The sequence below is a fragment of the Asterias amurensis genome, chromosome 10, assembly GCF_032118995.1.
Source record: "Asterias amurensis chromosome 10, ASM3211899v1".
Taxonomy (NCBI): Eukaryota; Metazoa; Echinodermata; class Asteroidea; order Forcipulatida; family Asteriidae; genus Asterias; species Asterias amurensis.
This window is the reverse complement of record NC_092657.1, coordinates 12068842-12140930: the sequence shown is the minus strand read 5'-3', so window position 1 is coordinate 12140930 and position 72089 is coordinate 12068842. Positions and strand designations below refer to the sequence as shown.

Sequence of the window (72089 nt, the reverse complement as noted above, 5' to 3'; positions counted from 1 at the left end):
CCCGTTTACGGGTTCTGGGTTGGTTTGTACAGACTTCAGGGATGACATAAGTCAGGCTCTGAGCAGAAAGCACGTCGGCTCATAAGGAAGTCTCGGCTGTATGTTAGCAATGGCGGTGGTTCACCTTCAGTGTTCCCGGGGTGGGTCATACCCAAAACTTGGCTAGCACACCAAGATACAGCCAGGAAAACGACGAAAACTGCAACCATTCTTGAATAACACTCTTCAGACATCATTATTCGGTAAAACGAATACAAAACATGAAGAGAAACTTATAAGAAAGACAGAAAACACGGAGACAAATCATCGGCCGTGTCGCCACATGAGCAGCACCAAAAGATTACCGGCCAAGACTCCACTCAATTGTTATGCTTATGCACTCAACAGCTAAATACTAGTCATAAGTAATGTATATGGCATGACATTTTGGCCAGTAACATGTGTAAATAAAGCGAGCTATGTTCGTGCTTTAGCAAAATTGTTGCTGAAGCAGCTCTACTAAATTGGCCCCTGGGCAATATGATAGCAAATACTCTGCCTAGGCATGGAGATGAAGTACGAACAAAGACCAAAATTTGTAGAATCGTTACTGCCAAGGTTGCCAAGAGAGAATAGCGTTATCAGTTTGGAGTTGAAGATATTGCATTCGCAACTGAATTGTCTTGGCCGGGAATAGTAAATAGTAAGAATTGATTTCGCGGTCCAAGCGACCATCTCAACAATTAGTGCTAGCAGAATGGATATTTGTAAAAAATGTCCATGAACCGGCCTGTATTCATCAATGTTGCTGCAAAGATTGCCAGTGGAGAACAGCGTTATTAGTCTTAAAAGTGAAGACCGGGTACATCACACCGTAAGTATTGATTTTGCGATCCAAATGACCATCTCGACTTGAAGGACTGGCTATATGATAGCGATTACTTTGCTTAGGCATGCATATATAGTAAATATAATGATTCTAAATCTAGCTAGTCTTTAAATACACTGGTAAGTGTCTAAGACCAGTCTTCCCACTGGGTTGATCTCAACATTATGCATATAATAATAAACCTGTGAAAATTTGAGCTCAATTGGTCGTCGAAGTTGCAAGATAATAATGAAAGAAAAACACCCTTGTCACACGAAGTTGTGTGCTTACAGATGCTTGATTTCGAAATTACTTCTTTCTCGAAAACTACGTTACTTCAGAGGGAACCGTTTCTCACAATGTTTTATACTATCAACAGCTCTCCAATGCTCGTTAATTTTTGTTTGAGTAACTAGTGGTAATGTACCTTCCATTCTAGTGCTAAAGTGTGAAACAAAAATGAAGAGTCATATATGAGGGACAACTGTTTTTGTATTAGTCTTCCACTCTTTGAAATTGGATTTTGCATCTTTTTGAGTGATTTTGCCTTCAGTCCCGGAGTAATATTCCTCTAAAAGACTGAAATAAACGCCACTCTTTTTAAAGAGCCGTTTCAGGGAAAACTCGAAGTGTAATAAATGGTCCTTTCTCTCTTGTACATTTTAGAGAGTAAATGGTTCAAATTTGATCCATAGCTTTATACCAGAATGCACTTTATTCAACAGTTAGTGCTTGAACAATGTTATCAAAGTTGCTGCAAAGGTTGTCAGTGGAGAACAGCATTAGTATTAGTCTTAAAGGCAGTGGACCCTATTGGTAATTACTCAAAATAATTATCATCATAAAACCTTAATTGGTGACGAGTAATGGAGAGAGGTTGATGGTATAAAACATAGTGAACAACGGCTCCCTCTGAAGTGAAATACTTATTGAGAAAGAAGTAATTTTCCACGAATTTGACTTCGATACCTCAAATTTAGAATTTGAGGTCTCGAAATCAACCATCTAAACGCACACAACTTCGTGTGACAAGGGTGTTTTTTGTTTCATTATTATCTCGCAACTTCGACGACCGATTGAGCTCAAATTTTCACAGGTTTGTTATTTGATGCATATGTTGGGATTTACCAAGTGAGAAGACTAGTCTTTGACAATTACCAATTGTGTCCACTGTCTTTAAAGTCAAAGTTTTATCATTCGCAACTGAATGATCTCGACCAAGAACAGTACAATGTATGATTGTAATGATTTTGTGATCTACGCGATATGTGATCTTCTGTGAGCCTACGATATAGAATTGTTACTGCCAAGGTTGCCAAGAGAAAGAAAGACGAGCGTTACTAGTCTGGATTTGAAGTTATTTCATTCGTAACTGAAGGATCTTGAGCGGATGCAGTACTATGTAAGTATCAATAATGCGATCTACAAGACAATATCAACTTCTTTGCCATAATGATGGCGACTACTGTGACAAGGCATTGAGATTTGGTTCCATCAAATAGCCGAAATATTCAAATATTTGCTGCCAAGGTTGCCAGTAGCGAACAGCGTGATTAGTCTGGATTGAAATAAATTGCATTCGGAACTTAATGATCTCGACCGGGAACAATCAAAAGCAAATCAAAATCCGCCCTCGATGGAGCTGTGGTTTGTCTCCAAGCTGTTTGTTTTCTTCTCGCGTCTCTCCCTTTCTGTATTTGTCACTGCTTTTGGGAACGGTGACGTCAATGTGTGGATATTACTGCGTTAAAATGTGTTGCTACTAATGACTTTGCTCATTTGATCCCTCTGTGTCGAGAACCAACTGTCAATGTAAGTAAGTTTTCAACCAGCAGTTAAAAAGGGAAACAAATACACAACATGTTATCTTTGATACATTTTTTTAAAATAGCATAATCATGATAGTTATTTACGCAATCTCGTTTCTGCTTCTGATTGTTCAAACCTGCCACTGTGCAAAGCAACAACGCTTCATGGAAACGTACTACTTGGCAGAAAACCGTGCGTTACTGAATCACGTAATTCACTGGCAGTTTGTATCTTCACCCGTGATCGTTTGGCGAGACTGCTCTATGAACCCGAACTGTGGCTCGTTCAACTATCACATCAAACATGATGTTTGTGTGATGAATACTTCCAGCAGAGCTCATAGCCCCGGTGACTTCGTTGAGCTGCTAGAAAGTGCGTACTATGATGACAACGTGAACATCACCTCGTTTCCAGGAACAAATTATGGGGTTTACACTGAATGTCAGAAGATATCTAAAGCTGGTTACGGTGGCGCTGGAATACGCTGTTTGATACCTGTGCCAAGAATCTGACTGATGGGTTACATGTTTACTGTCATATATGGTGACAGATTAAGGAGACTGGACCGTGATCCAGAGGAGACAAGATGGCTCTGTTGACTTTTACCGTACTTGGGTTGAATACCAATCTGAGTTTGGTGATCTGCAGAACGAATTCTGGTTGGGGAATGACATCATGCGTGAACTTACTAAATCGGGTAAAAGGGAGCTCAGAGTAGATAATAGAAGATTGGCAGTCCAAAACAGCTTGGGCTTCTTTTGGTGAGTTTGCTTTTACAGGAGACATGTACACTATCTATGTTGGTTCGTATGATGATAAGAGCACAGCAGGTGCAGCAACGTCATATCATAATGGCAAAACATTCTCAACGAAAGATAATGATGATAACAGCATGACGACTATGCCCAATCTAATGAAGGTGCATGGTAGTTCGGTTTCTGCCATTTTGCTTGTTTGAACGGTAGACACTATCCACAGTGATACATTTCCGATTTAAAATGAATTGATTGTTTTTATATATTTAACAAACACAAACAGAAGCTATTTGCCATTACTTATTTGAATATTGAATTACCATTTTAATTAAAGAGAACCCGCATTGAAGTAGCCTCTATGAATTAAGAGTTGCTCGCTGTAACGTTTTGAAAAAAGTTGCTCTCCTGAAATACAATTATGTAATTGTCTTAACCTTAAATGCAATTGTGTGAACATTATACTGTACAGCAAGTTTCGAAATAACTTCAACACAAAACTCAACACACTGATTCATACATATTTTGTTGTCAGAGTGTTCAAAAATTTTTTTTGAAGACAAACGTTGCATATTATGTATTTAATTGTATTGATCGTGTATTAAAGGCAGTAGACACTATTGGTAATTGGTCCTCCGCCCCCAACCGACCCCTAGTTTGGTGGAGATTTATTGATGATATTTTCTCCATCTGGTGAGGTGACCAAGACAGCTTGGATTAGTTTATTGACCATATCAACCCATTTTCAACCCACCATAAAGTTCACTACCGAACAATCTCTCACCAGTGTGAACTTTCTAGATGTGACAATAACCAAGTCTCCTAATGGCCTTGTCACAGATGTTTACAGTAAACCCACCGACACCCACCAGTACCTTCTCTCCAATAGCTGTCACCCTAGTCACTGTAAGAAGGCAATTGCTTACAGTCAGGCCTTACGTAACAGGTGTATCTGTTCCACAGATCTGTTCCCTGTACAAGAGGCGCTCATCAGAGCTAAGGAAACACCTTGTATCTAGGGGACACAGCGAACGTAGGGTCCAACTTGCTATCAACAGGGCTCTCAACGTACCTCGTCATACTCTGTTGACTAACACGGGAGCTAAAAAAGCTCCTACCAATAGAGTTGCTTTGGTCACCACCTTCCACCCCAAACTACCCAAACTTCCCTCAATTCTCAATATTAACATGCCTATACTTCACTCCTCCAGCAGGTTAAACTCAGCAATCCCTGAGGTTCCCATGCTTGCATTCCACCGCCCTAAGAACCTTGGTGACATACTAGTCAGGGCCAAACTTCCCCCAGGTACAGTTCAAAAACAACCCCCGACAGATATACTGCGCTGTCACAAATGTACCCGTTCCAAATGCAAAACGTATCTGCACATTAAGCCCTCACTAAAGGTGAAGAGTCATACCACTGGCTCTTCATACAACATCAAGACCGACTCTGAATGCAGCACGTCTAATGTAGTCTATGTCATATCATGTAAGAGATGTGGGCTACAATATGTGGGAGAGACTAAGACCAAACTTTGTCTTCGCTTTGCGAATCATGTCGCTTCCATAAAGACTAAGAAACCGTACCCAGTCTCTATCCACTTCAACAGCCCTAATCATAGTGTCATTGATGTTGAACTTCTGGTGATTGAAGCTTGCAACGGTGATGACACACACCCGGGAGTAGAGAATCACACTGGATCCACCAACTCAATACAGTCAAACCCTTTGAACTTAACATAAACACTGGTGTTAAATAACTTATCATTACCCTCCTCTTCACTTCTGCCTAAGACGAGTGTTCCTTGTTTGTGCTGCAATTATGCAGGGTAGTCACCATCCTAATGACCACACATGTAAATCGAGATAGTCGATTGGATGAAAAAATTAGTACTAATACAATACAGTTCTTCAAGAGTAAACACTGCTTGACTTCGGTGTAGGGGTACGTTGTGGTAACTAAACTGCGCCAATAAAGTATCTAAACACTTACAAATAGTCAGATTTATCGGAACCTGAAGTAGTATGCCAAAGAATAATTATTCATTTCTATTCACCGTTAATTTCTGCACATTTTGACACATCTTGTGTTGCGCTACGATGTTGTTTGGTGGATTTATGGACACTTGAGTGGCTTAAGGTCGAATTTCAAAAGTTGCAAAAGCCCCTATTCACCCCAATTCTAGAAGGGAACTTACACAAGCATCACACACAGACAAAATCAAGACAAAAGACACAAACTCGTTTCGTTTACTTGGCCATGAAATTTATGGCCGTATCTTTAACTCTAAAACTGCTGATATCATGTCCTCAATACTTGGTGTGTCCTCCATCACTGTCCTGAACGGCAAGGAGTCGTCTTCTCATACTCCCAACGAGACATCTGATCTGTCCCTGGTCAATCCCCTGCCATTTCCTGATCAGGATGCGTCGCAATCCCTCGAGAGTGGTGTCAGGCTTGATGGACTTGTTCACTTTCTTCTGCTGCAGAAGTCACACTCGGGCGGCCACTCCTTGGCAGGTCGTCCACATTTCCCTGAGCTTGGTAGCCATTCCACCATTTTACTGACCGTCGCTGGTGACGTTCCAACTTGATGAGCTGCAGCTCGAATCGACATACCGGCTTCTATCAAACCAACGATCCGTCCTCTTTCCTGTTTGGTCAGTTGAGCCATCTTTCCTGTTATCTTGAAACACCTTTCCCTGTCTTACCATAATCAGGGATTCTGGCTCTTAACCCATTTTGTTGTATGCCTCCCATCTTTGACCCCTTTGCTTGGTTACTGACAATTATTGCTGATGTTCATCGCAACCGATTTATCCAAAACGCGACAAACAAATCATTTATAAAGGGCGGGCAAAAGAAACGCTGATCTTACTCGTCACAATACAACGATTTAGCTTGAATAGGGGCTTTTGCAACTTTTGAAATTCGACCTTAAGCCACTCAAGTGCCCATGAATCCACCAAACAACATCGTAGCGCAACATAAGATGTGTCAAAATGTGCAGAAATTAACGGTGAATAGAAATGAATAATTATTTTTTGGCATACTATTTCAGGTTCCGATATATCTGACCATTTGTAAGTGTTTAGATACTTTATTGGCGCAGTTTAGATAGGTGTCGCAGAGTCACTGATACTCTAAAGTGAACGGATACGTCATAATACGTCATCACTTTTTGAGGTCGGTGTGACGTATAACCGGTGTACACAAGTTAGAATAGTCGCTCAAAACGGGAATCTGTCGCCATACACGTAAGTAAACAACGAGTTCATTTTGTTCATGTTTTGTAGCGGATTGTTATTTTTAATGCACCAGGTTTTCACCATGTCTATTAGAGGTATCTGGATGCAGTTGGGCATTTGTTAACCACCATGCTTCAGAAAAAGAGAAACGGACTAAAAAGTTAGGCGACGGATGTCAGTTTAGCCTGTGGGGTTTTATGTACTGTATATTTGGTTAATAGCGCCCTCTTGAGCCTCAAGTTGAGGGTATTAGTTAAAATTTTGCGAAACCTCTCTATTAACGAACTTCCCAAAACGAGTTAGAAAAATAACTTTGAGTTGACAAGCAGCCCTAATTAAGGAAAAAATAAATAACGCCATCAGATGGTCAGACTTCAAAGTGAGACGGTCGTATGAACCGCACAATCAAGTCTTACAGTTTAACTTCTAAGGGGGCGTAACAACGATGCAGTTTGAATCTTGTGCATTTCAACTTCCATTTTGAACCGAAACGAAAATAATAATTATATACTGGATTGCGTTCCCGTTTTTTTTTTTTTTTTTTTTTTGGGGGGGGGATTTTATTGTCGGCCGTAAGACCCAACACTAACTATGTGTTTTCTTCCTTTAACAGCACATATCATTGAGTGTTGATGATTTTTGACACTTTGGGATCACGAAGGATTCCCTTGTTGATATCCTTGGTTAATATTATGTACTCACCTAAATAACAATTATATCTACCAAAAGTGTACGTCTATTTCCCCTTTGAGTGACCAGTAGTGGGACCTTTTGCATTTGTGCTGCAAACTGACGGTATTTTGAATGAATATTTTACATTTGCTACTTATCATTGACGATAAGAAGATATAGCAAACTTGTATTGAGTTGTATCAAGCTGGTTAACAGACAATGGCTTATACATATTCTACTCTACCCCCCCCCCCCACACTCCCCCAGTCCGACTAATGGGTTGCATGCCTACCGTGACATAGGGACAGATGGATGAGGCTGGATCGTGCTCCAGCCGTTGTTGACTTGTCTCGTACCTTGCCTGACTACCAATCTGAATTTGGTGATCTACATAATGAGTTCTGGTTCGGTAATGATATCCTGCGTGACATTACTGGATCTAGTCAATGAAAACTTAGGGAACATATAGGTATTTTCATGTCAGACCAACGCACCTTTTAACCTTAATGCAGGTTTATAGTCAGTCGCGCGATGGTCGCGCGATGTAAATCTTGACGTGTAATCATACAAATACACAATTTTTTAGGCCTCAATCTTAGGATTGCGCGCAAGATTTACATCGCACGACCATCGCGCGACCGATTATAAACCGGCCTTCATGCCTTGCAATTTTGCCCCCAGAAAATACTGTGTGCGACGGTCCTTATGAGCAATTGATGCACACCAATTATTAGCACAGATCCGAATAACCATGTGGTAATGGCCAGTTACCATTATAATGTGAATAACACCATTTTGATAAAACCATGTCAAAATCACGCACGTCCAGAAAATATTCACATGTTTTGAACGTACACCGGCCGGTTGCACACGTCAGAGACCCAAAACAGCTCTCACTGGGTAGTCCTGCACAAGTGCCAGTTGAGATCACATAAATGATACCCAGTCAAAACGCATGTACTGTATATACACACGTGGTCACAGCATGCAGATCACCGAAAGTAAGCTTTTAATATATCTGTGTTTGTATTGGTCCGTGATGTCACTGCACTTTAGTCATTACAATGTATCCAACGAAATCACTGGATATAAATAGCAAGTACCTGTCTCTCTAGCGGATAAATCCAGGGGCCACGTCTAGGTTGCGCCCGGCCCGTGCAAAAGCTGGTAAAACACGCCAATTTATGCTAAGTTGTCTCATCTTCCCTGGGAAATCAAACACACTCGCCGAATAAACATTAGCTACACTTTTTCATTCCCTGCAATGGGATTCGGATTCCGAAGTTACAATGGGGGACTTTTCGGACGCCTGGTAGCAGCAGACTTACCAGATAAATCGAATGTTCTCCGCAAAGTGCGCATGCTCAGAACTACGTAAACAATGGAAATTTACCTGGCAAGTCTGCTGCCATCTAGCGTTCAAAGGTCTCCTATTATACAGCATTGTACCAACAAGCGATGATGCTGTGCCTGCTTACGGCATTGTTTTGGCTGTAATAACGAGTAAGCTTGGGTTTTTACTTTTTTTTTTTACAAAATAACTATCCAGTGAGTGTGAATGAATTTGTGTAATGTCGTTTGTTTAAATGGTTTTATTTGTTAAAATGTTGAATGAAGATCTATTTGTTTTAATTTACCTTTATAAGTTTAAAGTGCAATGTTTTGTGCAGTAATACAAGGTAAGCTTTCGGTTTCAACAAATGAAACTTAAGTAACTGTCAGTGAATCTTGTTTGTATTATGGTTAATGGCTGTTATATACTTTAGTGGGGGTGGAGTGTATGTGGTGAATAAATTTACTCGGGGACAAACATGAAGTATTTGACGTAATCAAAACAAATAACTTACAATTTGAAACATTACTCGAAGCGGAAAAACTTGGGGGATGGAAATCTTTTCCAAATAACGTATTTGACACTTATTTTTTGGGGGGAAATTTCACTATGTCGCTATTGGTGAATAATTGGCCCGTTATCTGGCCAGATATGGCCCACTGCTGGCAGAAGGTTGGCCCAGTGCTCTTTGCACAGGCAAAATAACAATGTTGGTACTTCTGTTTTGGGCCATTAAAGCATGGCACTAATTACCCTAGAATTAGTCAGCTACTGACCAGATAATGTCACAGCTGCTAAAGGCTTGTCAAAATATGTTTTTGCACAGTATTAGTTGCCATAGCTCACCAAGTACAGTAACTTTTATGGTGATGATGGCACTTCTGTATTGAGCCAACACAGTGTGCCACTATTGACATACAGTTGGCACGTAACTGGCCAGATTGCTCAGTGTGTTAACACTACGTTTAATTAATTAAATACTTAAGTAATAGTTGCACCCATATAAACATATGATTCTACTACTTAGTAAAACACACAATACAAACAGCCAACAGCCTAATATGCTGTATAACAAGCACCGAGTGATATATGTAGTTCAGCTTCCGTTGAATTTGTACACATGGTTTTGATATTGGTTATCAGTTATTCCTAATTATTACATCAGTGCAATCAATATTTAAAACAAAGGCTCGACAAATAATAATGACAATTTTTGGGTCATTCTTAAAAAAAACAAAAACATTGTTTTTATTTTTGTTGTCATTTTTTTTTTTTTTTTTTTCTTTTTATAGTTCACAACCGACATCGGTTCAATGCCGGTGTGGCGGTCTCTGAGCTCCAGCGGGCGCAGAGCTCCAGATTACCAATTACGGTATTATCACGTCATGCTGTGCCTGCGCACACCAAGCGAAAGTAGTCGATTTTAGCAACACGACTATCTCACCGCGTTGGACCATAAACGACTTGTCCACAAGTCTACTCTCGTAGCTGTCATGGCGGCGCCCATGAACGAGTGGAGCGTATGCGGCAGTATTGTGAAATACATTTATCACGTATATCATAAGTATTAGGAGTGGGAATTACAAAGAAGGCTCGACTGAAAGCCAGAAAAGGGTTTTGGGTTGCCCCTCGGGGACGGGGACTCACGCCCGCAACGACAGCATGCTACGTCATCCCGGAGAGCTTGGCACGGCAGAAATCTGAAACCGTGATTACTGCGTGCCGAAATCTCCGGTGACGTCATCCGGAGCTCTGAGACCGCCGGAGCGCTGAGGCCGCCACACCGGCCCAATGGTGCCCTGTTACAAAATCAGTATTGGCCCAGAGAAGGTATGTTTAAGCATTATTTGCCAAAATGGTGTGCCGCTTCGAACCAGTATTGGCCTCAAACAGTTTTATATACCAATTTGTCAGAATGGCGTGGCGCTAAAAGAATACAGTGTTGGCAAAGAAAATGTTTTATTTAGTGCAGCTACAAAACCAGCATTGGTTTAATAGAGGTTGTCTACCATTTTGCCACAATGGTGTGCCGCAAAAAAAAGAAATAAAAAAAGAAAAAAAAAAAAACAGTAGACAGATGAAAGGTTCATCGTCAGACGAAAATTCAACCAGCATTTTTACTTGAAAAATGCCAAGAATAAGGCTTATTACAAATACATTAAATTTAAATGAAATTACTTCGCAATAAAAAAGTCCATTACAATAAAGTGTAGCTGTCAATGATATTAAAAACGGGACAACAAATTAAAAAATACAGCAGTAATGAATGCATCAATTTAACATTGCTTTGAAAAAAAAAAAATACAATAATAAAGGTGGTAGACCTTTTAGCACAAAATAAAACAAACTCAAAAGTTTTTCTGGCCAGTTTCAGCAAAATAAAATAATTAAATTTAATGAACATGCATTCAAATTCATTTTCTTCTAATCCCCCCGAACTAGGGTTTATTGTAACTCTAAAATGAATTCAATGTCATTTAAGGGCATTCATGGGTACACTTTTACAATTCTCAAGTTGACGTTTTACCAAATTGCAGTTGATGCATTCAAATTAAGACTCACCGAAGCCAACATATTTTTTTTTTTTTAGTTTACGTTTTCCATTTCACTTATTTGCAACGAATTTTAGCTTCTTTGCCTTCAAATTAAAGATGAGTTTTGGCTTTATGCTTAAAATGGGAATTTATGCTTAAAATGGGAATTATAGCTCCTTTACTGGCACATAAGTTGTCTTTTGTTAGAGATTTTGTTTTGTATTTTACACGATTGTTTACGTTTTTATTTCTAAAAAACTAATACAACATTAGTATTGCTCAATAGAGGTTCCTTTTGTGTTGTTACCCTTCCATAAGTTTAAGTATGCAGCCGATATCTTTAAAATGCAAAACTAATATTTTTGTTTTAGCCTTAATTTTTCATTTTTTTTCCGGTTATTTTGTCTTTATAATAAAATTAAATTAAATTCTTAAAATAAGAGGTCGTTATAAAAAAGTTAATAAATTAATAATTATTGAATGTTTCAATCAGTGTCGCCCTTTATATATACATTAATCACTGCTCTGGACAAACCGCGAGCAGCCATCTTTTTAGCCCAAAACTGATTGGGCATTTAGTTGGAGATAATGCCAAATAAGTTTCGTTTCAAGTATCTGCTATTTAAAGGCAGCTAATTAAATTAGAAAGCAAACATAACGTAGAATTTGAATTGGAATGCAAACTTTTGAAAAAAATTCGCTCATGAATGAAATTGAGTGATTGACCATGCGTTGCTGCTGGCTTTTGCGAAGTTGAATGATTCTTGCGGCCTAGTGAAATTGAATGATCTGATTTGACCAGTCAACTAGTGAAATTGAATACCTCTTTGTGACTGTTAAATGCTGTTTCAAAGCAGCAATCGTTTTCAAAATAAATTGAATGAGCCATGAGTTAAGATGAATGGATATTTGATGAAATTGGCCGGGAAAACCATATAGTATTCGGTTTCTCCAAAATGTCTGTACTACCAGGTTCATTAATTTGCATGTAATTCCGATTTGAATATCAAGTCGGTTTAGTAGTTAGACAGTATTTTAATTACCATTTTACCAAAACCAGTATTGGCATGATTGGCCCAGAAAAGGTTTTCTGAGATGCCGTTTTGCCGAAATGGTGCACTGCTACAAAACCAGTACTGGATCATTATCATCATCAAACTTAACGGTATCAGATCGATGCTGCTGGATTTACGCCGGTACATGCAAGCATTGTCCCAATGCTGTAGTTGTTGTTAGGCTATAACTGAAAACAAGTTTGAAAATCGATTGTGAATTTCTTTGAATATGGTCAAACCCGGAAGTAGATGTCAACAAGGGGTCACAATTGTTCAACATTAGTATTTAATGCCTAAGGAGTCTGTACCTGAAACGTAATCAAAAGGGGTCGTTATACAATTTAAATATAAATCCATAATTACCTAAGACAGTTTCGCTATTCATATTGGTGGAAAGCGCGTCACGTAGGGTGTTTAAACGTTTGATAATGAACAGTAAAAGGTTATGAAACATGGGCGTGACAAGCGAGCTTGCACCTGTGCTTATAATACAGATTCTTCATTCCTATTGGTCGACAGCAACGGCCGGAACAGTTGTGCAACATCACGCGGTACGCGCAAAGCGCATAACAATCTCCTTATAAGGAGTTGTTTACCCGAGGGCCTTAACATTTCATAGCTGGAGGGGTGTTGTGTTGAAATAAATCATTGAACAATTATAATTGTTGCATTTATTTTACTTTTTGACAAAAAGTGTTGATGTTTTTTGACCGGAAATGTATTTATTAATGTGAATCAAAGTGTGTTGAATTGGTTTTCACATACTTGTTTAAACCCGCCGAGGCCTGGTTCTTGATAATTTACCAAGACTTCTTCTCGGTAAAAGATTTCAGAACCAGGCTAAAATCGCGTACGATTAAAAAGTAGTCAAGTTGTTGACGTTGACGTACGCCAGCCGGTCGAACACGTTAGAGCCAATGAACAGCTGTCCCTTGGTAGTCCTGCACAGGTGTCAGATGACACCACATTGATACGCTGCAGTCAAAATGCACACGTTTTCACAGCATGCAGATGATCGAAAGTAAGCTTTTCATATATGTGTTTTGATTGGTCCGTGATGTCACTGCATTTTAGTCACTGTGAAGTATCCAATGGAATCACTGGATTGAAATAGCAAGTACCTGTCTTTTATGCGGGTAAATCCAGGGGCCAAGTCTAGGTTGCGTCCGGCTCGTTGACAAGCTCGTAAACATGCCCATTGTATGCTAAGTGGCCCCATCTTCCCTTGGAAAAAACAAACAGGCTCACCGTATAAATACTAGCTACACTTTCGCATTTCTCTTCATTGTGACTCTGATGCCGTAGTTATAGCTACACACTTTTGACAACTTTGAAAAGTATAGTGTCCAATTTATTATTATAACTAACCTGGTACCTCTTTGCAACGACTTCAAGGCAATGGCACCACTGTACCGAAAAACGACGATGTTGTACCTGTATGCGGCATTGTTTGTGCCTGTTATAACGTGTAAGTTTGGGTTTCCATTGTTTTAACAAAATCACTTTCTAGTGAGTGTGAATGAATTATTGTGTTATTATTTGTAGATATTATACACATAATGAATGTTATGAGTGTAATGTTTAATTGTAGAAGCCGAATGCTAGTAATTTTACTATATTATGCCTTGCAGTATAACACTGCTGCGTTACTAAAGACACGTGCACGCAGTGATGTTTTTACTCAGCTTTTTTGTTCCATCCGAAAAGTACCATTGTTACTCAGCGTGCAATGGTACTGTTATTTGCTATCACGCGACGGACAATCCTCCAATCAAATGGCAAGGATCTGCTTGGGTGTTATATAATTTTATTTATTAAATGGTGAATGAAGATTAAATTATTTTAATTAACCTTTCTAAGTTTATACTGCACTTTTTTGTACAGTACTAAAATGTAAGTTTTCGGTTCCAACAAATGAATCTCGATTAAGTGTCAGTGAATCTGGTTTATTTCATTTGTTTATGACTATCTGTGCCACCGTAAAACTGTCAATGTGCATGTTGAGTGTCTGCAAAATATACCCCGTTAGCTGTTATGAATAAAGTAAGAAAAAGTTGTGTTTGAAAATGATATTTTCTAAACAGTTTGATTCTTAGTTGAGACTATTTTAGAAAAGTATCGCGCGAAACTTGCGAATAGTATTTTTAAACACCATGTCAGCATGATAAGTATGATAGTGTAATTTCATTTATTGCATTTATGTATTTAAGTCTTTCGGAAAATACAACAACTATCTCTTTTTAAATATCCGAATCGTGTCTGTGTGTGTGAAGAAAATACAGTAATATTTAAATGTTCTAATATTATTTTTGTTGATGGCAAGACAAATCCAAAAAAATACTCACGTGCTACCAAAGTGCTCTTGTGGCATGCACTTAATAGCACATGGGACGGGAAGCTGAAGGGGCAGGGACGGGAAACGGTACCTTTTACTTAACTTTTGCTTTGGCACGGGATCATGGAGAACGGAGGCGGGCATTAGAGCACGTGGGACGGGGATAGGGAAAGGGCAGGGGGACGAGGGATTGGCAACTTTTACTTGACTGTTGCTATGGCACGGGATCATGGAGAACGGAGGCAGGCATAAAAGCACGTGGGACGGGGAGAGGCAGGGGAGGGGGAACGGCATTTTACTTAACTGTTGCTACGGCACGGGATCATGGATAACAGTGGCATGCATAAAAGCACGTGGGGCGGAGATAGGAAAGGGGCAGGGGTACTGGGGAACGGCACATTTTACTTAACTGTTGCGATACTTAAAATAACAAAATTATTTGACTGACAAATAATGCAAAATGGGAAAAACAGGATGAACAAATAATGATCAGGACGGAAACAAATAACGGGATGGGAAACAATATGGGCAATGAAAACAAACAAAAAGGGACTAATAAATTATATGCGACAGGAAAAAAAAGTAACTGAACGGGAACAATTTAAGTACAAACAGCGACATATTAACAGTGGAATGTTGTACACTATTTGTTTATATTATTGTACCAACGGCTCACATGAAAAAAAAACGGGTTAAATTTGCATTGTTTTTTAATTGGTTATTAATTTTTAACAGCTTAAAATGTGTCATTATTGTCTAAAAGTTGTTCTGGGAACAGGATTTTGAAGCAACAACGTTTTGTCGTATTTGAGTTTCAAGGGATAAACAAATCTACCCGTCCTCCTTTTCGGTTGGTTTTAAAGGCGTGGACACTATTGGTAATTACTCAAAATAATTATTAGCATAAAACCTTTCTTGGTGACGAGTAATGTGGAGAGGTTGATGGTATAAAACATTGTGAGAAACGGCACCCTCTGAAGTGCCATCGTTTTTGAGAAAGAAGTAATTTTCCACGAATTTGATTTCGAGACCTCAGATTTAGAACTTGAGGTCTCGAAACCAACCATCTCAACGCACACACCTTCATGTGACAATGGTGTTTTTTTCTTGCATTATTATCTCGCAAGTTCGACGACAGATTGAGCTCAAATTTTCAGAGGTTTGTTATTTTATGCATATGTTGAGATGTGAAGGATAGTCTTTGACAAATACCAATAGTGTCCACTGCCTTTAAGCAGCAAAGGACAAATAAATATATCACACTTAAACTTTTCCAACTGATTTTAGCACCGAAAGATAAACAAATCTAGTCCTTCCCCTGTTTGGCTAAGTTTGTGCACCCGATATTGACTTTGTTCTCCCCAAAATATGTTAGTGAAACAAATAAACATTGTTTCAACATTTTGAAAACATCTTCAAGAAAAGTTGCTATACATTACCCAAGAGGGCAAAATATTAAAAATCGTGGTTAATTGTGAACCTGCTTTATAAACGTGATGTTTATTTTAGGTTATCTCTGCCAATTTCGGCAAATGAGCAGCCGATATTGTTTTAACTTAGTTTCCCTATGTTTTGCCTGTTCTGTCGTTATTGCGTTCCAAATTCTGAATTTCGGCATTAATTTCGTTTCATTATTGCGGATCGTCATAGTACAAACCAATCAACTAGCATATGCCAGCTGTTTGATCTATCACATGAAAAAAAAAAGTACGACTACTGAAATACAAATAAACATACACTTTAGACCTAGGCAACTGTTTATTGACTTCACTTGATTTAACAGCAGTGGACACTATTGGTAAATACTCGACATCATTGTGAGCATAACACCTTAACTGGTAACGAGTAAGGGAGAGATTCATATAATGGAAATATTGACTGCTATGAAGGGAGCAGTTAAAATTATAGGCTCAAGGTGATGTCAAAACCATAGCCATGATTTTGACATCACCGAGGGCCTATAACTGTAACTGTTCCCCGATTACTAAGCAGTCAATATTTCTTCGAATCAACAACACTCTGACTATACGGTGAAATGTCGTCTGCGAAGAAAGGTCGCGCCGTGACACGGGACGCTAGTCGTACATACTGCGTATCAAAGTTGCGTTATTTTTTAGAGCGGGAGTAGTCAATATGACGTCATCTTGGTAGAAAAAGGGGGCATAGCTATTTCCATGACTCCATTTTTAACCAATCAGATAAGAGGATTCTCTATATGAGGTATTTATTATAAAACAGTGTGCAAAACGGCTCCTTCTGAATATATTATGTAGTTTTCGAGAATGAAGTTATTTTCCATGAATTTGATTTCGATCAAGCATCTGAAAGCACACAACTTCGTGTGACAATGATGTTTTGTTCAGTGGACAATTACCAACAGTGTCCAGTGTCTTTAACAGCAGAGGACACACGTTTTTTCCTTCTCTCCGATGCTTCTGTTTTGACTTCATTCCCCCTAAACAAAACTCGTGGACGATATTTATATTTATATAGGATTTGAGGCATTGCATGGTATCAATATATATTTGGTTTGCAGTAACACCATGTGTGTATCTACATGCAAGGTAGATTTTGCTCTTGGAGAACTGTCTTGCTTAATTCTACTACCGCGGAGTAGATTGTTCTGTAATTATATTGTAGTGTATTTGAATGGGACGTGGTTAAAGTTGTTTCTAGTTTGTTGTTGTTGTTGTTGTTGTTGTTGTTGTTGTTGTTGTTGTTGTTGTTGTTGTTGTTGTTGTTGTTGTTGTTGTTGTTGTTGTTGTTGTTGGTTGTGTTGTCTATTCCAAAACCATCAATATGTTGGCGCACCAGTCATATTGGCATAGATTACCAACAAAAGTTACCCATTTATATGTCTTAAAACCATTATACACTTTCGATACAGAAAAACAAAAAAGTTCACAGATTTACAAATAATTTACATGGTTTACAGAAGGTAATTGAAAAGACTTCTCTTGAAATATTATTCCATGAAATGCTTTACTTTTTGAGAAAACATTAAAACAATTATCAATGGTGACAACGAGAATTACGGATTATAGTAAACACATGTCATGACAAAGCGAAACGTGCGGAAACAAGTGTGTTTTTTTCGTTGATTTCTCCCAACTCCGATGACCGATTGGGCCTACATTTTCACAGGTTTGTTATTTTATATATAAGTTGTGATACTTTGGACAATACTGTATACCGAAAGTGTCCAATGGCTTTAAGGACCAGTCCTTTCACTGTGTATCTCAAGATATGCATAAAAATACAAACCTGTGAAAGCTTGACCTAAATTGGTGTATACGAACTAGGCCTATAATTAAACTTAAAAAAAATAGTGAGAATTTACTTCTTTCTCACAAGCCACGTTACCAAAGATGGACCCGTTTATATATGATACAACTCTCCATTGCTCGTTGTATAGATACATCAAAGTGGGAAGACTTGTCTTTGAAAATGTCCAAAGGTGTCCAGTGTCAGTAAAGCTATCGGGCACATTCGGTAAACAGTATTGTCCAAGTCCCACACTTCGTGTATCACAACGTTTATATAAAATAACAAACCTGTGGACATCTAGGCTCAATTGGTCATCGGAGCCGGGAGGAAAAAAACGGTAAAACCCACCTTTGTGTCCGCACGTTTCGCTGTGTCATGACATGTGTTTACAATAAATCCGTAATTCTCGATATCAAGAAAAATTATTGTTTTAATTTTGTATCAAAAAGTAAAACATTTCATGCATTAATAATTTTTCAAGAGAAGTCTTTCCCATTACCTTCCGTAAACCCTGTAAGTTATTTGTAATATTTATTTTTGTGTGTGTTCCGAAAGTGTCCAATTGCTTTAAACCACGTTGTTGACTACTCAAAGCAGTGGTCTTAGTAAATAATTGACTGGATTGTAGTCAACAGTTCCTCACATAACAGCAACTTTGCAACATCCAAAGTAACCCCAAGTAACCTTCTGCTATATTCAAAGTAACCCCCTTGCTTTGCAAAACTGTACTCGTCCCCTTTTGTGTAACCGTGTAACCCGATGACGCTTACTTTGTAACCTGATGACACTTACTTTGTAACCTGATGACACTTACTTTGTAATCATGTAACCCTCTCTTTACTTTTACTTCATGTATTTGTAACCCTGTAATCCTCCCTTTACTTTTACTTTATATATCTGTAACCCTTATATTTGTGCAACTGCTTACAGTGTGTCCTCCAGATAGGTCTCCAATGCCTACGGAACACTAATTATCGGGTACAATAACTAATGCAAGAAAACAACAAATACCAGAAAATAACCACACCAAATCACACTTCCCGAACTGTGTTCACACTTACTGCAAGCCAAAAGCTTTTACAGTGTGCCTTTACACGTTCCTAGTGCAATACCATAACTACGAAAACCCAGCTTAATTCCCACACTACCAGAAGGTGTTCTTTACCTGGTCACAAGCCAAATCATTTGCGACCGGAAACTATACACTCCACTAGCGTGTCACATAAACACAATCACAGCCTAACTTAATTTTTACACTACTAGAAGGTGTTCTTTACCTTGTCACAAGCCAAAGCATTTGTGACTGGAAACTATACACTCAACTAGCGTGTCACATAAAGACAATTACATGAAAATACACCCAGAAATACTCAACAACTTTTGCAATAACAATTCCGTAGACCCCTGGCCTATCACATTAACATACACAGATAAACTGGTATAAGACCGCTGGCCTATCACATAAAATGCAAGAATAAACTCGGATATAAGACCCCTGTCCTATCACATAAAATGAAAAGATAAACACAATATGCAAGAATGAACAAACTAATATATACACTTTGTACAGATAACTTACGATCTCTCCCGCTCCATCCACGAACTATTTACACAGCACCTCCTGTTTGGAGGTCTTCCGCTACACACACCTGACTCGTTACTGCCCTCTACACGCTAGCCCCCGGTTGCGTATTTTTTTTCTAGGACGAACGTGGGCAATTAACATGAAAGGGGCGTGTTTTTGCCAGAAAAACACTCTTTTGCATGCACGAACTTTAATGATGACCGCAAGGAACCTTGGTGGTGGTATGTGGAATGAAAATAGTTGTGGTGGACCACACAACCTGCCTTTCTTCTACTATCGCTTCTCACAATGGTGTACGGGTTGTGGTTAACCAGTGTACCTCCTATTTCTTTCTCCATGGTCTAATCATGGAGATATACTATCCATGGTCTATTTTTAAACTGGGCACATTTGGTAATTATTGTCGAAGACCAGTAGTTCCACTTGATTTGGTAATTATTGTCGAAGACCAGTATTTTCATTTGATGTATCCCAACATGCATAAGATAACAAACCTTTATTTTTGTTGCATAATTTTATGTGCTCCAGATGCATAAGTGAGCTGTTTGTAATATGCAGTGTACTATTAAATTTCATCAAAAAACATTAGCGACCACAACCGTTCATTAAGAACGTCAGTCTATTTTCATAATTGCCCTCCCTCCCCCTCCCAACCATATCCAAACGTACTTTATTGGCCAATCAAGACTTGGCAATGAAAGCAAGCGCGACGCACTTTTATGAACAAAAGGTAGTTATACAAAATACGCAGTTTTACATGGTACGTGTAAGATGTGTCCATGTATGCGTGTATGTGTACATGTTTGATATGTGTGAGTGTATTTCCACAACTAAATGTATTATTACGTCGAAGTACGCACGTGCACGGGAAAATGTATAGTTTACTACGCCCATTTATGTAAATTGCCCACGTTCGTCCTAGGGAAAAAAAATACGCCCGGTGCCATGCCTCTACACATGCGGTCCCAGATCGCTAACTGCGCACGCGCACCCTGCCAGCCTGGATCACTGCAAGCGCTAGGCTCCACCCACTTGCATCGATCGCCCAGCCACGCAGCAAACACATTGACTACACTAAACAGTCACATGTCCGTCACATGCATTTCCACTACAATACATTTAACTGGCCAAACAACGAAAGAGAGTTATACATTTCCGTAGTATTCAATTTCCTGAGATAAGTAAACTAACAAAGAGGTTAAATTGGCTGCTCGTTTGAACATGAATGGAAACACCTACAAAAGATGGTTGAGATAATTTTGATACCTTTCCATTTTGTTTTTTACAAGCCCACTCTTGTTTATATTTTTTCTATCTCGATTTTGTATTATCCTTATGTTACAAAGTAGACATAATTTCTTTGTCTTTTTAGTTTCGTTTAACAATCGAGTTACGGTGAGCATGAAGCCTTTGTACTGCAGTGATGCTGCAACAAACTCAGCAACACTGATGTGTAGTTTCAGTTATTCTGATTCAACGTACGCCTTTTTCAGCCTGGAGTGGAGACAAGATGGCGTCCTATTAGCAGACTTCTATAATCGTGCAGTAGATCCAAATTACGCAAACTACTGCCAATCGTCGGGTAACTGTACTATAACGAGAACCAACAGTGAGAGTTATTTCACCATTTCAACTGTGGGTATGACTGAAAACAACGCATCGTACAGCTGCCACGTGAGCTTTGATAAAGGTGCTGAAAGGGATGCTGCTAAAGCCACCACAACGTTGGTAGTCAATGGTGAGTAAATTCACGTTCTACATTGCTTACAGTTTGTAAGAGTAACTCTACATGGGTATGAATAATAAACTTGCGGGTACAACCACGTGTATAATCTAGAGAGTGTTAGCTCTGAAAAGAGCCGGTTTGGTCTCGACGTTTCGAGCAGTATAATCTGCTCGTCTTCATGATAATGCTTATCTTTGGCTGGAGGGATGTACATAATCGTAAAATGTTCGCTATTTTGACAACTTGTTCATATGAACGGGCTTTATCTGTTTATTTGTTTTCTATTTCTTATTCATTTCAATTTACTCACCCCAATCCCCAACAACACCTCGTTCAAACTGTACCTCTTTAGAGGCACCGTCGTAGTAGTAACATTTGTTACACAGACAAAAACCTATAGTACAAGGTCGAGATAAATAGTGTTGCTTTCTATATGTTGTATTTTTAAATTGCAAGCCCTTACTCGTTTATATCTGTATATTCGTTATGGTATGTGTGTTGTCTATTGGTGTATTTGCCTTTACTAGTATGTCTTCTTCTTATACACGGGACAGACAAATGTCATGTTTTGACAGTGATACTCTTTGTTAGTCTCTTAATTCTTAATATTTGTCTTAATATCCTTGATTATTGTTGAATGTTTCGTTAGGTCCACCAGTGACGGTAAGCATGGAGCCGTCGTATCACGATGATCCTAGACTACATACAGCAACACTGAGGTGCAATTTTTGTGTAAACGATGCAACGTTCGAATTTTTGAACCTGGAGTGGAAAAAAGATGGGGTCCTAGTAGCAGACTACTTTAATGGTGCAGCAACTCCAAACTACGCAAACTACTGTGCATCGTCAGGTGACTGTACCATAACGAGGACCTGCACCGAGAGTTATTTCACCATTGCTTCATTGGATAGGTCTCAAAACAACGCAGTGTTCAGCTGCCATGTGGTTTTTGATAAAGGTGCCGAAAGGAAGAGTGGTGAGGACACTACTACCTTGACAGTGACTGGTGAGTCAATTCACATTCAACATAATGTGTACATGATGTCAACATGTATTGTGCATCACTGGACATTATACTTGAAGGATTTGGGTACTTTTTTGTAACACAAATGACAATGTCCACAGATTTACATTAAACTTACACCGTTTGAGGACATTGATAGTAGAAAGCTTCCCTGAAAATTGTACACGCTGAGGTGCTGTAGTTTGTAAGAAATGAGGTAAACCATATCATGAAGATACGTTTGTACAAGCTACATTAATGTTCGTCTCATGATCACTGAGACGAAAATTAAGTTCATTACATATTACTCATTTCTCAAAAAATACAGCACCTCAGCAAATAATATTTACAGTGAAGCTTTCTTCTGTCATTATCTTCAAACTGTGTAAGTTTAATATAAATCTGTAGACATACTTTTTTTTTCCTGGAACAAGTACGTATACCCTTTTAAAATGGTGGAATATCAACTGCCTTGGATCGGTCGAGTTGGTCTTAAAAAAGGGTTCGTAACCGTTTGTTATAAAATGCATATATTCTAAAAGTACAATGATCCACATTTGCCTCGAAATTGCGTGGTTTTCCTTTTACTTTTCGAACTAACACGGTCGGCCATTTATGGGAATTTGATTACCAGAAATGGGCGAACGAGTCGACTAGGTAAAAGGAAAACCACCCAAGGTTGAGTGATACTTTTGTGGATCATTATATTTTACTTTTGATATTTATCTTTATAACAAACGGTTTCAAACACTTTTTAAAGACCAACTCGTCCGAACCAAGGAAACGTGTTGCAGTACAGAGTCACAATTCAGTGCGCTATGAAACTTCGTGTATAGCCTGTGTTCAAGGCGTAATGCAACTTACAATTCTCATTCGGGTAGATAGTCTCTACCACATTCGTAAGTATTTAATTAAAAACTAAAAGGAGTAATGCAACATCCACTTTACCATCGTTAAATAGTCTCTTGCACATTCGTCAATATTAAAAACAAAAAGGCGTATTGCAACATACACTTGCCCCTCGGTTAGTCTGTTCCACATTCGTCAATATAAAAAAAAAATAATAATAATAATAATAATAATATTAACAGTCCTCAACCACATAAGCTATTAGTTTGACAATGTAATCATATGAAAGGGCTTTACAAACTTTACTCAAATGGAAATGCTACCTCAGAGATGTCTAAAGATAATATTTTGTTTCCTTTGAAATAACCGTTAAAGGCAGTGAACACTGCTGGTAATTACTCGAAATAATTATTGGCATAAAACCTTTATTGATGACGAGTAATAGGGATAGTTTGATAGTATAAAACATTGTGAGAAATGGCTCCCTCTGAACTGCATAGTTTTCGAGAAAGAAGTGAGTTATTAAGTTATGTCGGGTTTAGATTGATACAAACATAAATACATACAGATAACTGACATATGTATAAAGCACTTTTACATCAAGCTCAAATCGCTGAAAAGAGCAAGACCAATGGAACTATAAATACAACAAATACATCTGATTCAAGTGAGTTTTGAGATTTTGTTTGAACAATGGCAAAGAGTTACACTAAAAGTTGTTCCATATTCGCAGAGCAATAAAGGTGTTCTGATGGTTAAGTGTTCGGTTAGGCGTGTGGTGTCAGAAGCTGATCGCAAACTTGACGGTAGCCTGGTGCTGTTCCTAAAAAGACACTTAAACACAGTAACTAGTGAGTTTTGAGATTTTGTTTGAACAATGGCAAAGAGTTACACTAAAAGTTGTTCCATATTCGCGGAGCAATAAAGGTGTTCTGATGGTTAAGTGTTCGGTTAGGCGTGTGGTGTCAGAAGCTGATCGCAAACTTGACGATAGCCTGGTGCTGTTCCTAAAAAGACACTTAAACACAGTAACTACAACTGGGCAAGTTATTCTCTCTTTGATCGGGAGCCACTATAACTGCTGAAGGCAGGGGGTGTGGCGCGGCAGTAAGCAAACGATATATAAACCACAAACACTCACGGACCGTCTGAACAACCAATTCGCACTATGCAAGGTTTCGTCCGTTGATTTAAACTGGGGTCCAAAATCAAAATGGTAAAATGTTCACTTTAGTTTGTTAGCAACTATTAGTGTATCTGTTGATATTGCAAACAATATGAAAGGCAGTGGACTCTATTGGTAATAACTCAAAATAATTGTTGGCATAAAACCTTACTTGGTGATGAGTAATGGGGAGAGGTTGATAGTATAAAACATTGTGAGAAACAGCTCCATCTGAAGTGCCATAGTTTTCGAGAAAGAGGTAATTTTCCACGAATTTGATTTAAATACCTCATATTTAGAACTTGAGGTCAACTTGAGGTCGAAATCAACCAACTAAACGCACACAACTTCGTGTGACAAGGGTAATTTTTTCTTTCGTTATATTCTCGCAGCTACGATGACCGACTGAGCTCAAATTTTCACAGGTTTGTTATTTTATGAATATGTTGAGAAACACCAACTGTGTAGGCAAAACAAACCGAAACGTTATGAAATCATAAGAATGCCTTGTGTTTCCAAAGTCCCCAATGTCTCGTTTTTTTCAACCTGCCAACTATTTTAAAGCCACCATTCATTGTGTGTCAAACATCAGTTGTGCTAACCTCGGAGCTGTCTACACCAAACAAATACTGTTTGTAAACAAGCACACACTTCATGTCTAGTTATTACTATGTCATGCTGATGTTTTGTTTTACCCATAAAGCAAATCGGCTGTTTAAAGCCATGGGACCCTTTCGGTTCAGAAAAAAAAAAATAACAGTTCACAGATTTACAAATAACTTACAGGGTTTACAAAAGGCAATGGTACAAGACTTCTCTTGAAATATTGTTCCATGAAATGCTTCACTTTTTGAGAAAACAGCAAAACAATATAAATTCTCGTTAATGAAAATTACGGATTTATTTTAAACACCTTTTAATGACACGGCGAAACGCGCGGAAACAAGGGCGGGTTTTTTCGTTGTTTTCTCCCGACTCCGATGACCGATTGAGCCTTAATTTTCACAGGTTTGTTATTTGAAATAGAAGTTGTGGTACACAAAGTGTGGGCCTTGGACAACACTGTTTACCGAAAGGGTTCAATGGTTTTAAAGACAATGGACACCTTTTGTAATTGTGAAAGAACATTCTTGTCACTTGGTGTATCTCAAATAATAACAAACCTGTAAAAATTTCAACTCAAATGGTCGTTACGATATAACAAAGAAAAAACAAAATACCATTGTCAAATGAAATTGTGTGCCATTAGATGTTCGATGTCTCGAAAATTTAATTCAACAATTTTAGTGGAAAATTACCTCAGTCTCGAAAACTACGTTACTTCAGAGGGAGCCGTGTCTCACTATATGTTCTACTATAAACAGCTCCCAATTTCTTGTTACCAAGTAAGTTTTTATTCTATCAATTATTTTGAGTTATTACCAATAGTGTCCAGTGTATGTCATATGAATGAAGTGCTTTGTTAATACATGTAGTCACATAATTTCATCACCTTTCGTATGTTGTATGTTTATAGCCGACAGACACAATTAACCGTCAACATGCGATGAAGAAGGCCTACACTTCAGCAAGTCCAAAGTTCCAATGCAAGGTTGCATGCATCAATTCAAGGGCAACATCCTGTTGTGCTATTGGTGGTGTGCAATAAGCTTTTTTGAGGTATGGCGGACGTGATAGGAGTGTACTGTTTGGTTTGTATGTATACGCACACATTAACCCAAACTTACTGCCGTAGCATTATGTCCGCAATGTTTCAACAAGGCGTATTGTCATCAGGCATAACATTGTCTTGCTTGAAAACAAATAGGCCGTCAAGTAATGTTACATTAATTCCAAACCGAAAACGACTACGACTAACACTTTATTTAACAATTCAATTAAATATTTTCGAATTATTTTTGTTCATTAAACTTTTACAAGTTCAGTTTTAAATTGGTTTTCCTGTGTGTACTAAAAAACATTCAATATATAAGTAGTGAGCCATCGAAATGTGGTTACACTTCGCTTTCTTCTCACACTTATGTCGGTTTAATGGTAAGTAGACTAAGCTGCTAAAAAACTTTACTGTTTTTTTTTTTTTTTGGAGTCGGTAAGTTTAAAGTAGTGGTATATGTACAACGTGCATGTGTGCGGACAGATTGATGCTGTGATCTATTCATTGATTATTATTCGGACCTAATTGAGAGGAACAAATTAAGATTGTTGTGGTTTTTTTTTTGCACCCTTATTATAATCCATATTTTCTTGAATTTTGTCTGCATGCTTTTTATGTTCGATGTTTAGATTTTAGTTTTTGTATCTCATATTCCACTCTCAAATTCTGCAACATTTGTCAAACTGATCAACCTTCTACAACACTTGTTGTTGTTAAGCTCTCGAATAGTTGGGTTGGCCTAAAATTTAGAAAATGACCCATTACGACCTGGATTATTAGTGGATAATCTTGCTACGCTCAGTTGTAAATCGTTTAAGCGCGTCCCTTAACGATATACCCAACTTGACTGATTTGCGATAGACTGTCGCCGTGTCTTTATCCGCAAGGTTACAGACAGATATATGCTACTCAAATCCAATGATTCCATATGATACAATGATATCACTGTATACATGCAGAGACTAAAGGCTACGTAGTTTGGTTTGTTTTGATTGGTCTAAGTTCACCTCTGACGACGAATCAAAACACATATTTTTTTGGAAAGCTGACATGCTGTGTTCACGGTCGGACGTGTGTATTCAAATCGGAATGAAATTAGTATAGGTCATATCGGAAGCCATACGCCGGCTTGAAGGCCGGTCTCTGGTGTGATTCATGAGCCTCAAAATTGTGACGTCAGATGTTCAGGCTATATTTGCAATAGTGCAAGCGAGCCCTTCAAGTTGGCTTAATCGTACCGTGAGAGGTCGCGCTTTGGTGATTTACAACCGAGCATATTCGACCGTTGTTCGAACGGTCAATACCAAACCGGCTTTTTCCAAAGCCAACACTCACACGGAAGAGATTTGCACATGGTTGCTCCCGAAACTTCACTGTTTATTGTTAGTTCCCCGTAACTCGAATTCAATTCCAATGCAATGCAACTTCAACACAAATTTGTAGTCAATACATTTAAATGACTTGAATTGTTGACAATTGCTTCACGAGGAAACCTATTTGACGATAGTTTTTACTATTGTTCAAAATTAAATGGTATTACCTAGTGTTTTGGTAGTAACCAGTAGTTGATATATATTTTGTTTTCTGTGTTGACGTTAGGTTAGAACAGATGCTCGAATGACTATTATCATTATTAATTTTGGTTTTTACCAATTCACCGTTGTGTGTAAGCACTGTAAACTATACTCCCACGAGTCCTGTGAAGAAAAAAAAATATCACAGGCATATTACTCGGTTGGGATTCGAGCGCACTACCCTTGTAAATCTAGAGCAGTCTCTTACAAACTAGACCTATCGTTGAGGTACCCGCTGTCAAAACATTGTGAATCGAACTGCCTCTAGATACCGGGGAAACTCGGTAGTCTAGTTGGTAAAGATAAGTACATACTCATCAAATGAAAAAAATAAATAAAATAAATAAAAATTATTCAGAAGAAATTATTGCAAAAAATATTACTACAGCAACAACATCGCTTGGCAGAAATACTTTTACATGTTTAAGAAGGGACTTCAAATGTCTTGACTATAACAATTTAGTCATCAAGGAAACAAACACAAATAAGAATAAATTAATGAAAAGATCAGTACAACAGCAAACATTACTTATGGAACTCTACTCAAATATGTGGTTTAAATGTGATGTATCAGATATTGTAACATTGCAAACTGCTCCTGTAGACTGTGGTTGTTGTCTGAGTGTAATCGAATAAAGTACACTTTGAATGAGGTTCCTTTCTTATTTATTTCATTTAATTATTTCACACTTTTCAAATAATTAACTGTATTCATGTTATCAATGTGTGTGTGGGACTCTTAGATACAAAAAAACAAAAAAAAAACATTGGGTGACTTTAAGCATGTACTTATTCAAGGAAACAAAATGATCAGAATAAATGATTGCAAAGATCAGTACGCAAAAAGACTTGTTTCTGGACTACTCAGATTGCGATTTAAAATTGATGGGATATATCAAATTTGCAAACTGCTACTTTCAACATTTCATTGTTGTGGGAAAGTTTAAGAAAGGAAACTGTGACGAAGGTTCCTTATTTTTTTCAATTCATTATTTTACTCTTCAGTATTTTGTTGTTAGCATTAGAAAACAAAAATCACTTTTTTGAATGAATACAATCGTTTACTGAATACTCATTTACGGCCTTGTTCAGAACGATCGGAACTAAGGCAATACGAAACGTCGTTGCCGAACAGTTTAGAGCTTTGAACCTAAATTTATGATAACAAACTTAGATGCCTTTATTATTGAATGATCAGACATTGTTGCTGTGATGAGGCAAACTATGTGCCCCAAAAATGTTTGTGATGCGTACAATGAGTAGCAAAAAAGCATTTGTTGAAAGGCAACTTAAAAACCGCTCATAAATAAGGGAATCAATGTGTGGTGAAGAGGTTTTCAACTAGTGGTTTAATCCCAACGAGGCCTGGTTCTTGATAATTTAACGAGACGAAGTCGAGGTAAATTATCAAGAACCAGGCCTCGGCGGGTTTAAACCACTAGTTGGAAACCGATTCAACACACTTTGATTCACATTCATCAATACCTTGTCGGTCAAAAACATCAACACTTTTTTGTCAAAAAGTAAAATAAATGCAAAAAATATAAGTGTTCAATGATTTCTTTCAACACAACACCCCTTCAGCTATGAAATGGTAAAGCTTTCCGCCGCCCTCGGGTAAACAACTCCTTGTAAGGGAATGATGTGCGGGTCGCGCGTATCGCGTGATGTGGCACAACTGTTTCAGCAGTTGCTCTCGACCAATATGAATGAATAAATTGTCTTATAAGAACAGGTGCAAGCTTGCGTGTCACGCCCATGTTTCAACACTTTTTGCTGGTCATAAACAAAGGTTTATACACACTCACGTGATGCGCTCTCCACCAATAGGAATAGCAAAACTGTCCGGGATATTTATGAATGCCCCTTAAGACCCGGTCACACAGGCCTCGAGAACGAGAAAAAAAAAACGATAATATTAAAAATGCACGCCCTCTATTGCTTAAATGAGCGTGGTCGTATTATGCGTGGAGAATTTCAAACAATAGAATGTGTTCTCTTTGCGTCATGATCGTGATCGTTTTCTTTATCGCGGCAGTGTGACCAGGGGCCAATTTCATAGAGCTGCTTAAGCAACAATTTTGCTTAAGCACGAAAATAGGTCGCTTGTTTTACACTTGTTACTGGCCAAAATGTCATGCCATATACATTGCTTGTTACTGATATTTAGCTATTGTTTACTTAGCATAACAATTGGGTGGAGTCTTGGTAGGTAATCTGATTTTACTAAGCAAGGATTTTTGTTGGCTTAAGCAACATTTTGTGCTTAAGCAGCTCTATGAAATTGGGCCCTGGCTTTCACTCTGAAAACTATAACTAATGTTGGTATTACAATGGTATGTTCCTCTAAATAGGCATTAATAAGTATAAGGAGTTTTAAACTAGCTGTATTTGACATGTTTGCATGGGAGCTTCATTATTGGCAGATCATTGACCAGTATTTAAAATTCGCCGATGCAATTGAAATGAGGGTTGTTATTATTTATATTCTAACAATTGTTATTGAGCTACTCTTTTAAATTGATTGAGCCTAAGTAGTAACAACACCCAAAAGGTGTTCGATACGCGCGTAACTCACATGGTCTTATATCTACCTGTTTGTTTGAACAGGTGTTGAAATGTGGATGATTGGAACCAATAAAAGATCATTAAAAAGTGAACACAATTTTGTTGACTGAGATTTGTTAATTTTTTTTTTTTTTTTTTTATTTTTTTTTTTTAACAGACAAGGAACAAGCTTTTATTATTTAAAACACTGTTTGTTATTACACTGTTTGTAAATCGATGCTACGTGATTGCAGTCAACCAACAAACCAGTTGATGAAAATCCATCGTGGATTTGAAAGCTAACCTATAAGAAATCAGAAGGGATTGTCTGATTTTATTAATATTGTTCGTATAAACATACCTGGGACTGGAGATGGGACACAACGTATTTATATTTCAAGGCACATCGCCTTTATATGCTTATAAGCATTACTTTGTTTTTAACCAAGCAAAGTACACAATTGTTAAGTCTATCAAAAAGTAGTCACAAGGGGGCGTCTTCTCATTATTATTTTGTTTTTTCTGAGAGAGAGATTCGGGGAAGGCCTTTTTTATTTGTATTCGCCCTCATTTTCAATAGGATAACACATTGAAAAAATTCAATTATTTGGCTCCATTAATAATGAAGGGGAGGGGGCGTTTTGGCTGTATGCACTTAAGGGCATGGACATTTTTTGTTTGTAGGAAACAAAACACAATGTCAACTAATTTAAAATAAGATCACACAGTTTACAAATCATAGTAGTAGAAAGCTTTACATGTTAACGGGCGAAAGAAGACTTTGACTAAATGTTTTTTGAATGTGCACAAGTTTGAAAATACTTTACAAAATGGTTTAGTTTATACTTGCACTGTACAATTTTGTATACAGTTGTTTACCACAAATGTATGATTATGGTCCAATGCAACAAGAACAACTTTAGAAAAGGAAAAAAAGGTCAAAGTCAAATTGTATGGCTTTACTTACCTTAGCACAGAATCGGCACTTACGGAAGCAGCGAATTCTGTGCTTACGGCAAGCGTATTTCACGGGTTAGCGGCGAACTTTGGCTTCTGCGCGTGCGTACTCCGCGTTACTAGACATTCTACGTTTACAAGGCTAGCGCAGAAATTCGGCGCTTGCACGTCACCGGGGAATTGCGATCGTGAGAGCAGAATTCGGCGGTAAGCAGAGCCATGAAATTAGGCCCAGTACAACACAAATGTGTAGTTAAGGATAAAGTATGCAACATGAACTGCTTACTCAAACATATGTTCTTATCAGAGCGTTTAAGAAAGTACTTTTTGAAGAAGGTTTAACAAACTTGACATACTTTATTGTCTAATTTGTTGTGTGTGTGAACATTAGATTAGAACAAAAACAGTATTGCATTTCTATAATCACGTACTCATCCAACGAAACTCATCCTGGACACCTTTGGTAATTGTCAAAGACCAGTCTTCTCACTTGATGTATCTCAACATATGCAAACATGAACAAACCTGTGAAAATTTTAGCTCAATCGGTCTTTGAAGTTGCGAAACAATAATACAATAAAAAACACCTCGTCACACGAAGTTGTGTGCTTTCAAATGATTGATTTCGAGACCTCAATTTCTAAATCTGAGGTCTCGAAGTCAAATTCGTGGAACAATATTGTTTTGTTTTGTTTAATACGTTACTCCAGAGAAAGCCGTTTCTCACAATGTCTCATACTCTCAACCTCTCCTCGTTGCTCATTACCAAGTAAGTGTTTATGTCATTAACTATTTTGAGTAAGTACCAATAGTGTCCACTGCCTTTAAAGAATTTTTTTTTTTTTTTTTTTTTTTTTTATCCGTGGATGGGTTGGCTAACGAACATTTCGGTTCTGTTCAGAAATTACATATACTAATACAATTTATGTTTTGACTAATATTAGGGCTTTGCAAAATCAGAGGTTAGATTTTTGCTTTGCTACATAATATTAAAACAAACAAATAAAAATAGACAACATACCCAGCAGCACAAGCTGGCAAAATTGTTATCATTCCCGACTCGATTGCAATAGTTTTTCATTAAAGCCAGGACAAACTATTGAAAACAACATGTTGGAGACATTTAATCTGAAATGTATGGTTTACTGGATGGCTTTACTATGTCCTTATTGGTATATTATTTAGCAAACCAACGTTTAACAATCCAGATTTTGACCGAGTCAATACAATTTCCACACCAACAAATAATCGAACTTTTTTTTAATATCGACTTTTTTGAATGGCCCTTTCTGATACCTAAAAGTATTACATTGGAAGTATTGACTTTGCGGTCCACACGACCAGCTGAACCCTCAAAGTATGACCAGTACGATGGTAATTACTTTGCCTATGTTTGGATATTAAAAGCACTGGACACTAGTGGTAATTACTCTTAATTAATTAAAAACATAAACCTAACTTGGTAATGAGTAATTGTGAGAGGTTGGTTGTATAAAACATTGTGAGAAACGGCTCCCTCTGAAGTAACGTATTAAACAAAACAAAACAATATTGTTCCACGAATTTGACTTCGAGACCTCTGATTTAGAACTTGAGGTCTCGTAATCAAGCATCTGAAAGCACACAACTTCCTGTGACAATGGTGTTTTTCTTTCATTACTATCTCGCAACTTCGATGGCCGATTTAGCTCAAAGTTTTACAGGTTTGTTATTTTGTGCATATGTTGAGATACTCTAAGTGAGAAGACTGGTCTTTGACAATTAATAAAAGTGTCCAGTGTCTTAAAGGGAAACAAACTAATGAGCCTAAACTATAGAAATGTTACTGCCAAGGCTTAATTAGAAGCAGTGCTGGTAGTCTCGATTCAAGGTAGTTGGAGTGGCAGCTGATTATATTATGAAGCCATTCGGTATTTAAAAATCGAAATGTTGGAAGGGTTGGACGAATAAAGGTAATTATTACATCTAATCTCGGCCGATAACAGTACAACCAATCGAAACCAACCGCAGGTGATGCAGGCGTTTGTCGCCACGAATGAGGGTTTGATGCCTCTCTTGATCTCTCTCATTTATTGCTGTCAAAACCTGTCAAAACAGTGACGTCAATGGGTAGAGTTACTGCGTTAAAATTAGTTGCAACCACAAACTGGGTTGATTTGATCTGTATGTGGTAAAGACTAACTCTCAGTGTCAGGACAATTTTCCGCCGACAGTCAATAAGGAGCATAAACGCACTATGTTATCTCTTTTTCTGAAAATAGAATCATTGAACATTCATCATGGAAGTTATAATCATAATCATGGTTCTGAGTTTGACGGTAAAAACCTGCCGGGCTGAAAATCAACGTAATATGGAAACGTTCTACTTGGCTGAAAACCGAGCCTTACTAAATCATGTGTTTCAGTGGAAGACGGTATCTTCTACTGTGATCTGTGGGCGAGACTGCTCTATGGATCCACACTGTGCATCATTCAACAATCACGCCATAAAATGTATTTGTGTGCTCAATAATGCTAACAGAGCTCACAGCCCCGATGACTTTGTTGAGATTCAAGAGAGCGTCTACTATGATGACAACGTGGATCTACTGTCATTTTCACAACCCAGTACTACAAGTAACAGTAGTTGCCAGGAGTTGTATCAAGCTGGTTACCGAATCAATGGTGTATACACCATCTTTCCTATGAGTCTGACTGATGGGTTACATGTCTACTGTGATATGGAGACAGAAGGAGGAGGCTGGATCGTGTTCCAAAGCAGACAAGACGGCTCTGTTGACTTTTACCGTAACTGGACTGAATACCAATCTGGTTTTGGTGATTTACAGAATGAGTTCTGGTTGGGGAATGATATCCTGCGTGACCTTACTGGATCAGGTCAATGGCGACTCAGAGTAGATATGGAAAATTGGCAGTCTAACAGAACTTGGGCCTCTTACGGTGAGTTTGCTGTTAAAGGTGATAAGTACACTCTCCATGTTGGTTCATACGATGCTTAGAGTACAGCAGGTGATTCAACGGCATTTAGTAATGGGCGTGCATTCACAACCAAGGACAAAGACAATGATGCAGTTTCATATTACAATTGTGCTAAGTTCTATACCGGTGCATGGTGGTACAGTGGGTGCCATCACACTAATCCAAATGGTGAATATTACGAACAAGCAGACGTGTCGTTTGGACAGGGCATAACATGGAAATACTGGACAGGCCAATATTACTCCCTCAAGAAATACAACCTGAAATTACGGCAAGTTGTATGAACTCAATATTCACCGAGTCAGAACTTGGCAAATGATGCGTACCACACACACTCACTGGTAGCGTCACTGGTCAGCGGTTGATGTAAAATTTTGCCCTCAAATATTCAGATCAATCTTTCCTATTACAATCCATTCATCTTATCTTTTACCAAAAACAGCACATTAAATCACCAGTCTTAAGGTCTGTCGTCACTCAGGAATACGTTTTCTGTCCACAAGATCCATAAATAATTAACAAGAAACAAATCGTGCGGAACATAGCAGCTTGTGCTTTATGGCGTGCATCCAGCATTTTTAGGGTTTTTACTAAAACCTGTAATTCTCATTTTAAGTGATAAATTGATTTTCTACGTCAACGCTATAATCAAAACTTGTGCTTATAGTTATTATTGTTTTCATGCAACACTTCGACGTAACTCGAGTGAAGTGCAATTCACGTAAATTGTGACTAGGACGGACTCGATACCGCGTTATGGACCCGAGTCCTACAACTCATGTGACAAGTATAGCCTTCACGCTCATTACCGTCCATGCCATTGCTTTAATTTAATCTTGGGACAAAATATACAGAAAATAGGTATACAATGTGTTTGCTTTTTACGTTATCGTCACAGTTTGAAAAACAATGATAAATGATGTTAAACAAAAAACACATGTAACACTAATACATATAAAGACGCAGTATAAACCTCAGTATTGGTACGAATTGCCTGTTTGTAAGAGAACAAAGATGAAGTCTCAATGGATGGAATGCATGGCTAAACTTCCGGAACGTTCAATAACAAACAAAAACACTATATATTTATTCAGAGAACCGCAGTTAAACTGCTTTGTTTTTAATAAGGAATATGTGTGTACACGTAAATCTAGTCTGCTCAGTGTTCCATAAATAATTCGCCTATTGACCGCGTAATTAAAGTGTACAGTTAAGTCGATCCTGTGCCTCAATGGCTGAGTAATTTATGAACTAATTGCTTTGTTGCGTGATTAATTAGCGTAGCAAGATTGGCCTAACTTAAATAGGTATTACTCGTTTGAGTATCACTAGTGCGGAATGAAAAGCTCTATGGCGTGATTTATGGCATGCATGGATCAGCGATTTTGTTCGCGGACCAAAGAATTCCTTAATTTTTTTGACGTAGCTTGAACGTTCACGGCGAATACTATTTTCATTATTGAATTATCAGCCAACGACGACTTTAAATCAAATCACAGTTTCTATGGTAACCGGTGTGTTGTCGGCCAAAACACCAATGGACTTGGGTGGTTGGAGTCAATCCGTAAAACAACAGTCTCTTTTTCGCAGTGCCAAAACGAGTGGATCAACAGAGTTCCTGTTTTAACTAAGCCTGGGTTTGCCGACGATTTACATCTAGTGACTTAGACTTTGACTGTTCATATTTATAGAAGAAAAACAACCGTGACTGGCAGATAAGGAACATAGTCTCTTTTTTTTTAAATATAATCATTGAACATTCAACATGGAAGTTATGATCATAATGTTGGTTCTTATTTTGATGGTACAAACCTGCAAGGGTGAAAACCAACGTAATATCGGAACGTTTTACTTGGCTGAAAACCGAGCCTTACTAAATCATGTGTTTCAGTGGAAGACGGTATCTTCTACTGTGATCTGTGGGCGAGACTGCTCTATGGATCCACACTGTGCATCATTCAACTATCACGCCATAAAACGTATCTGTGTGCTGAATAATGCCAGCAGAGCTCAGAGCCCGGATAACTTTGTTGAGATTCAAGAGAGCCACTTCTATGATGACAACGTGGATACTCTGTCATTTTCACAACCCAGTACTACAAGTAACAGTAGTTGCCAGGAGTTGTATCAAGCTGGTTACCGCATCAATGGTTTATACACAATCTTTCCTATGAGTCTGACTGCAGGGTTACATGTTTACTGTGATATGACGACAGAAGGAGGAGGCTGGATCGTGTTCCAGAGGAGACAAGACGGCTCTGTTGACTTTTACCGTAACTGGACTGAATACCAATCTGGGTTTGGCGATTTACAGAATGAGTTCTGGTTGGGAAATGATATCCTGCGTTATCTTACTGGATCAGGTCAATGGCGACTCAGAGTAGATATGGAAGATTGGCAGTCAAACACATCTTGGGCCTCTTATGGTGAGTTTGCTGTTACAGGTGATAAGTACACTCTCCATGTTGGTTCATACGATGCTCAGAGTACAGCAGGTGATTCAATGGCATTTAGTAATGGGCGTGCATTCACAACCAAGGACAAAGACAATGATGCAGTTTCATCTTACAACTGTGCTGAGTTCTATACCGGTGCATGGTGGTACAGTGGGTGCCATCACACTAATCCAAATGGTGAATATTACGAACAAGCAGACGTGTCGTTTGGACAGGGCATAACATGGAAATACTGGACAGGCCAATATTACTCCCTCAAGAAATACAACATGAAATTACGTCAAGTTGTATGAACTCAATATTCACCGAGTCAGAACTTGGAAAATAATGTGTATCCGGTCTAGCAATTCTAGCCTCCCTATTGAACCCATATACAATCATGAAAGCCGCTGGACCCTTTCGGTAAATAGTGTTGTCCAAGACCCACACTTTGTGTACCACAACTTCTATATCAAATAACAAACCTGTGAAAATTTAGACTCAATCAGTCATCGGAGTCGGGATAAAACAACGGAAAAAAACACCCTTGTTTCCGCGCCTTTCGCCGTGTCATGACATGTGTTTAAAATAAATCCGTAATTCTCGTTTTGCTGTTTTCTCAAAAAGTAAAGCATTTCGTGGAATAATATTTCAAGGGAAGTCTTTCACCATTACCTTCTGTAAACCCTGTAAGTTATTTGTAAATCTGTAAACTTTTTTTTCTGAACCGAAAGGGTCCAATGGCTTAAACGCCTGTTCTTTTCGAACAGGCGTTTGATTTAATGGTTTAATTATTGTTATATTTTTGTGTTACCCTTTTTAAGATGTCGTTTTCCGTAAAATTGCATTTGTATTAATGTTGTATTTTAAACTAAACTGCTTACACAAAGTAAGGCCTTTTTTTTTTCAATCCAGTATATTTGTTATTATTTAATACTCTCTTTGTGTATGGTATATATCATTGCAAAGCTGAACTGTTCCTCTTTAAAATAATACCACAGTTACAATGATTACATGTTGCTGGACTTGACCATGTAAATAAGAATGAGACAAAGTCACACATCACAAATGCCAAAATTAGAATTTCTTTTTTTACTGTATGAACAATCAAATTGACACCGTTATTCAACACGTTTTACTGGTGTTACGTCATCCGTTTTGACACTCCACGTGATTCCCTCTGGACCAATCAGATTGGATAACTTAATTGTCTTAGGTAGTTATGAATGTAAGTTGATTGCATGGTTCACACGTCCATCGCAACTTGAATATCGGTCCATTGTGATGGTGAATACTCGCCATATAACCATGGGTAGGAAGTAAAAACAAGAGACCTAATTATAGAACGCTTCTGTCAGAGTTTTCAAAAGGCAGCCGTTTTATAGTCACTCTCGAGAGAGAGTCAGGTCAGTCGTTAGCGGGAACAGTACACACAAACAAATCAAACCCACAACACACGACGTCAGGCGTTTGTTTCCAAGCTTTGTTGATTGCCCCCCCCCTCTCTTTCTGTTGTTGCTGTGGAAACGGTGACGTCAATGGCCAGAGCTTTTGCCTACAAACAGTTTGCAGCCAAATATTTGGTTCATTTGACCCGTCGACTACAAGCTATCACTGTCAGCGCAATTTCCAACCGACAGTTAAGGAGGAACAGTAACAATACGTTTTTACTTTTCTACGTTTCTGACAAGAAAAAAAAATTAGAAAGATTCCACAAACAATCACCATGGAAGTGATGATCATAATATCTGTTCTGCTTTTGGTGGTAAAGACCTGCCACAGTGTTAACCAACGCTTCATCGAAACGTTCTACCTTGCTGAAAACCGAGCCTTACTGAATCATGTGTTTCAGTGGAAGACGGTATCTTCTCCTGTGATCTGTGGGCGAGACTGCTCTATGGATCCACAGTGTGCATCATTCAACTATCACGCCATAAAAGGCATTTGTGTGCTGAATAATGCCAGCAGAGCTCACAGCCCGAATAACTTTGCTGAGATTCAAGAGAGCGTCTTCTACGATGACAACGTGGATACTCTGTCATGTTCACAACCCAGTACTACAAGTAACAGTAGTTGCCAGGAGTTGTATCAAGCTGGTTACCGAATCAATGGTTTATACACAATCTTTCCTATAAGTCTGACTGATGGGTTACATGTCTACTGTGATATGGAGACAGATGGAGGAGGCTGGATCGTGTTCCAGAGGAGACAAGACGGCTCTGTTGACTTTTACCGTAACTGGACTGAATACCAATCTGGGTTTGGTGATCTACATAATGAGTTCTGGTTAGGGAATGATATCCTGCGTGACCTTACTGGATCGGGTCAATGGCAACTCAGAGTAGATATGGATGATTGGCAGTCTAACAGAGCTTGGGCCTCTTACGGTGAGTTTGCTGTTACAGGTGATAAGTACACTCTCCATGTCGGTTCATATGATGCTCAGAGTACAGCAGGTGATTCAATGGCATTTAGTAATGGGCGTGCATTCACAACCAAGGACAAAGACAATGATGCAGTTTCTTCTTACAACTGTGCTGAGTTCTATACCGGTGCATGGTGGTACAGTGGGTGCCATCACACTAATCCAAATGGTGAATATTACGAACAAGCAGACGTGTCGTTTGGACAGGGCATAACATGGAAATACTGGACAGGCCAATATTACTCCCTCAAGAAATACAACATGAAATTACGGCAAGTTGTATGAACTCAATATTCACCGAGTCAGAACTTGGAAAATAATGTGTATCCGGTCTAACAATTCTAGCCTCCTTATTAAACCCATATACAATCATTAAAGCCATTGGACCCTTTCGGTAAACAGTGTTGTCCAAGGCCCACACTTTGTGTACCACAACTTCTATATCAATAATAAACCTGTGAAAATTAAGGCTCAATCGGTCATCGGAGTCGGGAGAAAACTACGGTAAACCCACCCTGGTTTCCGCGCGTTTCGCCGTGTCATGACATGTGCTTCAAACAAATCCGTAATTCTCGTTAACGAGAATTTATATTGTTTTGATGTTTTTTCAAACAGTAAAAGCATTTCATGGAATAATATTTCAAAAGAAGTCTTTCACCATTGCCTTCTGTAAACCCTGTAAATTATTTGTAAATATGTGAAAAAAAAAAAAAAAAAAAAAAAAAAAAAAATTATAAAAAATTCCGAACCGAAAGGGTCCAACGGCTTTAAATACCTTGGCAGTAGCGTAATAACGGCTCTTGGTCGATACTCATTAGGGACTTTTCGTTGTCGACGACGGATGGTTCTGCGACGGAAAAGATGACATTTGGCGTCATCTGCGCATGCGTCGGCTTTGAGGACGGTCGTCCCTCACTTTATACGACTGTACATGGGATGAGTCCTCATTGTTTTGAAAACGTCGCAGAACCACCCGTCGTCGAAAACGAAAAGTCGCTATTATCCTTATTGAGACGGATATTTATATAGCCATCATAAATGGTCCGACCTTCATGTTCCGATCGAACGTTTCACACGAGGGTGAATTTGTGCAAAACGTGTACTGTCTGCCGTGTGCAAGACGTAAACTTGGGTAGGCAAAACCCACTTTCGTTTCCCACTAGTATATATTCACCGGTGGGAGAAAAACAATGTTAAACAGCTACCTGAGAGGAATGTTTTCAACATAAGTTGTATTTTTACATGTTTATAATGAACTTGTTCACCATTTTAATGTTATTTGGATATGTGTACACTTGTGAACTTTTCGTAATTATCGAGTAAACAGTCAGGCCCCTTACTACCTAAAGGTTTTTGAAAAACTAAAAACACTTCTGCCGTTGAGAGCGGGCGTTAAAGGACAATGCCGCTGACGTCATTTGTGGGAGATTGCTTTGGTATACATCCACGCTGCAACACAGCGGCTTTATCTACTCATGACGTTTTAAGAAGTGATAACGTAACGGGGCTTTCCACAAATCTCGCAGAAAAGCTGTGGACAAGGGCATACAAAATGATTGTTTTTTTTTTTTACCCAATTGAAACCTGTTTATAATCATATGACTCGATTGTCTTATTCATCGAAAACATGTTAAGTGGAATTCAGCAAAGGTTCACGACTTGACATTTTCGTTCAAGCATGTCTTTAAAGATGGAACATGCTCGTGCGGTACGCGAAGCTTTTTACGGCCTGGGGTCCAGGCCTGCTTCAGGGCCCGGGTAGATTTTTCATTTTAGATGATTTGTGGTGTAATTTTCGGCCACTGAGAAAACAGTCTCAGAATATAGTAGAATAGAATAATGTTTTATTGTTTTATTAGTAGAGTGAAATTCGTTTTGGTTGTGCGTGTCTTAAAATATTATGTTATATACAAATTACACTAAAAATTAACCATTTACAAAAGTAAATCTGAAAAGTATTACAATATACAGGTGAATACGAAATATAAAAATAGTACGATATTATTAAAATCCCGAATAGACATTCATGATTAAAACCTGTCATTTAGAACACAAACAGCTCTGGGATAAAAACTCTGCAAAGTACGGTTGGATCCAGATTTAATTGAACGAAAACGATTCTTAGACCCCATGGGCTGAAAGAGGGAATGTGCTGGATGAAACTGGTCATCTACTATAGAGAGGGCTCGTTTGTTTTAACTCGAGAGAGGTACAGTTCATCAAGTGATGGAAGTTGGCAACCTATGATTTTACCAGCTGTGCAAACGATCCGGCTTATACGCTTCCGGTCATCGGCTGTTACATTGCCCCACCAAACGATCATTGATTTTGTCAAAACACTCTAAATCACCGCACGGTAGAAGTTCAACAGAAGTGGCTGACTGACGTGGAAGCTTCTCAGCCATCTCAAGAAAAATATTCTGTGCTGAATTTTCTTAACAACTGAATTTGCATTACGTCCCTTATTTCAAATCAGATGATAAATGTACACCTAGAAATTTAAAACATTTTACTATTTCCACTTCAGAACCATTAATGACCAAGGGAGCAAAAGCTGCAGGATTTTTGCGAAAATCAATAACAAATTCCTGTGTTTTATTGACATTTAATTCTGACCAGTTAACAATAGATTGTACTTCATTTCGGTACGATATCTCGTCATTTTTAATTAATCCACATACAGTCGTGTCATCAGCGTACTTAACCATAAAATTGCTGGCTGACGTACTGACGCAATCGTATGTAAATAACGAGTACAGCAAAGGAGACAAAATGCAACCCTGTGGCGTCCCGGTATTTAAAACCAGGGGTTTGGAATAATTATTTCCGACTCTGACAATCTGAGGACGATCCAATAGAAAGTCTAAAACCCACTTACAAAGATTAACATTTAACCATGGAAGAGTCAACGTGTCATATAATTTAAAAGGCGAAATCGTGTTAGAGGCCGAGCTGTAATCATTGAATAAAAGTTTGGCATAATAAGGCATTTTTTGATCCAGAAACCGAGTTACATTAAATAATGCGAGAGACACTGCATTCTCTACTGATCTGTTTTTATTGTAAGCAAACTGATAAGGATCAAGAGCAGGTGGAGTATTAGCTAAAATATATTGCCGTACCAGAGACTCTAAACACTTCGCAACAATTGACGTCAAAGCAACTGGTCGGTACTCATTTAAACAAACGGGTCTACGCTTGGGCACAGGAATGACAAATGAATGTTTAAATACCTTAGGAACCTGACAAATCTGCAATGACCAATTAAAAATAATACAGAGAATGTCACACAGTTCATTTTTGCACGATCGCAAAAGGCAAGAGGAAATCCCATACGGACCAGGAGCCTTCCTCTCGTTTACTTTGGACAAGACACGGCGGGTATCGTTCAACGAAACCTTAACTGGGGGAAGAAGGTCATCGCTATAAGGAATTGTTGTCCTGTCCAAAGGGCGATCGAAACGAGCATAAAATTCATTCAGTTGGTTTTGGCAATAACGGATCATTAGATATTACACCTACGGACCAGCCCCCGATTTCACGAAACTCATCGCAAGTAGCGACGCATCGTAAGGTTTGCGATGCGTCGCAGACCTTTAAGACACGTCGCGGCTGCGACGAGTTCGCAACTTACGACGTGTAACTGGTCGCAACTTGCACTTGCGACGCGTCGCAGCGCTTCGTGAAATCGGGGGCTGGGCTTATACCCAGTCATTTTATTTAAACTCTTCCACATTTCTTTGGAGTTGGTAGAAGATATACCGTCCTCGAGTTGCCCCTGGTAACGGCGTTTTGTCTTCCTGACTGCGTCGCCTATTTCCAAGATGCGTTATCCCCTCGTTTGAATGCCATGTCCCTTGGGCGGAGTGCCTTGTCCACTGAACCGTCAAACCAAGGTTTGTCGTTAGGATAACTAGTTGTTGATTTCTTAGGAATGTATCAATATGGTCACAGGGTTCGGTCTAACACAGTGCAATATTTGAATTTCATGATAAAGGTTGTCAAATACACGGGGGAAATTTGACATTGTGTCCCCCACCATTTTTTTTTTTCTGCAATAACGAGCACAGCTAAAAGGAAATAACTATTTGTATGTGATTTTGTTCCCCCAAATAACTATATATATATTCAACTAGCATAAAAAGCGTAAACACGTGATGCAACAGAACCAATCGCCATTTGAATCTCACACTATTACTTTTTATAGTAATTCAAAAGCGCGCCCAACTGCCTAGCATTCGACTGTGTAACAAGTTCACGCACTAAGTTCCGACCATTGACTGTTACCTTTACCTGTTTGATTGATAGAGACCGATCCAAAAACTGACTCCGCGGTAGTTCAGTCAATTACGATCATATAAGTTAAAGTAGTAGTCCAAGCATATTTCTTTACCATCCACCCAGGTAAAAGTATATAAGCAGGAGAGTTCTTTTCAGAACTGAGAATTCTCCCGAACACCCGAACAATCTACTCCGCGGTAGTAGAACTAAGCAAGACAGTTCTCTAAGAACAAACTGCCACCTAGCAAGATACACACATGGTGTTACCGCAAGCTGAGGTACACGACAATTAACGATGAACAGACCAATCGAACACCTTGCGCTGGCTGGATTGTAAATTACGATGTGACAATCACTGATTGTGCAATCGTGTAATCACGGCAAAGCGTCAAATAAAATCATAACCGAGAGGGAAGACACGTACGTTCTAACAGGGTTTTTATAAAAAAGGCCATGGATTGAGATAAGTTACATGTCATTGTGTACCATATCAAATTTATTAGTATGTAAAATAAACTGCGCCAATAAAGTATCTAAACACTTATAAATGGTCCGATATATCAGAACCTGAAATAGTGTGCCAACAAATAATTATTCTTTCCGAGTCACCGTTAATTTCTACACATTTTGACACATCTTGTGTTGCGCTACGATGTTGTTTGGTGGATTCATGGGCACTTGAGTGGCTTAAGGTCGAATTTCAAAAGTTGCAAAAGCCCCTATTCAAGCTAAATCATTGATAGTGACGAGTAAGATCAGCGTTTCTTTTGCCCGCCTTTTACAAATGATTTTGTTTTTGTCGCGTGTTGGATAAATCGGTTGCGATGAACATACAGCATTAATTGTCAGTAACCAAGCAAAGGGGCCAACAATGGGAGGCATAGATCAATATGGGTCAAGAGCCAGATTCCTTGATATGGTTAGACAGGGAAAGGTGTTTCAAGATGACAGGACAGATGGCTCAACTGACCAAACAGGAAAGAGGACGGATCGTTGGTTTGATAGAAGCCGATATGTCGATTCAAGCTGCAGCTCATCAAGTTGGAATGTTATCAGCGACGGTCAGTAAATGGTGGAATCGTTACCAAACTCAGGGAAATGTGGACGACCTGCCAAGGAGTGGCCGTCCGATGGTGAATTCTGCGCAGAAGAAAGTGAACAAGTCCATCTAGCCTGACATCACTCTCGAGGGATTGCGACGCATCCTGATCAGGAAATGGCAGGGGATTGACCAGGGACAGATCAGAGGTCTCATTGGGAGTATGAGAACACTACTCCTTGGCGTTCAGGACAGTGATGGAGGACACACTAAGAACTGAGGACAGGATATCAGCAGTTTTAGAGTTAAAGATACGGCAGTAAATTTCATGGTCAAGTAAACGAAACGAGTTTGTGTCTTTTGTCTTGATTTTGTCTGTGTGTGATGCTTACGAGAGTTCCCTTCTGGAATTGGGATGAATAGGGGCTTTTGCAACTTTTGAAATTCGACCTTAAGCCACTCAAGTGCCCATAAAACCACCAAACAACATCGTAGCGGAACACAATAGGTGTCAACATGTGCAGAAATTAACGGTGAATAAAAATGAATAATTATTTTTTTGTATACTATTTTAGGTTCCGATAAATCTGACCATTTGTAAGTGTTTAGATACTTTATTGGTGCAGTTTACATGTTTGTGACTGTGGCGTCATCAGATGTCAAATTAAGGTATTTAAACGCTTTTAGTGAGTTTTTTCTTTGCAGCACAAAATCTTGAAAAGTACATGTACCCAGCCGATTTCATTTATGTTCTTTCCTTTTTTCAGTAAATGACTCGTTAGGCATAAACAATTGACCTTGGGTAACTGCGACCCCAGGTTCAACTTTACTTCCGGGTCAACCAGTTTTGAACTATTTATTGTTATCGAACTCTGCATTTAAGTTAGTATAAAAAAAAATTATTCAAAGATTAATGAGCAAGAGCAACTATACAATTAAAGGTTCTACAAATATAGACAGCTTAATTATAAAGTTTTAAAACTGTACAGATACAAAAACTTGAACAATGAATACAGCATCATATGCAGATCAGTAAAATTATTGCTGATTGAGCAGCTCAGCTTGGGTGGTGATGCACCTGTTTCTGAAACGGTTTGTCCTACAGTTAAAGGAACACGTTGCCTTGGATCGGACGAGTTGGTCAAAACAAAAGCGTTTGTAACCGTTTTTTTATAAAATGCATATGGTTGGAAAGATGTTTTAAAAGTAGAATACAATGATCCACACAAGTTTGCCTCGAAATTGCGTGGTTTTCCTTCTACTGTGCGAACTAACATGGTCGGCCAATTATGGGAGTCAAAATTTTGACCCCCATAAATGGCCGACGTGTTAGTCGACGAGGTAAAAGGAAAACCACGCAATTTCGAGGCATGTTTGTGTGAATCATTGTATTCTACTTTTACAACATCTTTCTACCCATATGCATTTTATAAAAAACGGTTACAAACGCTTTTCAAAGACCAACTCGACCGATCCAAGGCAACGTGTTCCTTTAACTAGGCGAGTTACAGATCCTCACGAGGATGCCTCAGATGAACTGATATGGTATTTCTGCCTCCAGCTCAAACCCAATGTAGCAAAAACAGTCAGTGATTGTGCACCAGCCATTAGACTGAAAACCACGGTGTAGTCTCCCGTTAGGTCATACATCAATCCTGGTGGGCACAAACAATAACAAACCACATTACCAAACAATACCAACTGTGGGCAGCCTAAACGTGTTTAAAGAAAACAAAATATGCATTAACTAATAACACAAAATACATAAATTTAGGCTGAAACAAATAGTACACCAATGAACCAAGTGTTAAAGGCAGTGGACACTGTTGGTAACTGTCAAAGACCATTCTTTCCACTTGGTGTATCTCAATATATAAACACAATAACAAACCTGTGAAAATTTGAGCTCAATTGATTTCGTGACCTCAAATTCTAAATCTTATGTATCAAAATCAAATTCTTGGAAAATGACTTATTTCTCGAAAACTACGTCGTTTCAGAGGGAGCCAATTCTCACATCATTTTATACTATCAACCTCTCCCCATTGCTCGTTTACCAAGTAAGGTTTTATGCTAATAATTCTTTTGACTATTAACCAATAATGTCTAGTGCCTTTAACTAATAAGATTGACCGAACAGTGCCACTCAATGTTTACGTGGAAACTATGCTATACGTGTTGGATAAAGCCGTTTGATTCGGAGCTAACATGAGATATTTGTATTTGGTTGTGTTCGATTAGCTTCCCTGGGTCGACCCCGGTCTGCCCTAGCCTTGTCGAAGGCTCTTTACGCAAGCACCGGCCCGCTCTGACTTCATGAAATGCATAGATACTATACCGCACGGCACATACACTACTTGATACCGCGGGGTCGAAGCATGGCTTTCGAGGTATCAACGAGGTTACAAAACGAGGCCGGATCAGAGCCTTATTTCCTTTGTAAAAGGCTGCTTATGTGTTTATTTACAATTGCGCACGGATTACAGCGCAAATTACGTTTGCTGGAATAGGATGTTGAATATTCATCAGGGCAGATAGACTCTCGTTATGACGTAGTTTGTGTGTGTGCTTATCAATGAGAAAAATGGCGACCTCCTCTCGCGAAGTGCACCCTCGCGATGTGTGAAGCTAGGAAGTTTAAATTTTGCTGCAGGACAAGCTAAAAATAAATGGTTTTCAACCAGAGGAGCCTCAAAGCTCTTCGTTGTTTTCTTCTAGGATATGACGTGTTTGTCAACCTGCACAAAGGATTTGGGAAATCAAAAATCTTTCAAGCTGCACCGCGCTAGCTCTGCACCGATTTTCGTCGGTAAGTGAAATCGTCGTAATTAAGGCCGAGTTGTGTGGAGGTGTACGGTCAACGGGTTCTCTATCGACCGTACATTCAGCTTTAGTTTGGCCGGTACGATCACGATGACAATTTTTTAGAACATTCAACAAGGGCTTAGCAATACCAATTTTTAGTTAAAGTTTTAGTTGAAGCTATGATTACCGTTCCCTGTTGGTAATTAAAGAAAACCGTGTTGACATTATTTGTTGAAACAGTCGATAGTAATTTCAAAGTATTTGCGAACATTGAGTGATCGTTCGATTAGCTCTTGTCAGGGGCTCACCCGAGTGATCACCGCGGGGTCGACACAGGGAAGCTAATCGAACGCAGCCTAAAGTGTTTTAACGTGATTACTTATATGACATTTTGAACTTGTGATATTGAGTACATGTCGTTTACAATCAGTTTTAGACTGGTCAATTACCATTGGAATGTTATTAATCATGATGTTTACTAACGTTTTTTTTTCAGCAGTCAATGGTTCAACACCATCGGTTTAGTCATACATAGTAAGCCAATCAGTATCCTGTGACACAGTCAATGGTATACGATTAATCATCATTGGTTTGCTCCATGATGTACCACCAATTAACAGTTGCAGAGCAATTTGCGAACCACCAATTACCAATTGCACAGCAAAATGGTATACCACTCAAAAGTCCTTGCTACACAAATGGTACATTATGTTTAACAATGAACACTATTGGTTGTGTTAATGTATAACATTTAAATCGGGGCTTTTTCCTTGCATGCCTTGCATTTACCATTAGTAACATCATTTGTAATTTGCAATCATTGGCATGTATAAAGCAATACCAGATCCAGATTCATCATTCATAATGTTGTTTAACGAGAACTTACTGTGTACTGCTTAAACCATAGACGCATGCAGTTTGAAGAAGATGCTCATGTGTTTGTTGTAAATCATACTTCTCATTATGCTAATGCAATACGTGTAAACATGAAGGCAATTTACATGTACAAACTGAAACAGTACCATATCTTAATAAAGGGCAAATTTTGACAGTTTTAGCTAACATGTTAAAATATCAGTGACCCGGTTTTATTAGTTTTGCCTCCGCTCATTTGAGAACCATTTTAGTTTTGGACAGGTGATCAACATCAACAATAATTGTTTGCAACAAGATTGTATTGCTCTTTATGGTGTTGGTTTTCAAAAACAGAACGAACGGTTTTCAAAATATAGGTTTTCTCGGTCAACTCGGCAAACGAGCAGCCAATTTCATTTTAATGCGTTCGAATTAAAGCTGTTTTGCCTCTCTAGTTGTTACTGCGTTTCAAGTTCAGAATTCGGCCATTCAATTTCGTTTTGAGTCGAGTCAAGCTCCTTTAGCACTAAGTTAAGTTTAGTGTATCGTCATTCTTTTTCGAGACACACACGCCTAAAGAAGCGACTGCGAATTTGAAGCTGCTTTGATGAATTGTTAAATTGAGTGATTATATTGTTAAATCGAATGACGCAACATTACACTTGACTAATCATAAAACGAAATCGATTGACCCTTTTCAGTAGCATTCGATTTCGCGCGAAATAGAATAGCTTGATGGTTAAATTGGCTGCACTTTTTTTCGAAATTGGCCGAGAAAACCTATATTATGTTGAAATTCAAAAGATGTGATTAAAACAATAAAAAAAAAAAAAAAAAAAAAAATAGTTATTACTGTTCTCTGCAGACGATGAAAAAAAAAAAAAAACTCACCGGGAAAATACAACAGGAGGAGTTTTGCCAAACCGGACACAAGTCCCAGCCATCCAAATACATGACCCATTTGCTCCTTACCGAATATCTCTTTCACGACAACATCCATAAGTATTGAAGTCACTGGATAAAAGAATCCAAACATGAGTGAATTTGCCACAATCGGCCAATAAGACGTCAACCATGGATCGACAGCATAATAAACTCCAGATAAAAGCAGAGCACCAGCAAGCCATGTGTGTGTGCTGACAGCCTGCACAGATTGAACTAACGGACCAATTAAGAGGCAAGCAAATGTCCTCCCTACTCCATAAGCGATAATGAATTGCGACGCGTCTTCCAGTGTGAATCCTTTAGACACAGTAGTGTACTGCACATAGTATATTATCCATGCAGAGTAGAACAGTTGCCAAACGGAGTAGTTAAGTACAATCAGCAAGAACAATATGGACGAGAACAATCCAAGCTGAAATGTATCTCGAGTAGATGAGAAGATTCTGATAAAATAAGAACATCCAAAGCGGTTGTTTGGTGCCAGTTTGTCTTCCCCTGTGTATTGCTCCTCGTCTGTGTGAGCTGACTCGTAACCATCTCGACTCCCACTAGCTGCAGGTGGTTTCATCAGAGCTCCAACGACAGCGAGATTTAAGAACCATCCTCCAAGAAGAAGCCATGTTCCCCTCCAGCCGTAGATGTCTAGGAAAAGCTGTATCAAGGGCACAACGAAGAAGGTAAAAGAGCTACCCAGGGTCGACAAACCGTAAGCTGTTGTGATAGACTTACTAAAATAGCTTCCAATTAGATTCTTCGTTATCACGTATGATATGCCAAAAGCTGGTCCTGAAAAATTAAACACAAAAACAATTTAACCATCGTTTAGTACGGAAAGAACAATAACAGCCATTACAAAACAAATCACCAATCTGAAAAACAAAACAAACAAATAAATTGCAACCTATTGCAAGGTCAGTACGCAGTAACTATTATATGTTTTCTCGGTAAATTTGGGCAAATGAGCTGCCATTTTAATCACCAAGCTATTCTCTTTCGCGCGAAATCGAATGCTACTGAAAAGGGTCAATCGACTTCGTTTTATAACTAGTTAAATATAATTGTGCGTCATTCAATTTAACAGTTCATACTAAGGCAGCATTCGAATTCGCAGACGCTCCTTGAGGCGTGTGTGTCACAAAGTTACGATACGCTAAATTGAACTGTGTGCTGAAGAAACTTAACTCGACTCAAAACTAAATTGAATTGTCGAATTCTGAATTTGAAACTCACTAACAACTGGAGAGGCAAAACAGCTTGAATTAGAACGCATGCAAATTGAATTGACTGCTCATTCGCCGATTTTGACCGATAAAACCTATATTACTCGGTTAATTGTACACATTGAACATTGGTATACAAGTTTGGAGTAAACTTTGTATGTGGTAAGGAATAAGCTACATGTTGCAGAAAGCTCTGCAATGGTATTAAACAATTGTTGCACGCTGTGGCGGGGTCGATTGCAGTGTATACCCGAGGGGGAAATTACACCTTAGGCAAAGACGATGGTGCCATCCCCCCCCCCCCCCGAGGTTGTACAAAACCAATGGATCCCAACTAAAGCGTGCAATCAGTTCCGTTGTCATCTTCAAACATTGTTGCGACAGATCATGCATAGTTTATTAAGCGATATAAACATGTCGCCACTGTTCTTTAGAACCCGCATTTGGTTCGTATTGCGCGGGTGTAATTGACCAATGGTGGTTTACCGAGGTAAAACAAACAACATTGATATACCTCGGCAACAAACTGTGAAGTTTGATTGGTCGAGAACAAATCATGTCCCTTGCAACAAACACGCAGGTACCATGACTGCACAGCGCGGCGGGTAACATGAGTGATGCTAACCGGTGTACATCAACTTGATCGTTCCCACCGTTGATCAATTTCAAGCGCTAAGTACGAAATAGCCGCGGGTTCGAGGAAACAGTGAATAATGGTTTTCTTATTTGAACAACTGTTCGTCTGTTATTAAACTATGCATACTCGTCGCAAATTTTGTTTTATAGTTGACAACATAACTTCGAGAAACATAACTTCGACAAAATGAATTATCCATGTGTATTGCAAAAGTTTTGCACCGTGTAATTGGGGTCCATGGGTTTTGTACGCCCTCGGGTTTGAGTGTATTGACACTTGTTTGGTGATGCGAAGGGATGTGGTTTTATTATTTATCTATAAATATACCGTTTGATTACCTAAGCTCAAGCTAAATGGGATGTAACAAGGGGATTCGCTACGATGATTAGAGCCAGCTGTGTAATAATTACCGGTGAATATAGTCAGGATAAAGGTAATTCCATATAGGCTGGATAAGAAGGACGCAGTTATCACGGATATACCAGCAACTAATCCACACACTGTAACCACAGTCCTGGCGCCAAATCTGTCCATTAGAGGCGTTGCTATAACACCTTTGTTATGAAGAAATTGAAGAAACAAAAATAGTTAGCTAATAATAATAATAATAATTATTATAATAATAACAAGACTTGTAATTTGCACATATCCTCCCTGCTGGGTGTTCAAGCCGCAGTAAAACCAAAAACTAAACAAAAACAAAACACAACACAAAGAAAAACAGACACAACCAAATTAGTCATTGAAAACTTGTGACATAAGGTAAGTTTTGAGAAGATACGTGAATTTTGCAGTGCAAGTCAAGATCGAAGATTAAGTGGAAGGGAGTTCTAGATGCGTGGCGCGGCTGAATAAAAATACCTATCGCTATTTTGTACACAAAATTTAGGCCTTGAACTTTGCTCCTGATGAGGCCGATGTATGAGGCACCTCTATGGGGTTAAAGAGACACACCGGCTACGTTGGGCTATTTAGGCTACAAAATACACTAACACATGATTCTAAAGGTCTTCCAGGAATGGAGAAGAATATAGTTGCCAAAAAAAAAAAACACGTCAAATTTTGCGTTTTAACGCATAAAAAAAAAAAAATGTCACGTGGATTATCCATTTTGTTTGGTTCGGATAACCCACGTGGCCTTCAGTTTACTTCCAGCCGTATAATAATAAATTAAAAATAAATTAATAAACCAAATTGTCTATTATTTGGTTACAATTATTCATGAGTATTTGACAAAATAGACAACTTATACAGATTACGGGTAAAAACTGTAAATTATTATTTAAAAGACGGGGAAGTAAGATTTTCACTCAGAGGGTTCGTGCAATAACGGAAGCGTGTTTTACAGCGCCTCGGCATGGTAGCAATCGGAACGTAAGCCTTGGGGCATATCACGTACCGCACATACCGTGTCTCGTCGGTGGCTGGAGGTGTAATCCCGGGCGCTATGAACTCCCAGCTTGCGGGTCTCGCCGTGAGCCTGAGGTGGGGGGGGGGGGGGGGGGACCCAGACATCAAAGTACATGTTTGTCATCGTGGGTTTGTCAGTCGGTACACCTCGTGTCGATTCCGTTGTTTCTTATGGTCGCAACGTTCCATTGTAATGCTATGTTGTGCTTTCATGGCTCCTAATTTAATTTTGTTAAGAATTTTCAGGTAATTAAAAAAAGATTGATGATGTCAAAACGTAGGACTACTGCATTTTGTATATTGACAGTGTTATTGTGTGAGTAGCTTAATGTTTTATGACAGTGTTATTGTGTGAGTAGCTTAATGTTTTATGAAAACAAAAACGGAGCCCCCGATCGTAAAAAGAACAGGTGAATAAGAGTTTTTCATAAAAGGTTGAACACAAAAATAATAATAAAACAACTCCCTCAATTTTGTCAAAAAATAAAAACCATTGTTTTAATTCTGTGAATGAAGTGTTATGTTTAAGATTGTTGAGGTATTACTTGGTTACGTTCCAAGCTACGCAGCTACCGAGCTACGCTTACTTTCCTTCGAGTTACGCTATAAGTTTAACACGTATACGTTTTCAACCCCGAGTCAAGCTACACTTACGTTCCATACGAACAGCTACGTTTCCTTTCCAAGATACCAGCTACGTTTAAGCCTCGGTCACAACCCACCGTGCGTTTTTGTTGTTCCGTACGTGTTTTGGGGAGGCAACGGCAGCCACATTTTTGTAAAAACTCAGAGATGGAGTGGCAGGAGCAGGGAGGGAGTACGTCAATTATGCAATCGTGTCCTGACACGTCGATCGCATTCCAAACGCCTCGATCGCATTCCAAACTGCATCATGGCTCTGCGGTAGTAGGCCTAGTTTATTGGGGCCAGGAATGTTTTATTGACTTGTCACTGTCCCATCTTGTTTTGGGTTAACTTCTTTGTGTTATTCGTGACGATCTTTGGATGTACGTCGAAGCACGAAGGTCTACCTCTTTCGTCGAAGGATTTGCCTGTTCCGTATATTTATGCTGTTGGCTTTTAGTACATGGATAGACTGGATCCTTATGCTACGTCAAAGTAAAACGTTGCTATAAAAAAATAACCAGTCTACTTGCAACATTGTGCGACAATGTCACAAATATTTGACAGTTGCAACGGCTGGAAACACGTATACGCTGGCCTTTTACCGCTTGTTTTCATTATTTGCTATACACTTGACAGTTTGATGATATTTTGTTTACAGCAACCATATATAACAACAATATTTATGATTTTTATACACCCCTTAATTGCGTAAACGATGAGCCGGTGTGTCCCTTTAAATGTAAATAATGTACAGGAACTGTGCCTAGGGTAGCATTGATCAAGGCTGTGTAATAGTTTGCTTACTTTAATAAAGGTAAACATGTACATAACCACAGCCGCACGAATGCGATGGCCGAATGCAATGGAACTCCTGTCCCCCGACTGTCTTTAAAGGCAGTGGACACTATTGGTAATTACTCAAAATAATTATAAGCATAAAACCTTTCTTTGTGACAAGTAATTGGGAGAGACTGATGGTATAAAACATTGTAAGAAACAGGTCCCTCTGAAGTGCCATAGTTTTCTAAAAAGAAGGAATTGTCCACGAATTTGATTTCGAGACCTCATCAACTTCGTGTGACAAGGGTGTTTTCTTCTTTCATTATTATCTCGGGACTTTGACGACCGATTGAGCTCAAATTTTACAGGTTAGTTATTGTATGCATATGTTGAGATAAACTGTAAAGGCTAGTCTTTGACATTTACCAATGGTGTACACTGCCTTTAAACAGCACACCACGCCCTCACCCAAGGAAGCACACAAACGCACGTTTCCACAGTCCCACACACCGCTATATTCCATACACCGCTGTCTCACCCAATCCTAGACCGTGAGCCGTCGGGTCACGGGTTAGGATTGTGGGCGATAGCGGTGTGTGGAATAGCGGTGTGTAAGTGGGGCTGCGTAGGGTGTACAGGCGCTTTGTTTGTGGGTGAGACTGCAGTGTGCTATTCTTTTTAGAGTCAGTCAGGGGACTGGTTGTGTATCGCATTCGGGCGGCTGAGGTTTATCCTCGCTCAATGGTGCCTAGGGCACCACAGAAAAAAAAAAAATATATTGTAGATAAAGTTTGTTTTGCGTCGCGATAATAACAAACAATTATAACTGTTGATCCAACAATAATCTGGTTACTTAATTTGCTGTTTCAGTCAAATGTTTTGAAGTATTTACCATATTGAATAAAGGTTGTTTATGCGTCGCGATATTAAACACACACATTTAATGTTGATCCAACTCCAGTATTGTATTGTTTCAGCGCAAAAATTACACATATTTACAATGCTGGATGAATGTTGTCTTGCTGCGTGATATAAACGACGTTGGACACCATTGGTAATTACTCAAAAATAAAAGAAAATATTATTAGCAAAAAAACCTTACTTGGTAACGAGTAATGAGGAGATATTGGTAGTATAAACAATTGTGAGAAACGGCTCCCTCTAATAAGTAACATAATTTTCGAGAAAGAAGTAATGTTTTCACGAAATTGATTTCGAGACCTTAAAATTAGATGTTGGGGCCTCGAAACAAACCATGTGGAAGCACACAACTTCGTGACAATGGAATTAAAAATAATATAGATTTTCTCGGTCAATTTCGGAAAATGAGCAGCCAATTTAACCACCAGAATATTCTATTTCGCGCGAAATCGAATGCTACTCAAAAGGGTAATTCGATTTCGTTTCATGATTAGTCAAATGTATTGTTGCGTCATTTGATTTAACAAAATAATCATTCAATTTAACAATTGATCAAAGCAGCATTCAAATCCGCAGACGCTTCTTGAGGCGTGTGTGTCACGAAAAAGAATTACGCTACGCTAAATTGAATGCTAAAGGAATTTGACTCGACTCAAAAGGAAATTGAATGGCCGAATTCTGAATTTGAAACGCAGTAACAACTGGAGAGGCAAAACAGCTTTAATTCGAACGCATGAAAATGAAATTGACTGCTCATTTGCCGAATTTGACCGAGAAAATCTATAATAATAAACGGCTGTTAACAACCCCAAAGGGTCCCGAGGCGCTTCACAGAGGTTAACAATATTAAGCAGACATTTTTGGAATGTTCGTTAATTCATTATTATCTCGCAACTTCTACGACCACTTTGAGCTCAAATGTTCACATGTTTGTTGTGTTATGCATATGTTGAGATACACCCAGTGAGGAGACTGGTCTTTAACATTCACCATTAGTGTCCAGTATCTTCAACAACCTAAATTCATCGTAGGTCCAGCAATCAGTCTGGTCCTAACGTTGTTTATTGTTTTAATGTATTGTTTTGAAGTATTTACAATGTTGGATGAATTTTGTTTTTGGAACGGCAACATTAAACACCTAAATTTAATGTTGGTCCAACACCACTATTGTAACCTGCTTCAACGTAATGTTGTTGACGTATAGATAATGTTGGATAAAGGTTGTTTTTGCGTCGCTGTAAAAAGCAACCTGAAATCAATGTTGATCCAAAGGTCATATATATTATTATTTATTATCTTCTGATTTAAAAGCATTGGACATCGTTGGTAAGTTCTCAAAACAATTGTAAGCCTGGTAACGGGTTATGGGGTGTGTGCCTACAAACGACAGGTTACTCGATGGACCATTGAATATCAAAAGTTGAGTAAAACACAGTATATTAAGCCAGAACCCCAGCGCGACTTAGATATTTGGCAAGTTGTTTTGAATTTATTTTCATTGCCTTCTAACCACTGAGTCGAGGGGAGTGAAAAACATGTTTGTATTTGTTGTTGTCAGATTATTTTGAGTGAAAGGCCCCTACTCCATATACCAATACAGTACAAATGATTTGCGAAACCTTGATCCTCGGGATCAGAAACCAGACTAAAGTATTTGTTCTCGTTGTCGAGTGTTGGTATTTTGTAATATTTTGCTCAAATGGAATTGTGAGTTCAACTTTTGTGCTACAATTCATTGTCAACATTTCTATAGGCTTTTCTCGTGTGATGGGCTGATCAGCTAGTGCGTGGAAGGTATCAAACAGCAGACGAACGGTGTGTGTGCCGCCAGCTGTAACGACATTGCTAAGTCATACAAACACATCTTACCTACCACACAGAGCACAATTCGTTGTAACTACCTTGCCCCAACATTAAATGGAATGTACATGTTTGGTAGTTACTCAAAACAAATATTAACTTAAAAACTGACTTGGTAACGAGCATCGGAGAGCTGTTGATAGTGTAACACATTGCGGGAAATTACTCCCTCTGCAGTAACTTAGTTGTTGAGAAAGAGGTAATTTCTAAATAAAATAATAAAATACTTCTAGCTAGAAGTATTTTATTCTTATCTGAAATCACACAAATTCGTCCAACAAGGTTGTTTTTTCTTACATCATTTCCTCGCAACTTCGATGACGGATGGAGTTCAAATGTTCAAAGGCTTGTTATTTTATGAATATGGTGGGATACACCAAGTGAGAAGACTGGTCTTTGACAATTAACAAACGTGTACCTTCCCTTTAAACCAACGTTGGTCATTGTTGGCTCAACATAAGCGCGATTGTTTAAAGGCATGAACAATATTGGTAATTGTCAAAGACCAGTCTTCTCAACTGGTGTATCCCAACATGAGCATAATAAACAAACAAGCCTGTGAAAATGTGAGCTCAATTTGTCGTCACTGTTGCGAGAAGATGATAAAAAACCTTGTTGGAAGAAATTGCGTGCTTAGTTGAATAAACGACTTCTGGCTAGAAGTATTTTATTATTTTAGTGATAAAATAACCTCTTTCTCAAAATCTATACTACTTCAGAAGTTGCCGTTTCTCACATAAATGCTATCAACAGCTCTTTAATGCTCGCCACCAAGTCAGTTTTAAAGTTAATGGTTATTTTCAGTAATTACCAAACGTGTACCTTTCCCTTAAATGGTAAAACCGATTACTGATGTTTTCGCAAAAATGATTGTTCGACCAAATAACGTCAAACTACAACTTAAAATCAATGTCGCGTAGGCCCTGTGCGTCTAGCGAATTGCTTAAAGCCATTATACACTTTCGGTTAACAGTATTTTTCAAGTCCCACACTTCGTGTATCATATCTTTTAAAATAACAAACCTGTGAAAAACGGTCAATCGGTCAACGGAGTCAGGAAAGTAACGGGGAAACCCACCCTTGTTCTACAAGTTTCACCGTGTCGTGACATGTGTTAAAAAGAATCCGTAATTATCGCGACCGATATTTCATATTGTTTTATTTTTATTTTTTTAAAGTAAGGCATTTCATGAAACAATATTTGAAGAGAAGTCTTTTACCATTACCTTTTGTAAACCCTGTCAATTATTTGTAAATCGGTGAACTTTTATTTTATTTATTTTTTTACCGAAAGTGTATAACGGATTTAAAGGAAAACACAAATTACCAAAAAATATAAACCTAGTCAGACAAGACGAAAACAATCTGCAATTTCAGTTGTACCGCGATGATTTTTTTGATTGATAGGATCACTGTTAAATTTAGTGAACAATTTAGTTTTGTGGGTAGATCAGAGTGGCAAACAAATTGTTAAAAACATGAAAGAAAAAAAAACAGAAGCATTGTCCGTTATGTTGTTGTTAAAGAAACACGTTGCCTCGGATCGGACCAGTTGGTCTTTGAAAAACGTTTGACACCGTTTGTTCTGAAATGCATATATGGTTAGAAAGATGTTTTAAAAGTAGAATACAATGATCCACACACGTATCACTCAAAGTTGCAATGGTTTTCATTTTACGTCGCGAACTAACGCGGTCGGCCATATATGGGAGTCAAATTTGTGACTCCAATAAATGGCCGAACGGGTTTGTCGACGAGGTAAAACGAAAACCACGCAATTTCGAGGCATATTTGTGTAGATCATTGTATTCTACATTTACAACATCTCTCTTACCATACCGATTTTATAACAAACGGTTACAGAATGCTTTTCGAAGACCAACTCGACCGATCCAAGGCAACGTGTTCCTTTAATGTCTGAGTTTCTTCGATTGTTGCTCAAATTGTGTTAATGTTTGTATTGTTTCAGAGGCTGTGACACTTTGAGTTGTGACCTTGTTCATATTTAAACGCATTGGACACTATTGAAAATAACTCCAAATAATTATAGGCATAAAACCTTATGCCAGCCTACCCTTGCGTACCATAAGTAATCATGTTAAACTTACCAGATCCTTCGACCCCCGCATCTACAAAGGCAACCATCCAGCCAATTAACCAAGTCGAAGTGACGAACTGTTCCTGTAGGGTGGGTAACATCATACCTAGGCATTTTACCAAAACATTCCAAGCTAGCCTGCTTGTAAATGAACCCAATACGGCAATCCAACCATGAAGACCACCATCTCGAAAAGTATCAACTAAAGATATCAAAACGCGTTCAAAACAGCCAGAAACCATCTTAAAATTACCCTAAATAACGTGTATAACTTGTAGGTCAAGATTATGTGGTTGCAGCAACGTTCATGTAGTCTTATAATAAAGCGACACTACACCTTCACTACACAGCACTACTTTACGATATAACAAACACAACAGCCAACTGGATGCGCCGTACCAATACACAGTTGCTTTTTTGTGTTAAAGGCAGTGGACGGTATTGGTTTTTGTCAAAGACAAGCCTTCACAGATGGTGAATCTCAACGTATGCATAAAATAACTAACCTGTAAACATTTTAGCTCAATCGGTCATCAAAGTTGCGAGATGATAATGGAATTAGTAAGAAAACACCCTTGTCACATGAAGTTGTGTGCGTTTAGATGGTTGATTTCCAGACCTCAAGTTCTTAACCTGAGGTCTTGAAATCAAACTCGTGGAAAATTACTTCTTTCTCGAAAACTATGGCACTTCAGAGGGAGCTGTTTCTCACAATGTTTTATACCATCAACCTCTCCCCATTACTCGTCACCAAGTAAGGTTTTATGCTATTAATTATTTTGAGTAACTACCAATAGTGTCCACTGCCTTTAAAGCGTAATCCATTACTTATAGAGAAAACACATCAGCACGTTAGGCAGCACTCCAATGTACCCAACCCCAAATAATTAACAGCCCCAGCAATGAACCAAACAATTCACTGGCCCCACATTACACCTACACTACACGGCACTGCTTTACGTTGTAAACAAACAGGCGATCCGAAGCGACCCTCGAGTGCACTTTGCGTTCATTCCTTGGTCTATACCAGCCGTCATTCACTACAAGCTACATACTGGTGCGTTCAAGACCTTCCGTCCCGAGATGCAAGTCTCTCATAATTCCAAGTTTTTCAGCTGAGTGTCAATTTATCCAATCATTGTTATAACGTGTTGTACACGTATTTGTTGTAATAACAATGCTTAATATTCGTATGATTTTATGTTTGTATATATTATGTTTGTTTGTGAGACCAGACCGGATGACTGTTTTATTTGCATATTTTATATCAATTTATGTAAATTTACTCAACAGATCATATAATTATGGCTGTTGTTGATCAAACAACCGAGAGAGAATTTACATTTGATATTCATTAAAATGCCAGTTAAAGATGCTATGCCAGATTTGTTGCCCCAAACATTTAAAAAATTTAAAAACGTTTCTTAAAAACACAAAATAATTGGTCACGTGATACATTGTCGGGATCCCGACAAAAACTTATTTGGAGCACTTAAATTCACTGCTACTAATAATTGGCGGACTTTATTGAGCAACGGCTAAAATGAAAGCTTGTAACTTTCTCGACCCCCATCAAAATACCAGGTCAAATCGGCCAAAAATCTGTCAAAGCATCTTTAATATATAACTTATACTTATTATTCACTTGCCTTGAAAAGAAAGCTGATGGCCATTGTCATTAGCCTGAGCTCAACATATGTATATTGACATGAATAGGTTCATGATCCTAGCACTATTGCAAAATTGCTTGAACCTCGCCAACAATAAAGAGCCTGTAATCTATCACGTCGTTCCTTAATGGACTGGGTAAGCCGTTACCGTGTTGTATGTTATGGCACGTTGCGTGCCTAAAAATATGTTTTACACAAAGACACACTACAAATTTGCCATACCCCAAAATATGTCAAAATATATAAACATTTACGAAAAGTCTTACAATAAACAGGCAAATTACAAAATGTTTGGTTATTTCAACTTGGTTTCAGGTGGTTCCTCCGACGTTTACCCCGGGGGAGGGGGGGGGGGGGGTGGCGGGCCTTATACAGGCAAACTGTTATCTGGCGGCTGATACTTCTGTTAAATACACTGACAATACTGGTAATTATCAAAGATCATTGAATTGAATTGAATTGAATTGAATCAGTCTTCTCACTTAGTGTAAACCGACATATGCATTTTAAAGTAACAAACCTATGGGCATTTGAGCTCAATTGGTCGTCGAAGTTGCGTGAGAACTATTGAATAAAAAAACTTTTTTTTTGGCAAAAGTTGTGTGACTTCAGATGCTTGATTTCTAGCCCTCAAAATCCTATTCTGAGATCTCGAAATCGAATTAAAGTAATTCATTGTAATGAGAAATTGCCACTTTCTAAAAAAATATCGTTACTTCTAAGGGAGCTGTTTCTAAAAGGGTGTTATACTACCAACATCTTCCCCATACTCGTTACCAAAGAAGGTTTATGCTGATAACTATTTTGAGTAATAATAATAATAATGACTTTTAGTGTCCAGTGAAAGTGTTGTTGGTAATTTCAACTTGGTTTTAAGTGGTTCATCCGATGTTTAACCTTGGTGGTGGTGGTGAGGGGTGTCTGGCGGGCCCTATGCAGCTTGTGTGGCGGCTGATAATTTGTTTTTGGAATAGTATTATTGGCCATTTCAGGTGGTTCCCCTGATGTTAATAAAGACAGTGGACACTGTTGGTAATTACCAAAAATAAGTGCTGGCATAAAAACTTCCCTGTAACACCGAATGGAGCGCTGTTGATAATATATTAGAGAGGTTTCGCAGAGTCGCGGATATTAATACGCATACAGATATCGAACCGTACGCGTTCGCGTCAAGTGAGCTGTGTAATTATGTTTCGCAGAAATCTAACGCATACCCCCAACTTGAGGCTCAAGAGGGCGCTAATAGACATGGTGAAAACCCGGTACATTAAAAAATAACCATCCGCTACAACAACATGAACAAACTAGACGTTAGGTGTTTGTGAACAAACACACAAAGCTGTTCCCTGTTGTTTTGCTTGGATCATGTGCTTAAATGACCAAGGAGTCTATAACTGAAACAATGGGAGACTTTGGAACGCTAGGTGGCAGCAGACTCACCAGGTAAATTTCCATGGTTTGTGTAGTTCTGAGCATGCTCACATTACCGAGAACAATGGATTTTACCTGGTAAGTCTGCTGCCACAAAGCGTCCAAAAAGCCTCCCATTGAGAATAGGCTGTATATTTCTTGAGATATGGCCTCACTTCCGGTTGACCCAGAAGTAGAGGTCAACTTGAGGTCAAGGTTTTTCAACATGAATCTCCATGCCCCATTAAGTTTATAAATTGGTTGGTACTTCTTGAGATATGGTGCTGCAAATATTGTTACTGTAACTTGTCAAGAGAGGGCGGTATATAAGGTGAGTGCTATCAACATCTCCTTTTTAAAGACAAATTTATGTTCAACTGAGTTGTGTATCCCCAAAAGTTCAATTAAAAAGTTGAATAAATGTAAACACTTGTATTTGACTCAGGACTGTTTGGTTTGTTTGGTTTCTTGAATTCATGACAGTATTTTAAGAGTCCATTGTCATGTGACAAACTACTAAGGATAAAATCCTTAAATTTGGTCGGTGGTTTGATGTTTGATCGAGTAGTACGAGATGATTTCACTGAACTCTTAACCACCAAACTCTGTGCTTATGATCACCGTTTTCCGTTTATTGTGTTTTTCAAACATCATGCATGCACACTATAAAAGGTATATCTGTCGATTTAAAGATTAAAAATCAAACTTAAATATTTAAAAACAAAAAATATGGTTTTAGTTTTGGGGGATAACAAAAAAAATCATTTTAACGCACGGACATTCGAACTCGCAGTCGTTTTATGTAATGTCATGACCGATTACCGCTAGACTATCTGGGCACGCAAGGAACGAGTTTTTACGCATTATATAGTTTTACATACATGTAGGGCTGAAACTACGAAATGCGTTTATCTTTTTACTAGTGTAGTATATAGACGTGGATAAATCCAAGTTACACGCGTCTTTCTAAACACCTGAATTAAACAAGTCTTACGAAATATCTTAAAAAGTTGCTTAGTTATCCTAGCCAGTTACACGAGGATAGGACAGTCTAAACTTATTGACCGCGATGTCCTTATTGTTAAATACATTGTAATGTAGATAGAGGATTGCGCAACAACATGAACATATGATAGACATCAGTATAGATAAATCTTCAGCAGGTCGTTACTTCGATACTCTACAGCCTTGGCTAATTAAAAGCAACGCAGTGACAATTTCACTGCTGACGAAAGGGTGGCTCTCGTTGAGACCATGAGGGACTTCAATTCCATTATTGATGACAAACGATGCGACACCAAAGCAAACCGGAAAAAGGTGACGCCTGGAAAGCTATTATATCAGAAAGCGCAAAAAACGATCTGCAAAGGACTACAAATTAATAGTCAGTTTGAAAAAAATTAGATTTGTGTTCGAAATTGTGGATAGGTGGGTCAAGGAAATAACTGCAAATCTAAAATAATTTGTTACCAAAAATAAAATAAAAAAAAAATAAAAGTTGACATAAAACATAAATAATGAAAAATACCCAGCTGGCCAAGATCGTCAATTTAATTCCTGATTAAACTACAAAGTTGTTTGTTTGTTGGTTTGTTTGTTTAAACCATCAGGAAAAGCCATTAACAAGATGCCCTTCTTCATACTCTTCTAAGGGGTTCACCTTGTCCCTACTAACTCTTTGTGCACGCTGGTGTTGGCGACCATGACGATTTTCCTGTTCGTCATCCTCCTCTTGTGTAAAGAAGAAGATTTGGAGCCCATCCTTTCTGTCCACCTTTATACCTTTCTGTACACATATCTGGCTTCTAAATGGTTCAGAATGCTCACTAAACAATCCCCGTACCATGTTTAAGAATTGCTATTGTTTGTTATAAACACATGTTTAACTCTAACGGGCATTTAAACGCGGCAAACTAAAAGCAATAGTATTACATAAATATTCGATTCATACTTAACACATGATTCTATTGCATTGACAAACAGTGCTTTAACATTGGGTAAAGGTATATACATAGGCACTTTGTTTATTTTATTGTTTACTATTTATTAAATTAGAAAAAAGCATAATTAATCTTAACATTTTATGACGTTATATTGTTGCCTTACTAATGTTGATAAACTTATTATTATTATTCAATACCAATAATTCAAACGTAGTTCCTTGGAAAAAATATATTTTGAGAGTGGGAAAGAAACATAAAACGACTCGATGCACTTTTCAATTATGATATTTGACAATGTTATATTTATAAATTTTCCAAAAACCTCGATCTGTGAGGCAACGGGATTCGATCCCGGGATCTTTAGGAGCCGCAGAGTCCAGAGCCCTTCCCCTTGGCCACTGCTCATCTTACTTCAATTGTGTTCAAGTTTAATTTTTAAACCTTAGGATGAACTGCTATTAAACGTAACGTAGTAAACTATTTTATTTATTTATTTATTTATTTATTTATTTTTTTTTTGGGGGGGGTGTGGAGTCTTGAGTCATTCCACTGGGCCACTGCTCATAGTACTTAAATTGCGTTTCGAGTTTATTTTTAAGCCCTAATAAATTTGAGTGATACTGCACGATAAGTTAAGACTTCGCGGCCGGCCAATCATCGCGCAGTCACCACTGTTTATTTTGCTTCGGAGTAGTGTTCATAGATTTTGGAGGTACGTCGGCCGGTCGACCACGTCAGAACGAATGAACAGCTCTCCCTAGGTAGCTCCACCCACAATTCACATACACGACGAACGTTTCACAAGGTGCCTTTATGGTAAGTCATTTACAGGGTGAATATTCATGCATCGGCCTCTGCGATGACGAAACACCACGAAAGCTTACCCGCGCCATTCGAATGCGAATAAATAGACGGTGTGCTTGTGAAGCACCCCGATGAGACCATAGCAAGTCTTTATAAAGACAGCAAAAAAGTAACTCGGCTGTTGTAAAAGCACCTATATTTAAAAATTGTTACTAATATTCTTAAAATGAAAATACCAGGAGACGGACAGTTTAATTACCATGAATTTAACACCTTGTGTGTTACAATCAGTCGAGTATTGTTGTCGCGGTAAGTGCTTACAATTGAACAGTGCCGATTTCCATTGTTGCTGTAATTCCTGTTGACAAGAACAGCTTTTCAAAACCCCCGCTATTAGGTTCACGCTGAATCAGAGGAGAGTTCAATCATGTCATTAGGAGATACTGCAACAATGAAAATGGGTCCTTTTCACTTGTAAGCACATACCGCGACAACAATACTCGACTGATTGTAACAAACAAGGTTTCAAAATCACCGTAATAAAATTTGTCGTCTCCTGGTATTTTCATTTTTAGATGAGTAACAAATTTAAAATTATAGGTGCTTTTACAACAACCTAGTTACTTTTTGTGCTGTCTTTATTTTGCTTCATATCCCAGAGAAGGACTGTCTCCACTCACGTTGGCTGTTTTTGAACTCTTTGTTTCAAGAGAAGGAGCTCGAACGAAGGGACTTCAAAAGTCGAACCCGTGGTACCGCAACCGTTTAACGACACCTCGTAATCACCCACGTACCTTACACAGACAATGGGCGACCTGGCGTATGTGAGTTTGCGCGTGCACACTTGGTTCTTTACTCAACTATGGTGTCGTATGTCGTATGGATATAATACAGAAAAACAACTTTTTTGAGTCCTGATAAAAATTGTGTACACTTGTGCTCACCAAATCGAACAACACAATTGAATACCAACCACCCTCGTGTGCTAATACCTACATTTTGAACCACCGATAGTGACCGGAAAGTCACATAAAATGTAAAAATATGCCATGATGTTTCCGTGAAACACCACAAACGGTAAATGAAAACGTGTATATTTACAATTCTTGTCTCCAATAATTCAACTTTACACGCAGGTAAGAGCGCAGACTGGTGGTACCAAACGTTCTGTACAAATCGGCCGTCCAGCTGGAGGTCTCCTCTCTTTTTCCACTGGTCAGACAGGGGCATTGTCAGAGTATTCTTTTGTTACTCTGCGGTTTTGCAGGTCGTTCGAGCTCCTTCTCTTTCTTCCTCCATGGTATGTCACAAGCGCACCGATAATAACAAAATAACAGTACTAACAAAGCATGCGATTTAGCCTTCGAGACTTCTTCTTTGTTCTTCAAGAATGCAATTGTCAACTATGTGTATCAGTGTTGTGTTTTTAAGTTTACCATCATTTTATCGTTTTTTTATTTTTATAACTGTAACGATAGCGCGGACAGCAAACTAATTTAGTTTGTCCCTTTTCTGTCCCGTCATTCAATTGAGACTAGAGCATTGGAAGCAACGAGAGTCTACCTTTAACTTGTATCTAGAGTTATATAGGACTCGAGTCCATTAACATGGACTTGAGTCCGTCTCAGTCAGAATTTTGGTGACTCGGACAATTGACTCGAGTCACGTCGAATCGTGGTAGGAAAACACAAAAATAGTGTATAAACACAACTTTTGATTAAAGCGTTGACGAAGAAGAAAACATTTCCAGCTAGAATTACTATTACAGGTTGTTGTACAGCCCAAAATGGTGCATAATGCATGTAGTGAAGCAAAAGTTTTGTGTTCCGCACGATTTGTGTCTAGTTAATTAAAGTAACACAGCAAAAACGGGCAATTATTTACCAATTACACGGCCATGGAGGCACTGTAGCAACCTATAATTGTTTACTCCAACTACGCCATCTCTACGAGGTCAATGGGCGTATTGTTTATGGAACACTGAGCAGACTATATTCATAGGGACAAAAGTATTAAGGAAAACAGTTTTACTGCAGTTCTAGACGGGAAGCCCAGAACACTTTGGTTAAAGGAACGAGGTTCCCACCATTAAGTACAGGGGAAATTAGTGGATAACCTGAAATAGTCAGATATGGATGTCTGCCGGGGACCCCCCGCTGCGTTGGGTGCATGGACCCCTAACAAAGAGGCAAAACATTTGGCTGAATCAAACAATGAGGTCGTTCACACGCCACACTAAAGTTGGTCTAAGCCCACTTAGACCGGTTCGGGTTCAACTTTTGTGCGTGTGAACGCAAATAAAGTTAGACCGGATCGGGTTTAAACCCCAAAACTTAAACCGTCCAGCGAGGCGGTCTAAGTCTAAACCGGTTGGGGTTTATCTTTTAACACTGCGTGTGGACAGAATGACATCCGGTTTTAACTCACAACGGACGACCCATTGTGTGGTTCAATGCACACGCCCGGAACCCGGAGTGCTTGTATACGGTTTCTGTCGCCTCTGATGCTGAAAAGCACCGAGTATTTATATTACTTTCTTGCCGCTTACCGAGTTGGCGAAACCCTCTCGATCAGTGTATGCAGTTTAACACAGGCCCACGCCCATGATTGTTTAAATTCTGAAGCAAAATTATATTTTCCAAGCTTTTTTTGTTGAGTGTCCTACAATAATTTGAAACTGTTTTTCATGCGTATACTACGAGCGCAGCGAAGAAGCATATTTTGTAATGCTTCTCACATGTACAGCGCTGCCATCCCATAGTGATCACTCTCTGATATCCCATAGTTATCATCACCGATCCCGTGGATGTGCCTTTCTATTGCCGTCACCGTTACTAGCGTGCTGTACTTTCAATCTAGGAGAATGAACTGCAGTGGGCGCGAGGCTGTGTGTAGGGGAAATTCCCTACGCCAGCAATATCACCACGTTGTTGGGAAGTTGGGAAAATACCGCAAAGTACATGTCGTAACTTGCACGTGTGTAGTTGTGTTTATGAACGAATCGGAATAAAAATCGCGGCACCAGCTTTTGAGAGATCGCAACTTCCAATCGATTGAAGTACAAACTAAAAGTATTTATTAAATCGGAAACAGTGGTATAAAACAAAACACAAAAATGAAACATGTTCTGTTTCATGGAATATGGACAATATGAGTTTTCTCGGCGGTTTGTATCAATATTTTGTTTGTTTACAAAAATAATTTCGAGTCGTGTTCATGTTTGTTTTAAGTGCCCATATCCTCCCAACGGTAAAACTGTTACCGCGTTCGATTGAGCCATTTGTATCCAATAATTATGCCCTGTCTGATCATCCGAGGCATGTTTACTGTACAACCTGTGGGTTGAAATTACCCAGTTGTCAAATCAGCTCAAATTTACATGAAACTTTGTTTAACTGTCCCATTATTGCTAAAATGAACACACACACAACATTAATTCAATACCCCATATTGTTTCCGAGATAAATCCTCTTAAAATGGGCTGAAGCCTACCCTTTTTACAGCTCTGCCCCGACCAACCCCGCACGTCGTTGATGTTTTTTATTTTTATTTTTTTTTTTTACTTTAAGAGTCCCTAATTCAATAACGAAACCAGCCGTTTGGCTAAAACGAAGTTTGGTATTTAAGTTGTGGCCCTAGATTCATAGTTTGGCTGCACTAGGCCCGCCATCGACAACCCCCCCCCCCCCATTTGTTAACAACGGTGGAACTTCTTCTTCTTCCTTTAAAGTGCTGCTTCAGAAAATTTGAAGATTACCGCACTGTGGCTGGGCTCACGCGTGAAACCATGGGACCGTAAGCCAATCAGGTGCAAAAGTATAAATGGTGCAAGTAAAAACTGGCCAGCAATATTACTAACTAGGTGAGACCCTCAGTGCATTCTTGAATGCATCTAGAGAGGGTGAGAGTGCAGGGTCCGTCTTCAAGCAGTTCCAGTCCCTAATTGTGCGAGGAAAGAATGATGATACATAGACCTGATTGCTGCAGTGCGGGGTTCAGTGAGGTGTGCTTGCCAGTTGATTTCAACAAGACATGAACTGAACAGTAACCAGTAAATGACCAGTAACTTAACACAAGTATCAACCGCAACACAAATGTTTTGCTGCATTGGGCCCGCCAGATATCTCCCCTCCCCGGGTTAAACATCGGTGGAACCACCTGAAACCAAGTTTTAATGACCAATAACACTATTCGCATTACCAGTATAAACCGCCAGACACATGTTTTGCTGCATTGGGCCCTGCAGGCACCTCCCCTCCCCGGGTTAAACATCAGAGGAACCTCCTGAAACCAAGTTGAAATTACCAAATAACACTATTCATAATATCAGTATCAACCGCCAGACATGTTTTGCTTCATTGGGCCCGCCAGACTCCCCCCCCCCCCCGGTTAACAACGGTGGAACCACCTAAACAAAGTTGAAATGACCTATAATACTATTCTTAATACCAGTAATCAAACGCCAGATACAAGTTTTGCTGACCCAAAGGCAAATAATTATTAATGGAATACTGAGCAGACTTAATATTCATGTGGACAAAACGGTTTCTTAAAATAACTGAAAGGTTTACCACCCGCAGTTCCCTGAGAAATGTAATGTCAGTTGTTTTAAAAATTACTGTTGTTCAACTCTATTCACATGGGCAGCCCGTTTTGGCAGCCTTATGAAATTCAAACGAAAACACACAGTTTTTAACAACAACAACAACAATGCATGTATGAACGTTTTTCACTTGCCCTTTTGTTTAATTCTAACGAACATTTAGCTATCAATTGAACCGTTTACAGATTTGATTTCATATAACCATATGCCTACCGAGGCTTTGACTCAAACCTATATGTAAATTCAGTGTATAATTAAGGGAATTAAAGGGTAGCGCTAAATATTTCACGGCCGTTTAAAATAGACAGGGTCAAATTGCCGTGTGATAAAGGCCCGAGCCAAAAGCGAGGGCCTTTATCAAACGGCAATTTGACCCTGCAAGGTTTTAAACGGCCGTGAAAGAACTAGTCGCTACCATTTTATTCCCATTCATAAATGCCTTTTGGTTAAAAGGCGTAATGAAGTAAGAATTTCTGTAAAATGTATCCGTTTTCGACGTGCTCGAGCTATGTATGTTTCTACACCTATGGTGTGTACATGTACGACGTCCGTGTGTTGCATTGTTTTGACTAAGACGCCTATTTCCGACAGTTTCCGGTTCCGTTCCTGCGCATGCGCGGTTAGCCTTGGTGCAACATGTTCTGATTTTCCTTTCTTACACTGCGCGGCCAACTCAGTGACAGCGCCTGCATCGCCCGTAATAAGAAACGTCTTGCACCAAGACAAGCGCGGAGAATCCGCGCTCAACCGGTTATAAACACTGGTCATTATCAAATGTTTAAACACCCCCGGCCTCACGTGATGCGCTCTCCACAAATAGGAATAGCGAAACTGTCTGAGGTATTTACGATTACTATTTATTAATTGCTCTTAGCCTCGTGACTATTTCTTGAGGGGACTATAAAGGTGCATTTTGCATGTTTTTTCAACATGTAAATCCGACAAAATATCAAGGCAGATATTCTTGAACTGTAAATACATTGTGTCTCCCTCCCCCAATTCCTAAAGCTTTAAATTGTCTCAAAAGGGGGTAGACGCCCCCTTGCGACTACTTTTGAATCATCATGTACTTGTTTTGAATTATTTTATTTTACCAATTATCATAAACAAATCAGTGTGTCTTGAAAATGTTTTGAAATAGGTATTTGGTTTTCCCTTCCCCAGTCCCAAGCCTGTTTGGACAAACACTAGTATTAGTTATTACTCAGACAATGCCATTTGGTTTAGTTTAGGTCCAAATTTCAAAGTTCAAGATTGACTTTTCACTGGTTTGTTCATCGACTGCGTTCCTGATGCATTTATTAAGTAACACCATTACCTAAAAACATTGCTTTTTCCCTAATAATATGCTTTAGTCTAAAAAAAAAAAGAAAATAACAAAACACACTTAACATAATTCAATCAAAAACATGTGTTTCACTTGTTATGAATGGGTTTGTTTTATTGTCTCCATTCATACGCATTCCAACAGCTATTCAAACAAATAAGTAGATAAAAGACCGTGCAAGTTACGTACGTATTATATTTCAACACTTCCAAACTGTATGTTCCCTTTTGGGTTTGCTCAATTTTAAAAAATAAAAAAATAAAAACAGTTGTAATACCATTTTTCTCAACAATACGCATTTTAATGTTTAAAACGTTCAAAAACGCGCAACACTTGCACGGTCTATTGTAGTTTACAGTTTTTGACTGATTCATTTGCATTGGCGTCTATAAATATTGCTTACTAAAATGCAATGAAATATATATTTTATTCAAAACATGTCAAAAACAGCTATTACGTATCTCCACTTATGAATGGTACTAAATGAGGAAAAAGCCACTGCTATGCCAAAATTAATCAAAAGTGTCAAGAGTAAGAGGCATTTGTGAGCGGATTTACAGTTGTATTAAATCGCCTTTACTTCAATTTATGATATGCATCACCGGCAGTTCTTGTGCGCAGAGTTTGGTTATCATTCACAACTATAATGTCTGGTCATTAAGTGCAATAATAACGTCTGGTTTTCCAAACCTAAGTGCAATAATTACGTCTGGTTTTCCAAACTTACACTCTGATAACTGTATTACTAAGAGAATCAATGTGTGGTGGAGAGGTTTTCAACTAGTGGTTTAATCCCAACGAGGCCTGGTTCTTGATAATTTACCGATACGAAATCGAGGTAAAATTATCAAGAACCGGGCATCGGCGGGTTTAAACCACTAGTTGAAAACCGATTCAACACACTTTGATTCCCAGTCATCAATACCTTTTCGGTCAAAAAACATCAACACTTTTGGTCAAAAAGTTAAATAAATGCAAACATTATAATTGTGCAATGATTTCTTTCAACACAACCCTCCGCTGCCCTCGGGTAAACAACTCTTTATAAGGGAATGATGTGCGCGTTGCGCGTATCGCGTGATGTGGCACAACTGTTTCAGCCGTTGCTCTCGACCAATAGGAATGAAGAAACTGTATTATAAGCACAGGTGCAAGCTTGCGTGTCACGCCCATGTTTTAACACCTTTTACCGGTCATAAACAAATGTTTATACACACCCACGTGACGCGCTCTCCACCAATAGGAATAGCGAAACTGTCCGAGGTATTTAAGAATAATTATGATTTTAATTCAAAGCTCGGACCGCTCGGCATTTACGTTTTGTATTGTCTTGGTTTCCTTCGTTCTGAAAAAGTGCCATAAATGAGTAATTGTTTGTAGTCATTCAACAAGTTTTTTTTTTCTTCTAATGCTAACACAAAATAATTAAAAGTGAATCAATAAAGTGAAATAAAAGAGAAACCTTCGCCAACATTTCCATTCTTAAACACTCCGACAAACAACAATAATTAATGTTTAAAGTTATAGTTCGTAAATTTGATAGTTGCTTCAATAAATTTTAACCACACTTTGAGTGTTCCAGAAAGGAATTATTGTTGTTGTTCTGATCTTTGCAATCCTTTCTTCTGATCCTAGTTTTTGTTTCCTTGGATGAGTAAATGTTTATAGACACCAATGACGTTTTTCCTTTAATCTAAGGTCCATACATGACAACATTAGGACTAAGGCAATTGAGTATGTTAAGAATAATAAAATAAACAAACCCTTTTCAGTATGTACTTTGATAAACACGCTGACAACAATACATGTTTAAATGAACAGTTCACAATTGATGTAATGTCCGCTTCGTCAATTTTAAACTACCCTTTGAATATTCCAGAAAGGAATGTTGCTGTTGTAATCATCTGTGAAATCATTTCTTTCTATCGATTTTTTTGAATCCCTGATTTTTTTGAATCCCTGATTGAGTATACAATTATAGTCTTTTATATATATATTTTCTTAATCTAAGGTTCACAACAATAAAAGTAATATAATAAAACAATAAGTATATTGAAAGAGGAAAACCTTCTTCAAATATGTACTTTCTTAAACACTCTGAC

At 38.6% G+C, this 72089-nt stretch overlaps 3 protein-coding genes and 1 pseudogene across 3 annotated transcripts; 3 read left to right on the top strand and 1 right to left on the bottom strand.

The window, feature by feature from the left end:
- Positions 1 to 13555: 13555 nt before the first annotated feature.
- Positions 13556 to 30038, top strand: LOC139942593 (uncharacterized). Its single transcript, XM_071939450.1, has 4 exons — positions 13556 to 13719; positions 20811 to 21176; positions 21814 to 22170; positions 25698 to 30038. Exons 1-4 carry the CDS (start codon positions 13650 to 13652, stop codon positions 25712 to 25714), a joined length of 810 nt encoding a protein of 269 aa, XP_071795551.1. The 5' UTR covers positions 13556 to 13649; the 3' UTR covers positions 25715 to 30038.
- Positions 30039 to 35657: 5619 nt separating this feature from the next.
- On the top strand, positions 35658 to 36641 carry LOC139942592 (microfibril-associated glycoprotein 4 pseudogene; annotated as a pseudogene).
- Positions 36642 to 38053: 1412 nt separating this feature from the next.
- LOC139942591 (ryncolin-2-like) lies at positions 38054 to 39037 on the top strand. Its single transcript, XM_071939449.1, has one exon. It carries the CDS (start codon positions 38054 to 38056, stop codon positions 39035 to 39037), a length of 984 nt encoding a protein of 327 aa, XP_071795550.1.
- A 6540-nt stretch (positions 39038 to 45577) lies between these two features.
- LOC139942588 (monocarboxylate transporter 12-like) lies at positions 45578 to 58472 on the bottom strand. Its single transcript, XM_071939448.1, has 4 exons — positions 58241 to 58472; positions 50945 to 51088; positions 48624 to 49463; positions 45578 to 45727 (listed from the first exon to the last, which is right to left on the bottom strand). Exons 1-4 carry the CDS (start codon positions 58470 to 58472, stop codon positions 45588 to 45590), a joined length of 1356 nt encoding a protein of 451 aa, XP_071795549.1. The 3' UTR covers positions 45578 to 45587.
- Between the last annotated feature and the right edge of the window lie 13617 nt (positions 58473 to 72089).

Coding starts and splice junctions, on each gene's coding strand:
- LOC139942593 (XM_071939450.1), top strand. CDS start 13,650: ATGGCACCACTGTACCGAAAAACGACGATGTTGTACCTGTATGCGGCA. Junction 13,720..20,810: donor GTTTGTGCCTGTTATAACGT/GTAAGTTTGGGT, acceptor TTGTCTTTTTAG/TTTCGTTTAACAATCGAGTT. Junction 21,177..21,813: donor CACAACGTTGGTAGTCAATG/GTGAGTAAATTC, acceptor ATGTTTCGTTAG/GTCCACCAGTGACGGTAAGC.
- LOC139942591 (XM_071939449.1), top strand. CDS start 38,054: ATGGAAGTGATGATCATAATATCTGTTCTGCTTTTGGTGGTAAAGACC.
- LOC139942588 (XM_071939448.1), bottom strand. CDS start 58,472: ATGGTTTCTGGCTGTTTTGAACGCGTTTTGATATCTTTAGTTGATACT. Junction 49,464..50,944: donor TATCCTGACTATATTCACCG/GTAATTATTACA, acceptor TTAATTTTTCAG/GACCAGCTTTTGGCATATCA. Junction 45,728..48,623: donor CCTCCTGTTGTATTTTCCCG/GTGAGTTTTTTT, acceptor TGTGCCCACCAG/GATTGATGTATGACCTAACG.